Source organism: Ochlerotatus camptorhynchus, unplaced genomic scaffold (genome assembly GCF_037179485.1).
Source record: "Ochlerotatus camptorhynchus isolate MF236.1 unplaced genomic scaffold, CSIRO-AGI_Acam_v1.1 ptg000180l, whole genome shotgun sequence".
NCBI lineage: Eukaryota > Metazoa > Arthropoda > Insecta > Diptera > Culicidae > Ochlerotatus > Ochlerotatus camptorhynchus.
In genome coordinates this window covers 1,663,327-1,735,415 of record NW_027040670.1, presented here as the reverse complement: position 1 = coordinate 1,735,415, position 72,089 = coordinate 1,663,327, and the positions used below count along the sequence as shown (strand labels likewise).

Below are 72,089 nucleotides of genomic sequence, written 5' to 3'. Positions count from 1 at the left end.
GACATTGAGTCATAATAGATGCGAAATTCAGCTCAATCAAACGTACTTTTTGTCGAGTATCGAACTTTTTAGTCTCAAAGCACTTAAGGTTATTCTTTTCCCTTTGCTATTTCACAGAAAATGACGCGAGCTTTTTGCAATCAAAAATGATGCTTAGAAAAAACTGCTTTTGAATTTTTCGAAAATACATTAAAGTAAATTTAACCTTAATTTCACATGACATGTTTGTTTACGTCTCATCCTTTGTGTCAAAGATGAATTCCGACACGTGTAAAATTAGATATTTCCATACTATGTGGAAAAAAAAGCTCCAATTGACTCTGTCAGAACCGTTGACTTGAATGAAGATCTGGTGTGGGTGTACTTATCTACATTCCATCCCAGTACTACGAATGACAGAATGTCATCTCTCGTTTCTGAGTGTCTGGGTCTAGGTGTCTGGGTGTCTGGGTGTCTGGGTCACATGAGAAACCACAGGTTACAAAATTGATTCCCAGAGGAATAGAACCATCCACGTTGAACTACGTTTCCTTCAAATTCGGCGTTAATCAAAATAAACTAGATGTTGCCCTTTCTTGTGAATCGTGACCAGATGGTATTCAATTCCGTGAGTTTGATGATTCCCGGTCGACAGTCAACAAAATCGCTCGAATTGGTTCGGAACAATGACAGCAGTATCAGGATACTTCCCTTTCGAGGACTAACGCACTGATGAGAGGATCTAGGACGCAACAACACAGCGCTTTGGAAGCCTCTGACTCGCCCCAAGCAATCGAGCCGTTAGAAGATCCAATCAACCGAAGTCGTTCTGGCCCTGCTATCGGTAATGGCGACAAGGTCTTCCAGCCTGTATTCACAGGCAAGTATCGTAACATACCTAAATCTCCATCCTCTGAGCCACTTAACGCTTCCAGCAACGATAACGTAACCCGAATAAATGGGCAGTCTATACAACATTCATCTACACAGGGACGCAGCGATATTGGTCATTTGGAAGCCACCGCTCCTCTCACCACAGTCGTACCTCTGCAGCCGTCGTTTATCAGTCGTCCCGGCCCTGTGTGTGAGCTTGGAGACGTAATTTTCCGACCGTACACAGCAGGCAAGTCCGATCTTCTTCTGACCAGATCCATTCCTGACTCGTTCACCGGTTTCAGCGCTACAACGATCAACCATGATTCTTCACTTACCAGCATAACTCTGGGACGATGCGATGTTAACTACTTGGCAAGCTTGGCATGCACAGCTGTATACACCAACTGCTCATTTGCTAGTAACTTTTCGCTAAGATGTTGAAATTTGTTTTTCTTTAAAGTACTTGATATATTAGGATCATAGCTTACTATAGATATGCAAATAGTAGGTAAATCTTAACATTTGAATCAACACCAGGTGAATTTCTACACTTAAAGTCCGAGATGTGCAGCGAGCATTTCTCACTTCATTTTTACAACGCAAAAAAATACAGTTTATTACTAGAATTACAATCTAATTTTTTTTACGTATCTATAACAAGCTTAAAATCTATTATATCTACTGCTTCAAAAAGAACTATGTTTTGTCAACTGTTTGCAAAGTTATTAGCAAATGAGCAGTTTGTGACCAAAACTGTGTATGCCAAGCATGCTCCTTGGAAGCCCCTAGTCCCCCACCACAGTCGAGCTGTTCCCGCCTTCGTTCACCAGTCGTCCTGGCCCTGTGTGTGGGATTGGAGATGGGGTCTTCAAACCCGCTATTCACGATGTTTCCAAGAATAATGCTGCTACCTCTACTGCTTCTATACCACCACCATTACCACCGAGACGCATCGTGGATAGCACTGTGGAAGCCCCCAATTTTTCTTCGTCAGTCGCGCTTATTCCAGCCAGCACTCAGCATTGTAGTCTCGGCCCTGAGTGTAGATGTAGGTTGGGGGTCTTCCAACCAGCTATTGCTGGCAAGTATATTGACGATTCAACCTCTCCTTTGCCTGATACCGTTCCAAGTTCTAGCTGTGTTTCCGGTTCTGCGGCCTCCCCACTAGCCACTTCATGTCTATGCAACCGTGCTGCCAACTGTCAGCAAGTTTATGCCGCCACCTGCTCTTCCTCGGATCCGGGACACCCTAAAACAGGCACTGAGGAAGCTTCCGAACCTCCCGATCCAGTCGCGATTGCTGCAGACATCCGGGCCTCCAGCCTGCAACCTCAGGCGAGTATGTTTGCGATTCCGAGCTTTCAGTACCTGATGTCCTTTCGATTTCCAGCTTCCGTGATTGCTCCTCGAATGGTCTCCGGATCTACTACCAAAACGTGCGTGGGCTGAGGACTAAAATCGACTCGTTTTTCCTGGCTGCTGCTCAGGCCGAATATGATTTGATTGTGCTGACGGAAACGTGGCTGGACCACCGAATTGACTCATCGCAACTTTACGGGTCACTCTATTCCAGAACTGGCCGGTCTTCCCTAAACAGTCCAAAATCACGCGGTGGCAGAGTCCTGATTACAGTATCAACGAGACCAGCTACGTAAGTACATCACCCATTTCCAGTCAACTGGAACAGCTGTGGATTGTCGTAGAACTTCCACAAAGCAAGCTTAGTGTAGGCGCAATCTACCTGCCATTCGACCGCCAAAATGACTGCACGATCATCCGTGAGTATGTGGAATCGTTAGGCTCGATTTCAGGGATGTTCGTGGGATCGTAGATCGTCAGAAATTTGCAGAATTTCAAGGAAATTCGTAGATATTTGAAGAAGTCGCAGATATTCAAAGAAATTAATGAAGTGACAACTGTTACTTCGGGTAAGTGGCAGCGAGTCACCTCACCTTACACACCGCGTTGTTGCAGAATTTCAGAAAAGATCGAAGATCTCAAATAAATTTGCAGAACTTCATGGAAGTTCGGAAATCTAAGTGCATGTCATGAATAAATCTAATTAAATTTATAAGAAAATGACATACACATATTTTAGCGATTCTAAAAATAAATCAAAAAATAAACATCAAGCAGTGGGAGCTTTCACTATTGCTAGAGTGATTAAAAATACCACTGAAAAATTTATGCTCCGCTTCGTGTGTGAAATCCAACAGCCACTACATTAAACGAATTCATGGAATGCATACATCCAGTGCCAGGGCTGGAATCTGGATAAGCCAGGAAGAAGGCTTTCAATTAGAATCCTTGAAAAATAAATATTGCAGTAGAATCTTTTTTTTCAATCATAATACATTTTCAGAATTTGTTGTAAATGTTTCATGAAACTCCAGTGTGATAATTTATTAGTTAGAGATAGGTCTGAAGAGGGTGGTAGGCAAGGTTGCTTCCCCTCACTTGCTATAAAAAATATTATTCGGAATTATGCAATCATTAGATGCAATAATGCTATATTGTACTTGTGAGTAACAAGACGAGGGAGTAAAGCATGTGTTTGACTTATAAAACCTGTCAATTTCGCTTTGAGAGCGTCACAATCAGCGATCTTATGATTCGTGAGCGTTCACTCAGAGTGAGCGCTCACGAGTCGTAAAATCTCTGATTGTGACGCACTGAAAGCAATATTGACAGATGTTATGTGTCAAACATATACTTCATGACCTATTCTTGTAACTTACAAGTACTAATAAGCATTATACTTTATCATGATTTCATAATACCGAAAAACATTTTTTTTATAGCAAGTGAGTGGAAGTAACCCTGGTGGTAGGTTAATAGTTCCACTAGAGTACGGAATTATGAAAATTGAAACCTACTACGCACACTACAGAGTCTGCGCACCAATTACAGCTGCGAACAAACTCGAGTAAGCCGACCCGAGTCATGCAGGCCGAGCATATCTAACTTCCTGCGCTTAGGAGTGCTGTTATGAGTCACGTAAAACAGAAGTTACAGATAGTGGGAACTTTATAAATGTTTTAAATGCATCCTAAATTTATACTTCTCGCAATAAAAATGAACGCTTAGCGTATAAATGTATGCAACTTACATAACATCTTGGAATAAGTATAGCACTATAAGTAGGCTCATATTATTCCTGCCAGTGGCGCATATTACCCTGCGAAAAATAAAAACCCTATTTTGAGAAGATTTTTTTGGTAACATCAAGAAGATTATTGAGACTAATGAATTGATCAGGTTGCATCGAACAAGCATCTTGTCGGTTCTAGAGTACGGTAGCTTCTGCTTTCAATCCGCGGCAAAAACACACATTCTGAAGCTGCAACGGGTTCAATACCGTTAACACTGAATCGCGCTTGGCTGTATGCACTCAACGCATATGATGAGCCTCGAAGTACTCGCGGGTGTTCTCCTACTGACGGATCGTTTCGCGGAACTGTCCTTCCGGTTTCTTATGCGCTGTGAAGTAATGAACCCATTGGTAATAGAAAACTTTGAGAAGCTGCTCGACAGAAATCCTCAAACAAGATTCATGAGTCTCTTTTACGAGTACATGACGCTGGAGATTGGCCCTTCTTCATTCAATTCCTCTCGTGTTTGCCTCCAAGACTTTTATAGTTCCTCTGTAAATTTTGATCTGACCATGTTGCAGGAAATCCGTGGAATACCAGATCACCATCGGTCGATGGTTGTTCCCTTAATTTTTGCAAACAAGTACCACCATGTTAGTAGCAATAAGAGTTTTTTCACAGATGGGTAAACTATAAACGCTTCCACTGGATTTGGAGTATTCAACGAATTTTATAGCGCCTCATATCAACTGCAAACCCTGTTCCGTATACGTTGCGGAACTAGCAGCCATATTCTACGCAGTAGAGCTATTTGCTGCACTACCCTCTGACCATTATTTCATTTTTACGGATAGTCTTAGCTCATTGGAGGCTATTCGTTCAGGAAGCACTCCTCGCATTTCCATCCTGAAATACGATCTAAACTGAGTGCTTTATCTAACTGCTCCTATACCTTAGTTTGGGTCCAATCTCATTTCTCAATTCCGGGTAATGAGAAAGCGGACTCGCTAGCTAAGGTGGGCACTATGGAAGGCGATATTTTTGATCGACAAATCGCCTTTGCGGATTTTCTTCTCAATTACCCGTCAGCAAGTCCTCACCAACTGGCAACAAAAATGGAATGAGAGTGATCTGGGAAGAAGGTTACATTCTATTCTCCCACAGGTATCGAACAAGCCGTGGTTCAAAGGATTGGACATGAGTCGTGACTTTATACGTGTCATGTCAAGGCTCATGTCCGATCACTACTCGTTAGACTCGCATTTCTTCCGAATCGGGCTCGCAGGCAGCAATTTGTGCACTTGTGGTAGTGGCTATCACGATATCGACCACGTGCTTTGGTCATGCCCCCTACATTGTGTTGCTAGATCCGAGTTATCCGCATCCCTCAGGGCCCGAGGAAAACAACCTTTGCGGCCTGTTAGAGACATCTTGGCGAGCCGAGATCTCGACAATTTAAATTTAATTTATTAGTTTTTAAAACGGATCGTTTTAAGGATTTAGTAGTTAGTGTCATCTTGTGTTCTCCCAAGTTGTTAGCTGCCCATCGGTGTACCCCAATGTTTGTCTTTTTCATCAGTATGTCGCTTACTTCGGGATCAAGAGCACATTGCTCTCCAAACCCTGTGTTCTCAATCCCTTCCCTGACATCCAATTGTTGCAATTTTTACCCCTGACCTCTAGATAGCCGCGAGAAATCGGCCTAACGTTAGTTTTAAGTAAGTGTGTAATCCAAACACTGAATATCGGCTCCGCAAAGCTATGGCAAATGAGCCTGGAAAAATAAACGTATGATAAAAAAGAGACTGCTGAATGTGCTGAAAAAGAATCACCATTTTCGATTCAATGTAGTGAAAATCGATAATTTCCTTAGGGGCGTGTATTACCCCAAATTTTAAGAAAAATCAACCCTCCCCCCTTTCGTCACGTGTTTCCTATACCCATTGCATTATTTGTCATACATTTGTTAAGCACCTTTTCCCACCCCATCCCCGTGACGTACTTAATTGACACAGTCACAGTCTCACATATCATTCAGAAATTATGTTACTTTTCTTCCTGAAATGCGGACTTGAGCAATTTTGTCATAATTCAAATAAGTAAGAGGGTTCAAATGTCCCCATATCTTGATAAATTCAGGTTTTTTTTTTTCTATTGTCATAACCATTGCATCACAATTTAAGCATTTTGAGAGTTATTTAAATGGACAATCGACACAAATCGCAAAAAATGTACTACCTAGTACTAAACTACATCTGATGAAACCGATTCCATTTGATTCCTGACACTGTAAGAATAACTTTATTGGATCAATTATTTTCAAGGAGAAATTTTATTTTAAGCCTTTTTTATGTTTTTATACCCAGTTTGCGCTTTTCTGTAGAGCAGATCATCCCCGAGACATCATTTCTAGCGTCACTACAGTCCTTGAAGCCGCACATGGTTCAACGAACGTTCACTAAATTCAAACAAGCCAACTGATGCCCCTAGATGTAGACATTATCTGGCGACTGCTACCTTCAACTGCATTATTTATGCCCACCTTTTTTTTCTCCATCAATACAAGAAATCCATCCATTCATCTTTCGCAACACGTACTATAAATATGTGTTTTCTCTAATTAATAAATCAGAGCAAATCCGCCATAGGTCAATGATATTTAGAACAATTTGATTGACGCGTTACAACAACTGAACATCAGCAAATGCGCCGTCCCCAGCTGGTCTAAATACACCTCAACACTTAATTGATTTCTAATCAGTGACACAGATCAAACATTCATCTCGCGTCAAGGAAAGGACGCGCAGCCAGCAGCGATCGATCTGGACACATTCCGAGCCGGCGAGAATGATCAATCTCCTGATTGCAACCATCCATCTATCCATCCATCCGTACCTACAAGCAATCTTCAGTTCGGCGAGATGCTTTTTGTCAGATTTTGCCACCACCTGATGTGTTCGACCAGCTAGAGTAGACAGTGCACTTGCACATGTGCTCCATGAGTTGGCGGTTTTGATTGCTTATGCACATCACGTTTGGTACTGCGCAGCTTCACTCCACCAGGACGGTATCAAACTATCATCACACTGCAGGAGCAGCAGCAGCAGATCACAACACAACACCAGACGTTTAAGCGGGATCGGATCGACCTGAAAGCAATCCAGCCATTAAACATTAGCTCTGCATAGGGACGCGGCACTGATGGCCTCTCTATCGGTTGCGTATCAGAATTTATTGCGACGATAAAATCAATTAGCCATGGTTTATCTGCTCTTTTCCGATGACGACGGCGCTGGTCGATGGCCGGCGCGGAGCAGCAATCATTCGTCTGTGAAATAAAATTCATTATTAACATGCACTTTTTGCACACTGACCACGGCTTTCGTCGCCACCGTCGAAGTCGTTGTCTATCCAGTACCACCAATTCTGAGGAAGCTGATTACGGGAACAGTTTTATTGTTGGTCAAAAGACTCGCGGAATGAGGTTGGTATGGTAGCTCACCGAAGACGCACGGCAACCTGCAGCGAACGGTTGCAAGGATGAGATGTTAAAGAGCGCTCCTAGAGCTACAGCAGTTAAAATGTCATATTTTGACAAGTAGTTTTATAACAGTCACAATCGACTTGGTTTACCTATGGATACCGGGCAATGGGATGGGCCACCCCAGATGGAAATAAGATCGTAAACGTGTGCCATGATCGTTCGATTCGGGTTGGAGGGAATCTGCAATCGTATCACACAGGAGTCATAAAAGGGGAGAGTTGTAAATGTGCTTCATAATGTGAGCTTTTCCTTCAGAAAGGTTTGAAGATAATTTAAGCTATTAAACGCATAGGCCAATAAAGGTCTGCGATTTGTCCTATGAATGTGGGGGAATTTTCATTTGAATTTGTCTCCGGTTGTTGGATTTTTCAGTCATGTTCAAAAAACTATAGAGAATATCCGATGCGCTCAGAGAACTTCCACAAAATTTAGGATAGTTCAGAACTTTGGGGACGATTAAAAATCTTTATGGGTAGGTTCCAAGAATTTCAGTTAAGTTCTTTGAATCTCAGGATATTTTCGTGAACTTCATAAGATCAAAGAACTTCACAATTTTTCCATTACCTTCAATATAATTCCAGAAACATCAGAAAACTCCAGGTTAGTTAAGAAATCTTTAGGAAAGTTCAAAGAGCTTCGAAAAATTTCTGTGACTGTCATGGTAGTTCCACGAACATCCGGAAGATTGTGGAAACTTGAAGCAAGTTCTAAAAACTACAGAAAACATTTGAGAAGTTCAAGTCCGTTTGATTAAAATAATAATAATTGATTATACACATTTTTAATCTAATTTGAATTAAAAAAATAATAAACCTAACATGCATTTCAAAACTACATTCGTACATCAAAGAAGCATTTGCTAGTACAGGTTTGAGAGGCCAAACATATGATTGAAAAAAAAAAACTGGTTTATCAGTAAAAAGTGATCAACTTCCTCTCGTTTCACGGTACTATAGAAAACTTCTTGAAGTTTAGAGGTCTTCAGGACGGTTCACTTAATTTCAAGGCAATTTCAGCAACTTCACCAGAAGATTAGTGAAAACTCCAGGAAAGATAAAGGGTGTACCGTTTAAAATCTGCACACATAAAATTCATTCTTAAAATTCGAGTTTTTATCCAATTATCACAAAATGTTCAGGGAGTTAAAAAACAATTGAAGTTAGTTTTGGCATCATTCATTCAATTTATTCCGCCCTTATATCCGAATGCGCAAACCTTGGCCTTAAATCCCACCCATAAGGTTCTGCACGATCTCAGAATCGAAAGTTTTTTGCATATTAATCCATGCTTTTTTTCATTTCTTCTACATTCTTCACCACTTTAGGTCGTTTCAGAAGGTGTTCATTCATAATGGCCCAGTATTTTTCTATTCGGCGCAGTTCCGGAATGTTTGGGGTGATCAGATCTTTCGGCACGAAATCGACATCATTCGCCTTATACTATTCTAGCACGTCCTTCGTGTAGTGGCATGATGCTAACCCCGGCCAGAAGATCGTCGGACCGTCGTGAGTCGTCAGGAGAGGGAGAAGCTGCTTTTGGAGACACTCTTCCAAGTACACCTGAAGCGCCCATACTCCGTTGCGCATCCATGTTTCCCTCCCGTGTTGAAGCGCCCAACGTAGAGCAACAACTCGCGTGGGTTTTTCTTTCTCCGTAAAATGAAAGACAGTGCAATTCCATTTCTACTGTATGGAAAAAGCTCTTTGATGAATCAGTTATCCTGAGGTTGGAACTGTGCTCGTCCGCACCTAGCAAACCTCGGATAATAAACTCATCAGAACAACTGCCCCGATTCTTTATTCTTCGAAACCTTTTATACATGAATTTGTTACTTAAACTCTACACAATAGTTTTTCTCCAGTATGTACATATAAAGCGAGACAGATAGTTTTTCTCTTGGAAAGTCGGTGTCTGTTTTTTTTTAACAAGAATTAATGCTCCTCGCGGTAGGAACGGCTATGTAGGATGCTTACTCACCAATGTTTACTTTGACCTTTCTCGAAGCACCTAGTTAAGCCAGCGCGCATCGCTGACGACGCGGTAGCAACTGTTTATAAACAACTGACCCTGGAAATGTGCAACATTGTCACTGCTGCTGTTAAGTTGTGTATTTTCTACTACCGTATGGGGATCTATTACTGGTTAATTTCTTACTCAGATTGATATTGGATTTTGAGGCCTTTGCACACCTGTCCATTATTGGTGCTTGCGGTAACGAAAGGTGTACTCCGCTTTCCGCAAGTACAAATCGCTTGCCAAATTAAGAACTTCTTGGCTAACTTCGACATCTTCTGGGTCCGGAGTATCTCGGGAACATCACACTTATCCTTGGCAGTCACATACAGGTTTCCTGGAATCGGGTTGAAGTCCGCCTTCACATATTTGTCGTGACCTGACTGAGGTTTCCAGCCTCGGTCGTATGTCTCAACAAATAGCTAACCGTTAATCGGCTGCTTCGGCCGCTCCGCTTCCTGCTGCTGTTGTTGTTACTGCTGCTGCTGCTGCTGATATCCGTCGCTTTCAAAGTTCGTTACAAGAATGTCTTCAACGAGTAGTAAAATCTACGTTTATTTTTTGGTTTTTATGTTTCAACTTTTGGTTTAACATTTCAATTGGTTAGCCTTTGGCTCTTCATCTTTGTTCTAGTTAAATGATTGTTCTAATGTGATGATTGCATTTAGCACTAATTTACAGGATACCCTTTTGTGGGATTGTTTTAGTTTGAATTTAAAAATGTTATAACCTACCTACTTAAGCACAGGAACCTACCTAACTACTTAAATTAGGTTGCCCAATCACGAATGATCTGGTGATTTGATCGCAGAAAGGCGACTCTGAACCTTTCCAGCGGGGAAGTCTTTCGCTCCTCAAGTGTTTGAAGACCGGCCATGTGGTGAATTTCAGAATTACAAGTTCGCGGTGGACTGTTAAGAATTATTATGAGGATCTTGTTTTGGATCCTCTGAAGCTTTAGGTGGTGGCACTTAGCACAACTCTCCCAGATTGGCATACCATACTCAATAGTCGGGATAGGGTGGTCAGGGACAGGGTGGTCTTCCTGTTTATCAGAGGGTAGAGCGACCTGATCAAGATGTTACACTTGGTGGATGTCTTGTCCACATGGGATCGGAATAGCAATTTGCTATCGAGGGTGAGACCAAGGTAGACTACTTCACTCGACCATTCAATGGGAGTGCTATCAAGATGGACCTTGACGGTAGCAGGCGGAACCAGCCAAGGTGAATTCGAGTGTGGAAACATAATGGTTTGTGTTTTAGCTGCATTGATACAAATCTTCCAGTTCTTGTCAGTCATAGTCGGACAGAACATTGTAACATTGCCTGATTGTAGTTTACTCGCCAGAGCACGGATCACTCAACCCTTATAGGTGTCATCTGCGTATGTCTTCAATGAGAAGTAGTAGTAAAATTATGTTTATTTCTGTTGATTATGGTTGTACACTGGAACCTCTATTTACGAACCAAAACGGGGGTTCGTAAATCGAATTAGTGCGTAAAAAACCTCGTTATTTGGGATTTACTTCGTAAAAAGAGGTTTTTGAAAATATTGGCAAATACGCCACAATATGGGTATTTTGGAATCAGAGTGACTTGTAGGGACCGGAAATCGATGTGTGACGCCATTTTGAAATCCAAGATGGTGGCTTGCGGTTACAGTATAACATAGAAATTCTGTCAAATACTCCACAATATGGGTATTTTTGGAATCGGAGTCATTGATTAATTTAATATTTGCGTTTTTCAACTAATTTACAGAATATCCCTTTGGGGATGTGTTTTATTTGAATTGAAAAAATGGAGGCGAACCAGCCTAAGGCTGAAAGCCTCCTAAATAAAGCTAAATAATAATAATAATAATGAATTGAAAAAAGTGATAACCTACCTAACTACGAGTATAACTTAACCTAACGTTCTAGATCACGTATGATCTGATGATTTGATCACAGACAGGTGTCTCTGAACCTTTCCAGGATGAATACTCTCCGTTCTTCTAATGTCTGAATTCCAGCCAGGAGGTGGATCTCAGAATTTCTAGTCCGCGGGGGACTGTTAAGGACCATCCTAAGGACCTTGTTCTGGATCCTTTGGAGTTTAAGGTGATGCCATTTTGCGCAACTCTCCCAGATTGGCATACCGTACTCGATTACAGGAAGGATGATTTGTTTGTAGACAGCAAGCTTATTTTTCAGGGACAGGGTTGACTTCCTGTTGATAAGTGGATACAACGATCTTATCAAGATGTGGCACTTGGTTTTTGTTTTGTCAACGTGCTCCCTGAAAAGAAACTTGCTGTCTAGTGTTAGCCCGAGGTACACGACCTCTTTGGACCATTCCACCACTGTGCCGTTCAGGCAGATCTTGTTATTCTCCGACGGAACAAGTCTAGGAGATTTAGAGTGTGGAAAGATAATGACCTGGGTCTTTGCCGCGTTGATACGGATCTTCCTGCTGTAGAAATATTCAGACAGAACGTCCAGGCCTCTCTGAAGTTTGGCAGTCAGAGCTCCGATGACCCTACCTTTGTAGACGATGGATGCGTCATCTGCGAACAGAGACAACGATCCACCATCAGGGAGAGCCGGCATATCGGAGGTGAACAGGTTGAATAGAATGGGGCCAAGGATGCTTCCTGGTGGAACCCCGGCACCGATGTTGAAAGCATCCGATGTGATGCCATTCAGAGAGGCTCGGAACGTCCTGTCTGATAGATAGTTGTTTATTATCTTCACTAGGAAGATTGGAAGACCGTACTGCTGCAATTTGAACACCAGGCCATCATGCCAGACATTGCAACAACGCCATGGCAGATGTTTTCGAAACAGACGTGTTCCGTCTGAGAATGTTTGTTACTCGAGTCAGCTGGTGGACGGTCGAACGACCTTTCCGATAACCAAACTGTTCCTCGAGTAACAAGTTGTTTTCATCGGCGGTGGAACACTACTCTTTCAAACAGTTTTGATAACCCTGAGAGAAGGCTGATTGGTCGATAACTTGAAGGAGAGGACGGATCCTTTCCAGGTTTCCGGATGGGTATGACTTTAGCTGACTTCCAACACGAGGGGAAGTAGCCAAGTCTGAGGCACTGATTAAAAATCAGTGCCAGATGGTTGTAGAATCTGGAACTCAAGTGTTTGAGTTCCAGATTCAGGATGTTGTCGAAACCTGGGACCTTCATGTTTTTAGATCATTTGATGTAGGCCAACAGTTCGTCAGTCGTAATCTCGGATCTGAAGAAGATTGGTTGCATTTTCAGCAACCTCAGATTCATGAGGGCTGACGATGTTTTGTCCGAGATTATGGGAGCTGACTAAGTGTTGACCGATTGCGGCAGCCTTCTCTTCAGGAGTTATCAGATGAACCACTGGGTCGCCGGGACGATCCAGTGGTGTCAGTGGTGGAATGGGCCTAGGCTTGTTTTTAAGATTTTTTGTAAGTTTCCAGAAGAGCTGAATGATCTTTGTTAATCGATTACAATTAGTTTTCAAGTTATTCAGGCCATTACGCTGGTACTGCCTACGAATGGTGTTACGGAGTCTAATGAGATCTTTGGTAGGGCTGTCAAGGTTCAGAGTGTTACTCACCTGTCTGTCCCCGGTTGAACATCGTAGTCGATGGTTGTGTCGACGCAGTGTTGATATTGCGCCTAGTTGCCTCGATGGTAGTTGCCCCGGGAAGCTTCGAATCGGTTAACCGAGGATCCAACTTCGGCCACCACCGGGTAGTGGTCCGAGCTCAGCTCCTGGAATGCCACAGGTTGCGAGACGTTGTGTCCCATGTTGCTTACGAAGATGTCGATGGTCGCATGGACCCCAGACCGACTCAACCAGGTGGGAGAGTTCGGGGCCAAGATGATATAGTGGCCCTCTTGCAGGTCTTCATTGAGAATGATGCCGTTTCTATTGCTCCGACCGTTGGCCCAAGCTTGATGTTTTGCGATCAGATCACCAGCGATGATAAAGTTCCCGCTTCTCCGGGTGAGTTTGATGATGTCTTTGCGGAGGGCCACTGACGACCCGTCCCTGATGTTGGTTTGCTTGGGGCAGTAGGCCGCGATGATGGTGATTAAGCCAAGTGATGTGCTCACCTCCACTCCGATGGCTTCAATTGTTTTCAGCTGGAAGTTTGGTAGCAGCCGGCAACTGATGTTCCGTCTTGCAGCAATAGCCACTCCTCCACCTCCAGAGCACGTGAAATCAAGTCTGACGAGCCGGAAGTTGGGAAGGAATACGTTCAGTTCGGGCTTCAGATGCGTCTCGGTGATGATAGCAATGTCGACCTCCTTGTTGTTGAGGAAATCGAGTAGCTCTCTATGCTTGTTCGTCAGTGAGCAAGCGTTCCAATTTGCAATTTTTATTGCTTCACGGTCCATGTCTTCAACGAGTTTAGTTAGCTCATATTTATACCATTTGTATTTTCCCCTCGTTTATCCAACACTGCTTGTTGTGTCAGAATTTCCCCTCACATCTGTCATGCTTCACGCTAATTTAGCTCCACTCAAATGCAGTGCTTCATTTCTTGAAACAGCTCTCAACTTTTGTTTTATTTATTTTATTATTAGTATTCCGCCAACCTTATCTACCACAGTCTTGTCATCCATTACGCAGCAGTGTAGTTTCGTTAACTTCTGGTCGTACAACTTTCGGGCATGGCTTTTTTCAACCGTATTCTGTTTATTGTCACGGTTTGGGGACTTGTGAACCTTAAACATACGTAGTCCAGCTCGAGTTTTTTGGTATTCTGCACGAAAGTCTTGCTCACATGCAATACATGCCACATCTTGAACTGAGGCGTTCGGTTTCCGCTTAAAGGCACCAATCACGCGTTTGTGATCGTTTTCGTTGACCTGACGACTTTTTTTTCGGATCTTCGCTTCCGATCAACAGTCAGACGTTCTTCGAGCCGTTTTATGATACCAGACACCGTGGAATTCACGATTTCCAACTTTTTTTTTTCCGATGACACGATGCGACAGATCCTTATTCTCAAAGTACTCGTGCAAAACTTTTTCGCGCACGCATTGTTCTTTCGTCGCCATTTTGAAAACTTTTGCGCACTTTAAATTACCCAGTTACGAAAGCCGTTGTCAACTTATCGACCTCGAACTTCTCCGAGGCATGTAGTCGTAGGTTTGTAAATTGCAGGTATTGTTGGCTCTACCACTGTACGTGCTCCTGTCATCGTCATCTATCGTATAAAAATGGCCACTTTAAGTCAATTGACGCTTAGCATTTTTAACTATGTATGTAGAACTTGCCACCAAGCCTCGATTAAACTATGTTCCATCCCAACTTGAAGTTCAGATCGTCAATTCTCTAAAGCAGGTCAGACAATAACAAAGTCGAGAAACCGTTTGTCTGGCCCTCATCTCAACATGATACTATTTCTGGATATACTATTGGAGAAGTTGCTTGTTTCGAGTAGTGTTTTTTTTTTCAGGCAATGAGATTGCAGTCCAAAGTCAAAATCAATTCGTTATAAAGATGCAAGTTGTATTTTGTCTCACTATTAATTTAATAAAAACATTAATAAGAATTAAATAGTAAAAGTGTATTTTATTGAATTGCTATAGGGGATATGGATGTAATGTCGGCCTAAATGCCCCTAATTTGGACCCATACATAAATTAAAGCAATTGTCTAAATTTTCAATAATGACCAAAAATATCTATAAGTGCCGTCACAATGACGCGTTCATCTAGACAAAAAATGGATTGGGCCCAATATTAGATCCATAGGCCAACATTAGAGCCATTTCCTTTATCTCGAAACAATAATTTACACATGATCCAAGGATGAATAATCAACATCTGGCTAAAACACTTTCTTAAAAACGTTGGTTTTCTTTATTATAGAGAGTATTAAAATAAATCGATTATTTCGATTAATCGATTATTTCGATTAATCGATTATTTAGATTTATCGATTATTTAGATTTATCGATTATTTAGATTTATCGATTATTTCTTGTCGATTAATCGATGTCGACTACTATCATTAAAAAATGTAATCGATTAGAAAATAAACTATTAGTTGAGAAAATCGGACATCACTAGCTACGTCGCACAAATTATGGAGCATATGGTGCGATTTTTGGATTGCAGAGAATATAGAGTTGCATCTGTTTTCGACTTTCATCTCTCTCATGATGCGTTTCGTCGAAAGTTTTCTTCTGTTTTTCGCTGGCAGGAGTAACTGTCTATACACTCTTCCCTCAAAGAGCGCGAATAATACGTACCGCGTAAATCGAATTCGCGTAAATGGAGTACACGTAGCATACAGGATTTGACCTAATAGGGACCAACATGGAATATCTCGCGATCCTGGATATATAGAAGGTTACTGTCTTCGGTAAAGTTGTTCAGTGGATCATGTCCAAATGGTTGATGGACAGAAGTTTGGAATTTTCTTACTACGTGGTGCTAGTTTGCATGAATTACTGATTTCCGTGTTTTTGTGATATCTTGAAATCCTTGCCATCTAGGAGGTTTGTTGGGTCCTGGTTCCCGGACTCATGACCGTGATATCTTTTACTAACCACGACACGTCACGTTTGAAGGTTGAAAAGTAATTGATTTATTCTGATTCCTATTTTTCATATAGAGTCTAAGTTGGAGACACTTGATGCACCGAGTATATAATGCTATATCATACGACACCTTTATTTGTCGTCATAAATGCTGAGTAGGTTTGAACAAGCATTGAACTGAAGGTTCAATGCTGGGTGTGATTTAGCTACGCAGCATATTCCCACAAGTGTGGTCTGCTAAAAGTGCATGATAGAAAAATAGCAATGACATGTGGTACGCACATGTCACACCATTCCCCTACGGGCCAAAAGGAAAAATGTAACTGATTCGGTTTTGCTTCAAATGCCTCTCACAGTTTAATTATTATACATGTATCTATATTTTGTGTTTTTTTTGTTTTTATAAAGCACCCCTTCCTCCTTTTAAGAAAGAACGGTGTTTTCTGTAATTGAATATGGTTTATACAAATTCATCCTATTTTTAACAAGAATTAGATTTTGTAAGTCGAGTTTTGTGAACCTGAAGTTGTTGCTGGTTATTGTTATTTGATATTATTGCATTGCTATTTGTTAATCCTGTTTGTTTGCAAATTTCTTCCAAGAAATATATACTACGTTTTCAGAAGAGGACCGTGACCGTGAATATTTTGAATCATATCCAGAATTTTCAAGTGACATCAGCGTAAGTCAAATCAAGGTTCATGATATCTTAAAGGGTTTAAACAATTTAGATGCATCTAAAGGTCCTGGCCCTGACGGTGTTCCGCCAGTTTTTATGAAAACTTTAGCAATTGAACTTACTGCTCCATTATTTTGGATTTTCAATATGTCACTGGAATCCGGAAACTTCCCTAAAATATGGAAAAACTCGTTTTTAGTGCCTATCTTTAAATCGGGTAAAAAATCCGACATACGTAATTATCGTGGTATAGCTATTATCTCTTGCATTCCGAAACTTTTCGAGGCGATTGTAAATGAACAACTCTTTCTTCAAATTAAAAACAGAATAACTACTATGCAACATGGCTTCTTTAAAGGCCGTTCAACAACTACGAATTTGCTCGAATTAATTAATTATTCCTTGAATGCAATGGATAACGGAAACCATGTAGAAGTGTTGTATACAGATTTCAGTAAAGCGTTTGATCGAATTGACATACCCATGCTTCTTTTTAAACTTCAAAAAATGGGAATTCATTACGCACTCCTCAAGTGGCTTGAATCATATTTAACTGACCGTCATCAAATAGTAAAATACAAAGGAAAGATATCAAATCCCGTGGATGTCACTTCTGGAGTTCCTCAAGGCTCCCATTTAGGACCACTTTTATTTATTCTCTTCGTCAATGACATATCTTTCATTATTAAGAAATTGAAAGTTTTAATATATGCTGACGACATTAAACTTTTTTTGGAAATAAAAGATGCCAAAGACATCATCACATTCAAAGAGGAAATTCAAATATTCCATACTTGGTGTCAAAAAAGCCTGCTACAATTAAATATAAAAAAAATGTAACTCCATTACCATTAGTAGAAAACAAAAGCTACCCGATATAACAGTCACTTTAGGAAACCAGATCGTAGAAAAATGTGATAGAGTCAGGGATCTAGGTGTTATTTTGGACTCAAAACTTACTTTCACCGATCATTATAACACAATTATTAACAGAGCTAACAACATGCTTGGTTTCATAAAACGTTTCTGCTATAACTTTCACGATCCGTATACGATAAAAACATTGTACATTGCTTATGTAAGATCGATATTAGAATATTGCAGCATAGTTTGGTCACCTTTTTCAATCACACACGAAGAAAGAATAGAGTCCGTTCAAAAGCAGTTTCTATTGTATGCACTCCGCAAGTTAGGTTGGACTGTATTTCCTCTGCCATCTTACACAGCTCGGTGTATGCTCATAAATATCCAAACATTAAAAGAACGTCGTGAATTTGCTATGATTTCTTTCGTAAACGATATCGTATCACATCGAATTGATTCAATAGAACTATTGTCATCCTTAAATTTATATACACCATCTAGGCATTTACGAAACAGAAATATATTTGCTACAAATCGTCATCGTACGAATTATGCCAAATTTGGACCCTTGAACCAAATGATGGATACATATAATAAGCACTGCGATAACATTGACTTTACAATGACAAAAACTAAATTAAAGCAATATTTTAATTCGTCGCATAACGTCAACTAGAAGTAATGTTTTAACTTTTTCTTAAGACATATTATAAAAAATATAAACAAAGACAAAATTGTAAAAATAGCACTTAAGACAACAATTGTAAAACGGTCTACACTGATTGACGACAAATAATAAATAAATCGTATGTGGTCCTGAATATACCGGGTCTAATTTTTGTCTGTTTTCAAGTTTTAGATAAACTATATCACCTATCTTAAGAGATGTAGGATTTATTTCTAAATTGAGTTGCTAAGTTATATTTGTTTTTTCTTTTATTATTGCATCACGTACTTTTGAATGTGCAACTTGTAATTTGAATTTCAACTCTTTTTCATATGCCTGATAATTATATAGTGGTTCTATTTTATTGCCACGCAACATTTCAAATAAATTTGCTGATTTACCAAATACTAGCTCAAATGGGGTATATCCATGTTCTAGACATGGTGTTGTGTTGAAACTGAAACTAAAATATGGTAGCCAGTCGTCCCAATCCGTTTTCGTATCATTGGTGAAAATCCTCAAATACTCGTTTAAAGTTTTGTGGCTTCTCTCCAATGATCCAATAGTTTGAGGATGGTATGCAGTGGCACATGTATGTGTTATTTAAAGGAGTTTACAAACTTCATCGAAAACGCCCTTGTATTCAGTACCTTGATCAGTTTTTATCGAGGATACTGGTCCAAATAATAAAATACAATTTTCTGTTACTGCTTTTGCAATTGTAGTTGCAGATTTATCTGGTACAGGGAGTATAATTATAAATTTAGAAAGGTCGCATTGCAGTGTTACAGCGTAGCGATTTCCTTTGTTTGAATAGGTGAACGGTCCAACAGTTTCAATAGATAATATGTCGAATGCTTTTGTTGGTGTAGTTGTCTGAACAAATTCTGTTTTTACTTTGGGATAGTGCTTGTTTATTTTGCATGAAATACATCCTTTTACTTAGTCGGTTATACGTTTTTTCATATTATGCCACGTATACAGTGTTTTAAGTTTTCTATACAACCGGTTGGTACCTAAATGTCCTCCGGTAGGATTTTCATGATAAAGTTTCAGAATTCCTAATGTGTCATCTTCACTTGTCACTATTTTTGGCCTTTCATAAATCATTACGGTAGCATCCCTAAGGATCGCGTTACCAATATCTTTGAACATATTCATGTCAATATATTGAAAAATTAAATCATTGTTTGCAATTGCTATAATTTTATTATTATTTTCATTTTGATTTTCATTTTTCTTGTGGCTGGCCAGCCTTAAAATGTCAACTTCTTGAATTGCATGCTCCAGTGTTTTAAATATTTGCTCTAATGCATTTTGTTTTTGTTTTTCATTTGTCCATTTGAGATCTAACGCTAGAGTTAGTCTCGGATTGTAGTTTTTCTTAGACAGTATCATAGTAAGCATTGATGATTGTAAGTATTTTACGAATGATAATTTAGGTAACTTATAAGCATCGCCGTTATTAAGTGCTTCAAATACATTAAGTTGATCAAGCTTTTGTACTCGAGGCTCATTAATTGGTGGATTTGCTGCATTTTTTGACATTGATCTTGTAATGGCGTACATTTGTTTTAATTCATTCATGTCTAGCTGAATGCGAGAAAACGCATCAGCAACGACGTTTGATTTTCCATTGATATATTCGATTGAAAAGTCGTATTCTTCTAGATCCCATCTCATTCGTGTGAGCTTTGAAGTGGGATTCTTCATTGAAAAGAGGTAAATTAATGGACAATGGTCCGTTTTTATCAAAAATTTACGTCCATACAAATACGGACGGAAATGTAACACTGCCCAATGAATTGCTGTTAATTCCTGTTCAATTGTTGATTTATGAGATTCACCTTTGGTAAATGCCTTACTGGCAAACGCAATTGGCTTTTCTACTCCATCGTGCAATTGAGCAAGTACAGCACCACAAGCCAACTTTGAGGCATCTGTGGTTAGAATGAATGGTTTGTGAAAATCGGGAAACTGAAGAACGTTGGTGATATTAGGCATTTCTTCAGTGTATCGAAAGCGTTTTGACATTCAACATTCCATACAAATTTCTCATTCTTTCTAAGAAGCTTATTTAATGGATTACAAATATTTGCAAAATTTGGTATAAATCGTCGATAATAGTTGCAAAAAGCAACGAATCGACGTATCTCATCAGGGTTATTTGGGACGGGGCATTTTTCGATAATTGAATACTTAGTTTTATCTGGTTGAATCCCAATATTTGATATGTGATGCCCTAAATAGGTCACATCACTTTTAAAGAAATTACATTTTGTAGGGTTAAGCTTAAGATTATACTTTCTTAAGCAATTGAAAACTTCACGAAGATTTGCAAGATGATGATTTATTGAACAACCGATGACTATGATGTCATCGATGTATAAAAATGCACATTGAGGAGGAAGTCCGCATAAAGCTATCGACATCATCCTCTGAAAGCTATTTGGGCTGACGTTCAACCCAAATGGCAATCTGTTAAACTCATAATGTCCGTTGATTGAAGAGAAAGCAGTATATTTCTTGCTTTCGTTTGTTAAAGGAATCTGATGAAATCCTGACATGAGGTCGAGCGTTGAAAAGTACTTTGCTCGACCCAAATGATCAAGAATTTCATCAATTCTTGGTAAAGGAAATTTGTCAGGGGATATTTTTTTATTTAGCTGGCGGAAGTCTATAACCAGCCGCCATTTTTTATTTGCATCTGATTTTTTCGGAACCAAAAGTATTGGGTTATTGTAGGGTGATGTGGAATGTTGAATTACTTTATCATTTAACATCTTTTTAATTTGCCTGTCTATTTCATCTTTCTGAGATTCCGGCGTCCGATAATTTTTTATATATACCGGATGGGAATGATGAAGGGAAATTTTTTGTTTGTAAAAGTTGTTTGCTGTTAAAACATCATTTTTAAGAGCAAAAATATCATTAAATTCTTTACATAATTTTTTAAGTTTTGGGTTTATATTTGAATCAATTGATTGATCCAAGTTTAATTCATTTAATAATGTTTCATTTCTTTTATCATCTTTGTGCATTGCCTTAGCTGCAGTATATATTACGTAGTCTTGTAATGGTATCAACTTAGGTATAAATTTAAATGATATACTTTTCATCTCGTCCGTAGTATTTATTATTTTCATATATTTATTTTGAGTGTCTACTACACCATTTGCACAAAATACCCCGGGTTGTATTTCTTCTGCAATGGTAACACTCTCTTCAATTTTATGTACTATATTAATTCGCCTTATAATTTCACATCTGGGTGGAATTATATAATTTCCTCCCAGCTGGTTTGTAATTGGTATTGCAATTGAATTATTATCTAATTTTATTGATAATAAATATGAATCATAGTCAATTGTACATCTGTATTTACACAAAAAGTCTCTTCCCAAAATTCCATCCGTGGGTATAGAAAAACTATCTTCCACTATATGGAAATTTTGAGGGAGAGTTGAATCTTCAATCTGAATATTTGTATAAGTATCGCCTAAAGTGGATATTGTTCCACTTCCAATACCAGTAACGTTGCATTTATTGTTCGGAAAGTAAATTTGAGATTGCTTTATTCTATGTGCTTTGATGATTGATATGTCGGATCCACAGTCTACCATCAAGGAGCAATGTGTGCCCGACGCCTCAATTAACACGCACACGAAATTAGAGGCAGATACGTTTATGGCGTATGCTGCCTGAATGGTTGGCCTAAAGGGTGGACATTTGTCTGTTGGCCTAAAGGGTGGATATTTGTTTGATTTTGTACCGGTGGCACTGGGCTGTAGGTATGTTTGGATGTAACCCTTCTGGGACCATTTGCTGTTGGTAGTATATGTGACCATTTCTACCCCGGTTTCCTCCACGTCCTCTTTGATTATAGTTGTTCGTGGGATGATATGAGTTTGCTTGTCCTTGCCATCGATTATTGTTTCGATATTGGTTATTGGAGAAAAAACGGCCTCTGCCACGGTTTCCTCCTCTGTTGTTTGACTGATTGTAATTTCTACCATTGTATTTGGCTGGTTTTGTGACAAATATTTGTGCTGTTTGGCTGGTACCTGGTTCGTTTTCCAGCACTTTTTGAATAGCTGAGGACATTGATGAAAATTGTCCAGCTTTTAATAATAACTTTGACTCTTGATGCTTTATACCATTAGTTAAAGCCTTTACTCCAGCAGAGACAGCCATTTTTGAAGCTGTTACAGCTGGGATGTTCTCGCTGATATACGCATTTTCCAACTGCATCGTTAACTTATCTATTGACTCAGTAAATTTGGATAATTCTCCATTTTGTTTTATGGAGTTCAGCTTAGCCATTAACACTTCCGGTGTATCGGTTGCTTTGCATCTCTGTTCAAGAGCATTGATTATCTCTTGAACATTTTGCGGGCTTTGGCCAATTGCTGTTCTGGCTTTACCTGAAAGCCTTGATAATATTACTTGTATACCCATTTGCTTGTTTGCATCATTAATGAAAGTGTTGACTGCGCGTAGCGCATCTACTACACTGAGCAATTTTTCACTTTCACCGTCGTACTGAGGTACTAACGATGAAATGATTTTAGCTAATTCAAGTTGACTAGCCATATTTCCTTTTCGAACAAATTTAGATTTTAATTTAATGAAAAATGTAATTGCCAAAGCAATTGATTTAAAACTCGATGCCTGGTCTTTTGCATACACTAGTTTTTCATTTATAATTTGAATAATGTTACCATATTTTTGCTTTGCTCCTTTAATATAGAATGTAAGTTCTGCATGTGTAAATTTACATTCGTTCTGAGAAAGAAGGCTATTTATTGATTTGTAATGTACCTCTGCTTTTCGTAACTTCTTTAATAAAAACTGTTTGCTATACCCTCTATTTGGAGCTTTACTAAAATTTATTAATATATTATTCAAGTCAGCAGTTTGCCTATCTAATTCAAATTTTATCTCTTCAATGCCCATTTGCAGAATGATGCATGATATTTGTTATTACTTACAAATGAAATATAAAAATATAATTATGTATATACATATTTAATGAATTCTTCATTTCCAATTATTACTTGTACCTGGCGATTTCATCTCTGTTGCTGTTGCTATGAGCAGCCCGTTGCTGCTGCTGATGATGGAGGGTAGTAGAACATGTTCGTTGTAAATTGCATTTTTTGAAAGCAAAAAAAAAATAGTTTTGTACACTTTGAGAGTTTATTTTGATCACTCACTTCGCTAGTTTTTATAGATCACTTTTGCGATTTGCTGTTCATCCGTTAAAATTCCAATTTTAGACATTGTCCACGCTTGCCATTGATTTGGATAATCTCTTCATGGTTTTTTTTCTTAATGTTTTTCTGTAGCATTTTATATGCTACCAGAAGCATTTGAATTGTGAGAAGTATGGTAATATACCATAGCTTCACCGAGTGGTCCTCGTGCAGTTCCATATGGAACTCTTGATTATTAATTATGGTGGTGTCTTTATCACCATTATTTTCCACTTTTGGCGATGATTTTTTGTTTCCCATTTCGCTAACGCAACCGCGAATTTTTCTCTTCACTGCACACGAAGTGGCATTCTAGCTCACTGGTCACTGGCTCAGTTTTTTTTTTCCTTTCACGGAGAAGGCAGACACTTTAAACTATGCCTATGAGAACACCCATTTCACTTATATAAGTTTAGCCTGTCTACAGGTAGCCATGTTGGGTCCTGGTTCCCGGACCTAACCACGAAACGTCACGTTTGAAGGTTGAAAAGTAATTGATTTATTCTGATTCCTATTTTTCATATAGAGTTGTTGGAGACACTTGATGCACCGAGTATATAATGCTATATCATACGACACCTTTATTTGTCGTCATAAATGCTGAGTAGGTTTGAACAAGCATTGATTTGAAGGTTCAATGCTGGGTGTGATTTAGCTACGTAGCATATTCCCACAAGTGTGGTCTGCTAAAAGTGCATGATAGAAAAATAGCAATGACATGTGGTACGCACATGTCACAGGTTACTTTCTCCGGCGAAGTTGTTCAGTGAATCAAGACCTTTTCGTTGGTTGGTAGAAGTTTGGAATTTTCTCACTACGGGGCGCTAGTATACATGAATTTGTTATATCTTTGCTTGTGTGATATCTTAAAATCCTTGCCATCTAAGAAGAGTTGATTTTTTTCAGCGAAGTTGTTCAGTGGATCAAGACCTTATCGTTAGTGGACAGAAGTTCGAAATTGTATCACTACGCGGCAATAATTTGTGATATCGTTGTTTGTGTTATATATTAAAATCCTTGCCATCTAGAAAGTTGCTGCCTCTGGCGAAGTTGTTCATTAGATCAAGACCTAATGGTAGGTGGACAGAAGTTCGGAATTTTCTAACTACGTGGTGCTAGTGTGCTTGAATTTATGATTTCCTTGTTTGTGCTATATCTTGAAGTCCTTGCCATATAGAAAGTTACTGTATTGGGCGAAGTTGTTCAGTGGATCAATACTAACTGGTTGGTTTACAGAAGGTCAGATTTTTCTCACTACGCGGTGCTAGTGTGCATGAATTTGTTATTTTTACTTGATGACTTACACGAACACTCTTATAGGTAGCATCGAGAAGCGTCAGCAAGTGGACTCCGTTTACATCGACTTCTCTAAGGCTTTTGAAGTCCCTCACGACCTAGCCATTATGAAGCTAAACCGCCTTGGTCTTCCACCGTGGATCGTTTGTTGGTTGAAATTATACTTATCATCCAGGAAGGCTTTCGTTAAGGTACGTGATTCCAGATCCGAGGTATTCCATATACCATCGGGGGTTCCACAAGGGAGCTACCTAGGACCTCTCAATTTCGTTCTGTTTATTAACGACGTGTGTGATATGCTAAGTTCCTGTAAGTTGCTATATGCGGATGATCTTAAGCTGTACCGTGTGATCAAATCGATCGTGAATTGTTGCGCACTACAAGCTGATATAGAGCGATTGTCATCCTGGTGTCAGATGAATGGAATGCAAGCCAATGCTGTCAAATGCAAAGTGATTACTCTTACCCGCTCTCACTCTCCGATCATTTCTGATTACTCTATGAATCAATCGCCGCTGGAAAGGGTCAATGCCATTAAGGATCTTGGGCTCATCTTGGACAGCAAACTACGGTTTAACGAGCACATATCCATGATAGTTGCAAAGGCCAACTCCATGCTAGAATTTTCGCGCCGCAATACTGCACATTTCGACGACGTGTACGCCCTGAAAGCGCTGCACTGCTCTATGGTCCGCAGTGTTCTTGAATATGGAGTACAAATTTGGGCTCCATATCATGCTGTTCATGTACTGCGCATCGAGAGAATTCAGAAACAGTTCATAAAGTTTGCATTACGACGTCTGCCATGGACAAATCCAGATAGCTTACCTCCGTACGAGCATAGATGTGCGCTTATTGGACTGCAAACACTAACAAATCGCCGAGTCTTTCTCCAGAGGATGTTCATATTTGACATGATTAGTAATCAGATTGACTGCAGTTGCTTGCTCGGGAACATCAATTTCCACACAATTATAACAATCCTCTCGATAGATGTTGCAGACTGTTTAATGATGTGTGTGACGTTTTTGATTTTAATATAAGTAGACCAGTTTTTAAGAATAGGATTAAGTCACTTTAAACAGTCTGTATGGCTAAAATGTCAGAGGTGGTGGTTAAATAAAAAAATAAATTTTGTTTGTTTATGTTATATCTTGAAATAATCTTGGAAGTTCTTGAAAATTTAAAAAAAATTCAGGGAGTTTTGAGATTTTAATAGAAATTTCGTGAGCTTCAAGCAAGTACTGGAATCCTCTGAGAAATTCAGGTCTAGAGAAAATTGCTTTCTAACGCATTGTAACGCCATAATCTCACTTGATTGCCGACACCGAGACATCGTGTGGAATGTTTTGTAATCTTCAGCAGAGTTTGTTGCTTTGAAAAGGTGTTTTCCCATATTTCTCCGAAACCAATAGCATTCACGATTCATCTGGTTTGTCCTTCACCGACTACCGTGATGTTTCAATTCAGATGACGGATGACACTTTCTCACCGTCTGAAATTGTACCCATTTAATTCAACCGCCATCACCACGGTCAGACAGGTTATGTTAATTTCTCATAAATTGATTTTCACACAATGCACCACTGCTGGCGATGTTCCCAACCGGCGCACTCTAAATAAAGACAACAACCTCATGCATGCGGGATATAGTGTCTTTTCAATAATGGTAATCACCGGACATGTTGTTTGCGCCGAGGAGACAAGTCAGCGTTTACAGAGCTTATAGCGCGTTATCATTTGATGGGTCATTATGTAGGGAAATTAAAAGAGTTCATGTTTTGTCACCACGCTGCAATTGCCAGCATCTTGTTGATTTTATCAAAGCATGGTCGATTGTTTTTACGCCTTTGTGACGAAGCGGGACATCCTATGGACTCTGAAACAAGGGTTACCAAAATTTGTTTTTTAATTTTAAAATATCCTTGATTTGGAATCTTGAACCAGTTTTTTTACCGTAGATAATCCAATACACACTGACCAGCAGTCTGGTAACCCTAAACAGGACATTGTAGTGCTTGTAACTGAAAATGAAGGCGAAAATTTTATTGATTTTAAATTTGCACTTTTACCGCAATACACCAATCTTACCGAACCATGCGACGAAGTAATTGCATTTTGTTGGTGCCATCAACGAGCGGCATTTCGCCAGTTTAATATCAGTGTGATATAATTATCACGTTTTGTGGTCCTTTTCCCTTCAGTTTTACTTTTTGCCAAAGTGCAATTCCACTGGAACATCAACGGCTCATCCGTGAAAGAAGCAACCAGATGAGAAAAGTCACTCCGCCGCAATATCCGTCCGAAATGGCGCGAATAATTGATGAAAAATCATACAATAAAGTCATATAAATTGGGAAACATGAACTTTCCGCATACTATATGACGCTGATATCTCATTTATTGCTATATGGCATCAAAATATTTTCACCCAACAATTTCAATAACACTTCAAAGCCACAAAAGGAGAAGCTCATCTCCCGAAAGTGCGCGATCACCAACCAGCCGGGCAGACCGAGATGCGAGATCGTCTGATTTATTTTATGCAATTTCACACCAATAATTCTCGGCGACTGCGGCGAAAGAAAATCCTGATGTGCGCACTCCTTTTTGTTCCTACAGGAGACGAAGCGGAAGGGTTTCGGACAGGGGACATAGGTGGCATTTTTTTTGGGTTGAAGATCTCCTCTCGGCGGATGATGCAAAACAGTTTATGTTTTTACATTCTGTTGTCATTTTGGGGCACTCTCGCATGTGAGTCCGAATATAATACCAACTGGACTTGGCACGGAACGGTCAGTTCAACTTGCGGAGAAAAGAAGCGCAGTGAAAATAAATTGATCGAAATAAATTTGAACAAGCTGCGTTGCGATGCGATGTCCTTTGAAAGAGACTTCAGAGCTCAAGGGGGAGCGAGAGGAGGGCGAGAGACGCAACAGTGGTATAAATCCGAAACCAATTTATCCAAATTAATGACTTCAATCTAAAATTTCATTTATTATTGGGGAATACTTTTTGGGGCGAACGGGCGATTTTGGGCAATTTATTGTAAAAGGTAGGAGTTTTGTCTTCTTTCTGATTTTTTGTTCGAGGCTCAGAGTACTGCACGCGGGCAACAGTGTTGTAAGAAGATGGAAGGTGTCATTGTTCGTGCAGTCGTTTTCCATTTGTCATCCGGGGTGTTGAATTTCATACCTGGAGAAATCTTTTGTATTTTTTTTTATGTGGTTCAATTGAGAAGGTACAGTTGGTTGAGACTTTATATTTCAAATAGGCAATTTTTGTTTTTGGTTTTAAATAATTTCAGCTCTAATTAAAGTTTAGTGTGGCTTTTAAATATGTTATGATTTTCTAGCTTCGATATATGGGTTATTCCTTGCCAAGTGTCCGAGGCAAGTGCCATTGATTACTTTCGATTTGGTCCAAATTTGGAGGAGATGTTTATTTTGGTCTATCTTTTAATAATCCAAATATTTTAGATGCTCGGTATATGGGAGCATTTCCAATTTTTAGTGATTTTCAAAAAAGCACTTATCAATATCTACGGAACACACAAATATTATTAATTTAAACAACCTAAATTGATAAAATTCACTTTTGAGAAGTACAAATTAAATGTTGTTGACTATGCATGACGAGAAAATCTTTAATAAAGAATCAAACTATCAACTTTTCTTATTCAATGAAATGTAAATCTTGTTTATTCAATGCAAGAGATACAAAGAATACATCAGTGTGATATTTGCTTATATTTATCACCTGCCAATTTATCTATGTTCGCTTTGATAACCAGAAATAGCTTTCGACTTCACGATTTTGGGCTACAAAATGCAGAGTGACAATCTGGAAGGAACGATGTACCTAGCTCCGGTCTTCACAAGTTCCTACCTCACGCCTCCACGAGCCATATGATCACAAAAGACTTCCAGCTGCAACATGGCACAGCTGGTTGGCGTAGCCTGGGCAATGTTGTCAATCCGACAATAGCAGAGTGAGGAGGTGCGACACGAACACTGGTGTGGTACCCATAGCACGGCGATAGAGGAAATGCTTCGCCAACCGGAGCGTCTGTTCACCATGGAGGTGCGGCTCAAACAGCGTCTGACTGGCATCCAGCGGTTGAATAAGAAATGCTCTTCCCTGGCGGATAGAAGACCTTAGGCCAACCACCTACTGTCTCTGAAACCTTTACAATTGTTACAGAAACAAACAGAGAAAGGCATCGAACTGATTTAACGGCAACGACTTTTAGCGGAAAACAACGGACACGAATTGGATCATGGAATGTATTGACGGTAGCCCAGCAGGGTAAACTGGCACAACTCGCCAACGAGGCGCGACGCATGAAGCTAGAAATCCTGGGACTAAGTGAAGTTCGTTGGCCAAACTTTGGAGAACACAAACTGCCGTCGGGACAGGTACTACTATACTCTGGTATTCGAGGTGAAAACGCTCCCCGCCATCGTACAGTTGTTCTCCAACTTAGCGTCCAGGCAAGTGCTGCGCTCATCAAGTGGGAGCCTGTTAATGAGAGGATAATCATTGCCAGATTTAGAACACGGGTTCGTAACCTTACCATAATCCAATGTTATGCGCCAACCGATGCTGCCGAGCAACAGGACAAGGAGAATTTTTACAGTCAACTGAATGCCGTCGTGGATAAGGTTCCAAAGGGTGACATCAAGATCTACTCTGGCGACTTCAATGTAAAGCTCGGCTCCGACAACACGGACTATGAGCGTGGCATGGGACGCCATGGTCTCGGCGAAATGAGCGAAAACGGTGAGCTGTTTGCAGAATTGTGTGGCAATAACGACATGGTGATCGGGGCTTCGCTCTTCGCCCATCGGCCAGTGCACAAAGTCAACACAGGCCGACGTGAAGATCCAGCGGTAAAAAGGTGTTTCGTTGAAGAACTTGAGACTCGAGCTGCGGACGTTCCAGAAGGTGGTAGCGTAGAAGAACAATGGACGGCCGTCAAGAATGCCTTTATAGAAACAAGCGAGAACAACCTGGGTGAGCTGCGCACCCAGAGGAAAGAGTGGATCACTGATGAAACCTGGAGGAAGATTGAGGAGCGTAGAGAAGCAAAAGCCGCGATAGAGCGGGCGAGAACAAGAGGAGCCAAGAACGAAGCCCGTCAACGGTACTCGGCTCTAGAAAAGGAAGTCAATCGCTCTTGCAGATGGGACAAGTGAGCGTGGGTGAACTCCCTGGAACAGAATAAACCACCATCGTTGGACTCCGAGAGCATAAAGCGCAGTTAATAATCAAAAGTTGAATCGTTTAAGAAATGAATTTCGGAAATGGTGTATGCGTGATCCAGTTTTGAAGACATTGTTGGCTGTTTTCGGGGCCGTCGCTTAATTTGAATAGCTTTTTGTTAAGTCGATCGTAGATTGTGGTAATGTAAGGAGCACGGTGGCTATAGGGGAACCGTTTTTATTATTGAGTAGAAGATCATGGGTTAAAACCCAAGCCTCGTTACATTACTGAGTTGATCTATCCAGGCCTCTATTGTAGAAAATCGGTTATAATAGAAATTGGTGGAACGACTGGGAAAAGTAACACGTATATTTAGACAAAAATGATGTACGACTGACCCGGTTCTGAAGACATTGTTAACTACTTTCGGGGATTTCATTTGATTGCAATAGCTACTTGTAACCGATAATGAACGATCGTTGGTCGTAGCTTTTTGTGATGTAAGGGGCACGATGACCTTAGAGCGACCATTTTTGCTTACTGAGCAGAATATCGTGGACCTCTTACACTACTGAGCATAATGAAATCCAGTTTAAAAGACTGGTACGTTAAAGAAGTAATATTTGAATTTTGGGAAAGACGTGTTGATTGGATATCCATATCAAATTCTTCTCAAGACCAGTTGTTGTCATCGTCGATGAGGTCGTCACCGGGATCGAAACATAGTAAACACAAATTCAACGGAAACTTGATCGTAATTGTTTTGTGATATAAAGAGCTCGGTGACCTAGTTTGCTTACTGTGCAGAAGACCGTGGGTTCAAACCCAAGCTCCTTTTCGCTATTGAATCGTTAGGACATCAATTCAGCATATCGTTTACCAAAACGAATCCTGCTAAAATCCCAACACTTTTATCCAACATTCCAGTGATTTCTCGTAGCAGTGCAGATGTGTTCTCGGCTTTCATTAAAGCAAGTATTTCGTCAACATATTCCTACCCATTCCTTTCTTGACCAGCATTCGGACGTGACCGGCGCTGGTATTGTCTAATTTTAGATCATCAGTATTTACACATTGAGGATGAATGCTAGTCTCAAGCAACGTCTATTGACTATATGTTTTAGTATTACTTCTGCGTGAAGTCAACGATTTACATAGTGCCTCTCACCCCAGCAGGCCTGGGTACAATCCCAGTCGGCGCCGCCGGGATGTTCTGAGGCATAACATCTCTGATCACGCCTTCCTTCGGATGGGAAGTAAAGCCGTTGGTCCCCGGTTCATGAGTTGATAGGTCGATAGGTAGGGTCCAGGTGTGGGAGCTGCCTTCCTGGCACGTCGGTAGCATTGGTGCTCAGCACGGAAAACAAGATCGACGGAAAAAACAAACCAAAGGAAAAAAAAAAAAAAAAAAAAACGATTTACATAGTTGAAGATGCTAATTTCAAATAACAGACTGTAGTGGTAATTTTTATACGATAGATGAAGTAGATGAAAGCATAGAATTGATAGTTCCGTTAGAGTGCGGCAGTGTGAAAATTGCATATAGATAGTAGAATAGCGAGCTAGGACAACTTTTTCAAGGAAGGTACAAATCGGTTTTTTCATCTCTCTTTACCAAACTCCGCCTTTGGAGAGGGATGGTGACGGTGTCCCCCCTCCCGTCACCACTAGCAAAAAGAGATGAAAGCCAACCGCTCAAGTACCAACGATGTGTTTGAATTTGAAACAGTTCTATCGATTTTTTACCGCACTTCAGTTGTTATTTGAAGGAAGGCATCCAGTCGTAGGTTTGGAAATGGCAACTATTGTTTACCCCTACCACGATATGTGCTCCTGTCATCGTCAACTTGAAGATCTATTCCATATAGTTGCAGAGAAAAGTCATGACCAACTTTGATGAAATTTACGTAGTAAAGGGTGATACGGTCAAAATTTGGTCAAGGGAAAACGCGTGTAAATCGGTGAAATCGTTTATTTAAAAAATCAAATTAAATTTCTTTTTCAAGTTCAATTAGTATAAAATTCAGGAAAAATATTCAGTTAGGCTTCCGCTTTTCCAAATCCGAATTGCCGGGCCTTACGCTTGACCCCTGCCATCAGATTTTGTACAGCCACCTTGTCCACCTTCTTCGCCGCAGAAAGCCAGTTTGCCTTGAACTGCTGCTCGCCCTTAGCAGTTTTTTTGGTCTTCTTTAGGTTCCGCTTGACAATAGCCCAGTATTTCTCAATTGGGCGGAGCTCTGGCGTGTTGGGAGGGTTCTTGTCCTTGGGAACCACCTGCACGTTGTTGGCGGCGTACCACTCCATGGCCTTTTTACCGTAATGGCAAGATGCCAAATCCGGCCAAAACAGTACGGAACAACCGTGTTTCTTCAGGAAAGGCAGCAGACGTTTATTCAAACACTCTTTCACGTAAATTTCTTGGTTGACAGTCCCGGAAGCTATGAAAATGCTGCTTTTCAAGCCACAGGTACAGATGGCTTGCCAAACCAGATATTTCTTTGCGAACTTTGACAGTTTCATGTGCTTGAAAACATCTGCTACCTTTCCCCTTCCTTTTGCCGTATAAAACTCCTGTCCCGGAAGCTGCTTGTAGTTGGCTTTGACGTAGGTTTCGTCGTCCATTACCACGCAGTCAAACTTCGTCAGCATCGTCGTGTACAGCCTCCGGGATCGCGCTTTGGCCGTCGTATTTTGTTTATCATCGCGATTTAGAGTCACTACCTTCTTGTAAGTAGATAGTCCGGCTCGTTTTTTGGCTCGATGCACGGTTGTAGACGATACACCCAGCTTATTTGCGGCATCTCAGAGAGAGAGGTTAGGGTTTCGCTTGAAACTACCGGCAACTCTCTTTGTCGTCTCAGCGGCTTCCGGTTTTCGATTTCCCCCCGATCCAAACTTCCTGGCTGTCGACAAACGTTCTCCAAACACTTTAATTACATTTGTAACGGTTGATTTGGCAACTTTTAGCGATTTTGCCAACTTTGCGTGCGAGTAGCTCGGATTTTCGCGATGCGCGAGCAAAATTTTGATACGCTGCTCTTCTTGCTTGGACGGCATTTTGACAACTGAAGAGTAAATTCCAAAATCAAAATAGGAGCAACATTCTACACACACACACCTTCAAAATGAGGGGTGTTCAGGTTTTTTAAATGCAAAATTGAAAGAAATACGGCAAGTTGATATTGACCAAATTTTGACCGTATCACCCTTTAATCTACTTATGTTCTGGAATTTCCGATGGGCCATCTGGTGACCACTCGGAGCCAATGACCAGCTAATATATCAAAAATCACAATTTTACCACATTCCATATAGTTGCAGCTAAAGTCTTAAAGATCGTAGGAGCAGAAAAGTGTTTAACAGTAATCTGGAAATCTAGACTCACTCTGACCCCATCTACGAAGACATATACCAACACTATTGACATTAATTACTACAAAATCAAACCATACGGGTCATAACTTCAAGCTAATTTCTGCCCACGCCGATTTGTTTGCCAAAACACGAGAGATACAATCTCCTCGCTTCATGTGATATGGTAGCTTGTTAATTTTTCAACTGTTAATTATCTAAAATGAAAGGTTCGCACCGAAAGATTCACGCTCCGATCTCCAATATGTGAGTTTAATTGACACGCGGAAAAGCACGCATAGCAATCGGACCTTGTAAAACACGGTCTTAAGTCCGTAAAAGGACCGACCGATCGCGGTTCAAAATCACATTCCATTAAACTTTGTAGCCCGCGATGCACTTTATGGGATAAACTCATGCTCGATCGCACACGTTCGACACTATCTGCCCGGCCAGTGATAATTGTTGACGCTAATAAAACTGGCAACAATATTGCGCCGGTGGAGGACCTAAGTCGTTGCCGTCATCGTCGTCGTCGTCGTCGTCGCGGGGATCGAATCCAATCCAATATCAGCAAATGTATTTGTCACTTTACGTTTAGCATTATCGCTCAGGAACGGGATAGTGTAGGGCGCCCGGTGGCGGTAGCGGTGCCGACAACGAGATGGTTGGTTGGTTAGCAGATTTCAATCGAAGCAAAATTGATTTTAAGTGTTCGCTTCACATAAATCGATGCATCGTTGTTATTTTTTTTCCAGAGTGGAGGGGAATTGCGTGTTGAATGCCGGCGGTGAGAGTGCTTTAAAGTTGAAAGTTGATTCGCAAAGAGCACCTTCACTGACGATCGACCTGCTCGGAATGCAGATCGAGAAGATTGTGACCGTTGTTCCAGTGTAAAGCGGCTACTTTAAGGTGTCCTAGGTTAAAGTTGAATTTTATTTCTTCATTCAAAGCGGATTTCTGGCAGCTGGTAGTCGGTATGCAGGTGGGTTGCTTTTTGATAGGATTTGAAGGGGGTTGTTGCAGAGAAAATAACGTCCAATGTGATCTGCAGAGTTGAATAATTACTTCTCTACTAACAATCTATCTAACATTCCTAGCACTATGTTAGTTGTATTAGTTCTGGCTATATTTTCCTGTTATGTTGTGTTTAAATTATGGCATACGTGAATTCCATGAGCCATAATTGGAACACACCTTAACAGGAAAGTACATCCACCCTGTATCAAAAAAGGCATATGATAAAATTCATCAACCACAGTAAACCGTGGTTCCAACACCAGAACCGTCCTCTTAAAAAAAATTAAACTTTGATAATCTGCCAATAATGGCGGCACAAGTCGTAAGTTTTACTTTTGTCATCCCCTCGCTTAAAAATTTGTGTATCTTGACTTTTATACCTAGGGGATGAGTACTTAAGGGAGTTAGATTTTGATAAGTTCTTTAGTGAGAATGACACTAATGAAGACTGCACATTGTAGTCGGAATACGTATCTGTCATGGATACCAACATTAATTAAGTGGAATTAAATGGAAGATAACCTGTTTTTGCTGTTTTACTCAATTGCAACGATTAATTCCCTTTATACTCAGATAAGATTTAGTTTAAGTTTTTAGTTTAAGGATGTAAATTGTTATACTGACATGCAGGTATAGAAAACCTGTTTAAAATACTGAATTTCCTAGGTAGGAACAATGTAAAAACACTTTGATATATATATAATAACAATTAAGACTGTCAAGTTATTTTGGAACAAAATGAAGGCTTTTGTTCTCATCTTGACACCAACTGCATCCAGACAAAATTGAGTTCTTTGAGAAGCATGAAATGTTGTGTATTTTGCGAAGACTTAATTTGACTCAAATGTAGCTTTTTTAAAAAAGAGGAAAAGTGGGTAAACTATACTTAAAACCAGGTTCTTGTTTCAAAAATTTATTTGGAGAAAATAATATTGCTTAATGCTTCCATAAAATGCATGTAAGAATAAATGTCTTTATTCTTATAGGAGTACAGCAGTAGTTCCATTTGTGAACGTTGTGATGGATGGTGTTGGAAAAGACGAAAATGGAGCATGCATTTTTTGTTAACAGTATTATAAGTGCGATTTCGAAGCAGGGAAAAATTTTTAAAATGGAGTACTATGCCCGTGCTACATGATCAAGAGAGAAGAACTGAAAATAGTAGTGTGCGAATTTCGCAAGTGATAGTATGACATGTACATTCGCAGGAGGATTTGTGCACAGCAGTGCACTGACATCGGAGAAAAGAACGTGTGTCTGAGATAGGACAGAAAAAGCGAAAAAAGTGATAAACGATAGATTTTTATACTGTATACCCTAATAAATGAAAGAAGAAAGGAAGAGTTTAAAGTGGTGTGAAAAGGTAACTTTCCTGCTTGTGACGGGTTTGATTGGTGTGTGAAAGCACGATTTGGATTGCAGTGGTAGTGTCGAGGAAGTGTGGAAGTGGGTTTTTTTTCTGAGTGGTGGTGCCGCTTCATACTGCGTATACGCAGTGATGCCACATATACAGATTTATCTGTAATCATACAGATTTTTTGGCATTTTTGGATACAGAATTCTGTATATACAGATTACAGATTTTTAGGAAAAATACAGATTTTTCAGATTTATCGCAAATTCTTTTTTCCCATCGCATTTATTGATCGTGGTATAAATAACACATCCCTTTAATCAGGGGTGGGATGAAATTGCAAAATTGCAATGAAACGTCATTGAAACGAGACGGATACTATAGAGATTGCTGACGTTTATCGTACGCACACTACGTCACGTATACGTATACGCAAAATGTTTTCATCGGGAAAAAAAACTTCATAGCAGAAAATTTTCCCGATGAAAACAAATCACTGACACAATCATACTTTAGCAATCTCTATTTCACTTGATCAATCATTTTTTTCTTTCTGCCGTTTTTCTGCTGTGAGCGTTGTGGCGTGGTGTCCAATTGGCTTGTTCTCGATCGGCGTTCTTCTGGTTCAGCGCATTCTTCGATGCAATCGGTATAAATATTACATTATTTGACACATCTCAGGTAATCATGACAGCAGTAGGTCTCTTTTCTTCATTCAGATTGTTTTTAATAAAGATTACCTGCGTTTTGTCAAATAAGGTAAATATTTAAATTGGTTGCATCAAATAATTACTCAGCAGCGAACATCAAAGCCAAGCAGAAAAACACAGCAGAACAAAGAGTCCGGTCACGTTTTCAAGAAGTAGTGTCGATAATAAAAATTGAGAGCAGACAAAGAAAAAAAAAGTGAATAATGAAAAGTAGGACTATTGAATCCTACTTCGCAAAGCCGGATCGTAGTTCCGTCAGCAAAAGCTCGCCCGCTCCAGGTATTTATTGAAGTTTATTGTTCCGGAAGAAAAAAAATAGCCAAGGGATTTTCGGTCGCTCCTAATAAAATAAAAATAATTTTTGTGGTTAACGAAGAGTTCAAGGTGTTGTCCAAACCATTTGAGGAATAGTTCTATCATATGAATTATCGTTCGGGTATGGTCTTTTTTATTAGGGTTGCCCATTAAAATCAGATTCAATGTACTAATGTGCACTGCAATGGCGAGGAAAAAATGCTATGAAATTTTTGACTGACTATACTGTCCATAATCGCATATCAGTCCCATATGGATAGGAAATCAAGCAAAGATGGGAGTGATATGCGATTGTGGGCAGTATACTATTGATGAGTGAATTAATTTTCTTAAACGACGCAAGTATGAATAAGAAATCTGATCTTAGCAGTTTGTTTCATTTTCATTTCATCGATCGTTGATCCAGTTTAAGGCAGGAATCCTTTTACGCGGAAGAAGTTTTCGTAGATAGTAATTGTAATTAACTATCGTTATGTTAGCTTGTCGGTTACACCATTACTCAGATAGTTTTTGAAGACCTCAAGGATTCCGGAAAAGAGTAAAAATTCCATCCTTGAATATGGATTCCAAAAGTGAAAATTCGGGGTGGAAACGTTTCAATTATTCAGTGACTTACTGTGACCTATTTCTTCTAGTATTGTAAGAAACGACAAACATGCAATAGCAATGTAGGGCTGAAACATATTGATATTTTGAGTTGTTAAATCTTCGTGGAAACTTTCAATATCCATTTGATTTTTTTTTTTCAAATACGAGGAATTGCAAAAATGTTTCTATGTATACAATTATGTTAAATCTAATGATGAACTATTTACAAACAACTATCTATTATGGTTTTTAATAGTTTTATTTGGACAAATCTGACTAGAACAATACCTGTCTAGAGTCCATTATTTAATCCTATTATTTTACAAAATTATGATAACTTGTACAACATGATTGATGTCATTTTTAGTGAATGTGTTTTTGAGTCTGTTCTGAGAAATATTGTGTTTTTGGTGGGATATTCTGTCAATAACAACAACAGCTAAAATAGTGTTATTAAGAGAACAATATGATGCAATACAGCAAATCATAAACAAGTCTGTAAGTATTCCTTTCTGTAGAATAAATTGCTAACTATTATTTACTAAAATTTGTTTTTTTTAGGAATTGATTGAAAATAGGTTCCAGATGTGGTTTTATAAGTTGTTATCTGTTAATTGCGTGGAAATATACTGAATTATGGATGTGTTACATTTTTTTTTTTAAACTATGCGTATTGATATTCTGGTAAAGAACAAATGTTTGTATGGTTATTTTGCGTGTTCATGGTATCATCTAAACCATTTGTGGGATAGCTCTATGATATAGGTTATCGTTCGGAATGGTATTTTTGTTATTAGGGAATATTTCAGACATATTTTTTTCTTTTCTGATCTTGATTTCTTTTAAGAAATGCTAATCATATGTTTATTATTTTGATTTTTCATCATGATACTGAGATCAGTTGCTTGATAATGCAAAGATTCGTCAAAGATCAAAGATCGTCAATAAATTTGCAGTAATATGTCACGTATACCTTGTGATCCCTTCGATATTGACTCATAATGAGCTTTGAGGACTGGTCACTGTCGGTTTTACTATAACTTCGGCGGCGGAGGTCCCTTCCGCAAAAGCTGTGCCATCTGCCATCTCCCGGCCACTGTTGAACACGTCCTCTGCATCTGTCCTGAATTCCAGGACCTCAGGGAATCCTATGGGATCACCTCCAGCATCCGGAACCTACTCGGAGAGGATTCAGCCGCTGCAGACGCCCTGCTAGTTTTCCTCAGGGAAGCTAACCTATACCATGAGATCTAGGAAAGCCATAGCTGTTATATTCGTTTGTATACTCGTTCATTTGTTTATATGTTTAATTTCTTCTGACTGTCGGGACGGCACCGCACGGGATGAGCCTTTGGACCTCGTCACGGTGTCGTCTCGTTCAGTTTTGTGTTATTTATTTTGAACTTGTTGTCGTCTTCGTGAAGAGCCAGGAGAGCTGTCACCTTACAGCCTCAGCAGCCGGAGGGGCATCACATGGGATGAGTCTTCTGGCCCTCATGAAGGTGTTCCCCCCAGGCATTGTCAGGAGAAACTCATTTTAAGCCTACTATGTCCAACAACTCCGTAGGAGGTTCTCCTTCTGAGACCTCAACAACTGACTAGAGATGAACTAGCCTAAGGCTAAAAATCTCTTAAATAAAGAATTAAAAAAAAAAACATAATGAGCTTGCAGTAGTTAAGAAATTTCCTGTTATTTTTAAAGGACTATATGCATGTTTCTATTGTGAGTTATCTTTTAAAAATATACTTAATTGTTTTTTTTCTGAAATTGAAAAACCTGCTTCTGAAAATTCTTTTGATAAAAAAGGAGACGACCCACCGATCCTGCAAGAGTATACTGATCCTGGAACGTTGACAGATGATCGGGTGCAAACGGGAAAAGAGGGGAAAAAGACCAGCGTCCAGAAATTCAAACCTGAATGGACTGCTTCAGAAGGATTCTCCTGCTTTGAACCTTATGAAATCGATCCTTTATATGCGTGGTGCAAAATTTGCCTTGAAAAATTGAGCATTGCAAGAGGTGGTAAATCGAATTTGTCGTCGCATCTCATTACCAAGCGACATCAGGAGGCTTCTGCTAGAATTGTGGCAGATTCTAGCTGTAGGATCGATGAATTCACCGTAAAGAATAATGTAACTCAGGCCAAGATGAAAATCTGCGGATGGGCAATCGAAAACAACATTTCCTTCGCTGCAGTGGAGAAATTGACCGATGTCATAAAATCGTTGGATCCGCAATCGAAAGTGTTTACGAAGATAAAGCTGGGCAGGACCAAAGTTGCAGCTGTAGTCAACGGAGTATTTGCCGAAGTGCAGCATGAGGATCTGGTGCGGAGGATGAAGATTTCAAATTTTTCTCTTATTATTGATGAGTCAACGGACATTGGAGCTGTCAAAACGTTGGCTGCTGTTATAAGGATGCTCGAAGATGATGGAGGGGAGACATTTAAGGTAGGTTATTGTTTTATCAATGTTTAATAAAAATGGTAACAGTCGTTCATTTTCTTTGCCTAAGCAGGTCAGAGATTTCTTGTACAAGGCAGTAGAATTGCACCTTGCTGACCACAAGACTATTTATCAAGCAATCGTAAAGCAATTCGAGGAAGATGATGACGACTATAGGCACCGTCTGAAAGGGTTTGCCTCTGATGGAGTATCAGTTAAAGGGTGTCCACGATGAAATTGCCACACTATGAAATTGCTCTAACTTTTTAACCGTTGGGTAGAATTTAATGAAAATTTGGGTGGATTTAGTTCGTAGTGCATTATTTACATCCTGCAAGTTTTAAAGTTCTGTGATCAAAACTCGCGGAAATGGAGTCGAAAGAACAGCTCGTGCGTGATAAAATCTTGCGCATTCATCACGAGAACAAAGATCTCTCGCATCGTTGGGAATCGCGAATTCCACGGTATCGCGAGTGATTAAGCGGTTCGAGGAACGGTTGACCACCGATCGGAAGCCCAGAAGTGAAGGAAAAAGTATTCCGTACAACACCAAAAATCACAACCGCGTAGTTGGGGCCTTCAACCGAAATCCGAACGCCTCCGTTAGGGATGTGGCTAAGAAGCTGCACCTAAGCCGAAGTTTTGTCCAGAAGGCCAAAACTAAGGCTGGGCTTCGAACGTTCAAGGTACAAAAGGCCCCTAATCGCGACGAGAAGCAGAACAAGTCCGCCAAAACCCGTGCCAGGAAGTTGTACCTCAACATGCTGACGAAAGTTGAATGGTGCATCATGGACGACGAAACATATGTGAAGGCCGACTTCAAACAGATCCCCGGCAACCTGTTTTTCACGGCCAAGGATAAGTTCAGCGTTCCGGAGCATGTCCGCACTCAGAAGATGTCCAAATTTGCGAAGAAATTCCTGGTTTGGCAAGCCATCTGCACGTGCGGGAAGCGGAGTGCACCTTTCGTGACCCAGGACACGAGGAACGGATAGGTGTACATAAAAGAGTGCCTCCAGAAGCCGCTGCTTCCTCTCCTGAAGGCCCACAACGTCCCAACAATCTTCTGGCCGGATTTGGCCTCATGCCACTACTCCAAGGACGTGCTGAAGTGGTATGCGGACGATAAGGTCAATTTCGTGCCGAAAATGTTCAACCCTCCCAACACTCCGGAGCTCCGCCCCATCGAGAAGTACTGGGCGATTATGAAGCAGCACCTTCTTAAACGACCTAAGGTAGTGAAGACAGTCGAGGAACTGAAGAAAGTATGGGTTTACATGCAAAAAACGGTTGATTCACAGGTTGTGCAGAATCTTATGGCCGGGGTTAAGGCCAAGGTGCGGACATTTGCGTATGGACTGTAAATAAAATACGAGTAAAATGGTAAAATGAAGTTTAATAGTTTGTTTCTCAATCCCTGAAAATTTGATGGCAATCGGATGAAAACTCGAATTTTGCGAATCAATTTTGTGTGTGGCAATTTCATCGTGGACACTCTTTATGATGGGTCCTGAAAAATCAGTCATGAGATTGTTTAAAAATGACTGCCCTAATTTGATTATCATAAAATGTACGTGCCATTCTCTCGCTCTGTGTGCAAGCTACGCCTGTGAGAAGTTTCCTTCCTATCTCGAGCAGCTGATGAGAGACATATATAGCTACTTATCATGTAGCCCAAAACGATTAAAAGAATATGAGATGATCCAGAGCATTCTGGAGCTAAAGCCTCTAAAAGCTCTTCACCCGTCAGCCACCAGCCATCGAAAGATATTCTGTGCTTACAATGTTTTTTTCATTCCAATCCAGCAACGAAAATAACGCAACAGCGAGCCGTATTTTATGTCATTTGAAAGACCCAATGACGTAGCCAATGCTTCTGTTTTTGGAATACGTGTTGCCACTTATAAATAAAGTGAATCGGATTTTTCAATCAGAATCTCCTGAATTTCCAAACTTGTACAGCGAGATAAAATCGCTTTGCGTGATGCTTCTGGACAACATTTGCAAGGAAAGTTACGTGAACACCTTTTCGCCGTCGAGTGTTTCCGATTTTGAGAAGCATCTTAAAGATAAAAGGAGATTTATGTAGGATCGGCTGCAGATGCTGTGATCAAGGCTGGTACGCTTGAAGGCTCTAGATTGAAGACATTTTACGATATTTGTTGCAATTTTTACATTGAGCTTATCAATCAACTTATGAAGAGATTTGATCTAGACGATCCGGTCTTGAAGACATCAGCTCTCATCGACCCCCGAAATCTAGGGACATTGAGGGACCTGAGTCAGATTCTTGAGGAGTTTCTGGATTTCTTTGAGGACGGAAACCAACAGGAGCTCGAAAATCAATACAAACAGATGAGATTGGCCGTCATTCGAGAGGAGATAAATTTGGAGGAGCAAGACAACACAGAAACGCGCTGGAGAAAAATTCTGAACTGTCGACGAGCTGACGGGAAGCTGGCATTCCCAGTGCTGAGAAAGTTCATTGCAAACTTCCTGGTTGTTCCCCATTCATCTGCTGCGGTAGAGCGAGTATTTTCACAATACAATCTCAACAAGACTAAAGTGAGGAATCGGCTCAATACTAATACAATGGATTCTATTCTCCGAGCAAAATGCCTGATCCGGTGCAAAGGTGGAGCAGAAACGATGAAACTTTCTAAGGAATTCAAATCTAAGTTCAACAAGTCGATGTATTCACACCATAATTAAGAAATTTTATTATCGTTAAAGTATAATACACTGTTTATAAATTGGCAACGGTGATAAAAAAGTTAAACGTGAGTTGTTACTGAGTTTTTTAACATAATATTCAATCTTATTTCACACCTCTACACGGGAAAAAATCCGATCTCCGAAATGAGAAAAATGACTCATGATTTCATGAACACAGCGTATTTTCATGTTATGAAAATACACCATGAATAATATTCATGATATCATGAGCAACTTTTGCGTAACGCAGCAAATATTCCCAAAATCATGAATCATCCGAGTTGAAATCATGAGCTAAATTCATGGGTTTAACTTTTAACCAAAAAATGTAAAAAGAATAAAATAAAGCATCAGACTGGATTCGAACCAAGAACCTTGAGATCACTAAACCCATACTTTCACCACTAGACTATCAGTACTTGTATAAGATGGAAGACAAAAGGCGTATAAGACATACCTATGTAGTGCGGTTTATGAAGACGGTTTGCCAAGTACGTGTAACGCTTGTAGCGGTCTTGATTCCACTGCATTATGAAATCATGAATTTCCATGACGAAATCATGAATCATTGTTACGATTTCATGGGATGGCAAGTTTTTTCATTTCATGATTTTTTATTCATGAAAATGGAATCAGATTTTTTCCCGTGTACTCATTACAGATTTGAGTCAACCCAATATTTCTATCAACTAGTATACTCCTCAAAAATCAATTCTGTGATCGCAGCTTCTCATCGTAAATATCTTAGAGATGGCCTCTACGAAAGCATCGGTCAAAGAAATCTCAGTAGACAGCATCCATCTCAATTGTGTAATTGCATGTTGCCATTGGCAGCACCGCCTCTTTGAAAACATCGACTCACCGAATTTAAAAACCATCGGTCAAGTTGCCTTCCGTGGACAGCATCCATCAACAGGTATGTTCTATTCTTGTCTAGTCTTCTTGTAGTAGTATGTTAGTGTGGAAGTTTATCAACTTAAAAATTTAATCATATTACATTCTTCTGCTCTTTACACCAGCTCTTGAAGAATTCACCAAATATTCTGCAACCGCAGGTCTTCATTGATGACAGGAGATACGGGAAATTTGAAGTCGTCAATCCAGATACCCTCGGTGCATTCATAGCATTCATCACAAAATACAACTGGTATGTTCTAGCTCAGTTTATCGCTTCTTGTCTGATTCGGGAACTTTAAATCTAAGGTTTTGTACCAGCATAAGCTGCCGATTGCTGTATAGTATAAATAATAACAATAACAAACAGAAATTTTATATCTACCGTTTTTGCTGACATTTTATTAGATGAGCGATGTTTGAATTGTTAAACTTTTTGATGATTCGTTTTACTCCATAAAATGGACATCTTCCCGGCTGTATACAGTGTTTATATTGATAACCAATACATAAATTGAAATTGAATTTTCATCCATTAACTTTTATTTCTACCTATCACAGTTCACCAAATAAAATACCATGTCATGCACGATCATTGTTCACTTAATAGTAAAATATATGTTTGTATTATATACAAATAATATATTTTTAATTTCATTACAGCCTTATTGATGTTTAACATAAAAAATTAAAATTTAATAAGCCATGCAATTGCACTAAATTAATTTTGGCATCCATGACAGATACTTATTTCGACTACAATGTGCAGTCTTCATCAAGTCATTCCCACTGCACACTGAAACAAAGACCATAGTTAAGAATACTATTTTGCAGAAAACACTTATTTTCAGTATAACTGCGCTTAATGCCGTTAAATATACCATGATTTCAGTATAGCTGACTATAATTTTAATACCATTCTGTCAAAACTACTATGCTTACTCAAACGACATAGTAGTTTTGATAGAAAAATAAGTAAAATTAAATGAATTTCGTTTCTGCACAAATCTATTGGTGCACAGCAAAAAAAAAAAGTAATGTAGATCAATGTAATTCAAGCTGATGTACGAAATAATGATGTAATAGCAAAAAGCAGATATAATATTACATCAATGGATGTAATTTTGTTCGCAAAATCGATGTACATCGTAGAACGTTCTATTACACAACCGATGGATTGACCTGGTTGCAGCAATTTGGATGTAATATTCAACAACTTTTTTCTGTGTGGGAGTATTTAATTTAAACCATCTATATAGTAATTTTGCCAATGAATTTTGTTTCTGTGCATGCAAGTTATTGATAATTGCATTACTGGTTATATGTGTATTGGACATATATTACAAGTTTATATTGAAAATGAGCGGTAAATGAAACCCTTGATGAAGGATGGGTGATGGGCTTCAATAAGAAGGACAAGTATTTTATTTGCGTAAATTGCATGGTCGTTGAATGCAATGAGCTATCTTTTTGGCCACATTTTGAAATAATTTGATAATATTTAGTCAAATTGTAAACGACCGCCAAACAGTGTTTAAATAAACAATACAGATTTTTTTTTACAGATTTTTGTCTGTCGGATACAGATAAAAAAGATTTTTGAATCTGAAAATACAGATTGAAAATGAAAAAAAATGTGGCAACACTGCGTATACGAGGTTTGTGACGAGTGGAGTGGTTTTTAAGCTCAAAAATGCTTCAAAAAAATACGGCACTACACTGACACTGCCGTACAGCTGCAGACAGGTTGAGTTTCCGGCATAATGCGGTTTAAGGGTGAAAAGAGAGTAACATCTGTACAGATAAGTCAAATTTCAATTATTACTATTTATTCCTAGGGTGTTATTACGAGTGTCATGGACCCTTGTCGCTGGTGAAGTAAGGGGCGTCACGTCTTGGTGACGTCATCCTCCATTTGATTTGGACAGGGTCACGTCATGCCGACGTGACTTTTCTCGCTTCACTGGTGACGGGGGTCACTGCAACTCTCGTAATAACCCACTTGCCTTGAATTTTCTCTGTTTAATCTTCCAAGATTCCTTTTCGATCCACCCTACTTAATTACATCTTCACAGCTTTCAGCAGTATGCGTGGGAGTATGAAAGAATTGGCTGAGAAAATGTGTTTGTGGTTGTACTGCAAATGAATAGAGTTCTCCAGATGCACAAAGGTGTTACAACTACACTTCACTACAATGATAGTAGTTGTGATGTCGCGATACCTTTGTGTTTCTTCTGCTTCTTCATTTTTATAATTGGATTTTGATGTTTGTGAGATTGCGCTTGGAGAACTCTATATGGGTCGATGAAAGAGATCGACAATAGCGAATTCGTTTATTATCGGGGTTGGAACTGGTTCCAACATGCGAAACCGAGTTTTCTGTCATTCCGAACCTCAACCTGTGCTAGGTTTTATAAACAAACGAGCAAACTGACCTTTGTCAGAAAACAAGCAGACCCAATCTGGATACCCGATCCTGGTTGGAACTGAATAATAAACAAATTAGCTATAAGACAGTTTTATATTTTCTTGTCATAGGAGGTGGCATGGTTGCAGTAAGAGGTATGCGCTGATTTAAAAATGGTCGGTGGCGGTGTGTGTAGTAATTTTTTCTCAACGGTGGAGGTATCATTGCTATGCCGTTTTTTTGCACCCGTTAATTAATTTTTATTAATTATTCTCAAAAATTTATGGGGTTTCAAAAGACGGAAAGATATTTTTAAATAGAACACTTTTACTCTTTTATACATATCACACTGCATATGCTTTTATTTATCAGCTGATAATAATTAGAAGATGAGAGCAGAGTTTCAAAGGAATCATCATTAGCTGCGACAGAATGAGTTAGTTCATTTGTAGTTGTTTGTAGTTTTCGACATTTGAAGATTTATTATTGGCGGCGTGGCACCTAATATCGGCTCGGTTATACTTCACTAATCTCTACTTTATTATTGCAGTTTACATGCTATTAAAATATATATGTTTATATACCCTTCCTAATTCTATAACATAGTGAACTCTCTACAACTCGATATTGAAGGGATCATCGAGCTATAAAACAACATTCCCATACAGAATAGCAATCACAGAAGTCAAGAAATTCATTTTACTTATGGTTCAATAATTTGATATCGCATTAGTTGAGGAGAGGTGACTGTGTATAAAATATTATCGCACTGCATTATGTGACTCTAAATTCATACACATTATATAACATTTTACCTTATTTTAGTATATTACATGACATAGCATGTTAATTTCTAATATTATATTTAAAAATAAACTGCGTATCTTTCATATTTATTATCATTATATTATCATTTTTAACGTTTTCTCAATAATATAGCGAGACAACACCAAAGATTCGGCTTTCAGAGTAGGCTGAGCCATCAATCGCACTCTTCGGGGGATTACTTATTCTTTTACTATTAGCTTAATATTTAAGTGTTACATCCATCTGCCATTGTGAGCTGACGAGATATAGAGCTGCATATTATCATATGTACAATAATTATTATGTTTATTGCAGATTATCAACTATTTTATCCATAAAATGTATTTTTAGAGTTTCATATATTAGTGTTCTGATGTATTTAATTTTCTCCATTACATATAATTACATTATATAAATAAATACTGGATTTGAAGGGAGCATTAAGGTATCATTTGACCTGGAACTGGACGATGTACTGACAACCGGATTCTAGGAGGGAATAAACACTATCACTTTCTTTATCCTACCGATTCGATTGTGGTGGTGTGAATTCTATTCCAACAGTTTCAGTGAAATTGACGCACCCTTCTTAACAAACCATCCTGTAGGAAGTTTAATAAGTATTGCGAATAGCGTTATTCGATTTGTTAGAGCGTATCGTTGGAAGCAGATTCTTAAATTCCCGTGGATTTCACGTAAGAGCTCTTCTTCGTTATATTGTTTTACAACCTGTAATGTTTCTGGAGCGCGCTAGGCGTTGATTTATCTAAATGTTGCTTGATAACAATGCATTTAGAGGATGGGAGAAGGAAGGCAGCATTTTATTGTTCACTCTATTGTATTTTTATTGTACTGTATTACTCATCGAAATTAAAATTAAGCAGATGAAGCAGAGGACGCACAGCAATACTGAATATTATATGCATATAATTATTATACAGGTACCCTTTTTAGACTAGATGCTACCAACGACCAATGATTAACAAAACTTGTTTATTTATTTTTTATTTTTTGCATTACACTACATATATAGTATAAATTATACATTGTATGATATACAATTACTTTTAGCTTAATATTTCAGTATACTCAAGCAATTCATCGAAATTAATATGAAGCTGATAAAGCAGAGGAAGTAACAACATTAAATAATATTATATGTATATATTTATTAAGCAGGATATTTCTCGTCATGTTAGTTATTCATCACAATTTTTAGCATTATTGTTAGTATCATTCGAGCAAAATATAATTAATTGCTAAACATATCTTATACATCCACCTACCATTGTGAGCTGAGGAGGTTTAGAGCTGCATCTTATTATATGTAATATACTTCTTCATTGCAGTAGCAGCTATATTATCCATATACATGCATTTTCACTATGTCATATTTAAATTTTTTTTGTTTTTCCTTTGGTTTGTTTTTTCCGTCGATCTTGTTTTCCGTGCTGAGCACCAATGCTACCGACGTGCCAGGAAGGCAGCTCCCACACCTGGACCCTGCCTATCGACCCATCAACTCATGAACCGGGGACCAACGGCTTTACTTCCCATCCGAAGGAAGGCGTGATCAGAGATGTTATGCCTCAGAACATCCTGGCGGCGCCGACTGGGATTGAACCCAGGCCTGCTGGGGTGAGAGGTAATCACGCTTACCACTACACCACCGGCGCCGTTATGTCATATTTTAATGTTCTGATATATTTCATTTCTCCATTGCAATTATTTTCATTATATAAATAAAAACTGGGTTGGGAGGGAGCATCAGGGTATCATTCAAACTGAAACTGGACGATGGTATGAATGACAGCCGGAGTCTAGGAGGAAATAAACACTATCATTTTCTTTATTCTACCGATTCGATTGTGGTGGTGTGAATTCTACTCCACAGTTTCAGGGCGATTGACGCGCCCTTCTTAACAAACCATCCAGTATTCCCGTGGATTTCGCGTAAGTGTCTCTGCTTACGGGTCCGCCCTTCCGTTTTTGGCCCTTCATACAGCGATATTGTGAATTCAGATCGGTAGCTCAAATTGATCTTGCTATTAAGGGGAGCTGCATACAAGACAAGTCTTGAAGGGATGGTGGCTACCTTACATACATACATACATACATACATACATACATACATACAGCGGTAGTTCTATTTGTTTTAATACTTAGAAGCTTATGGCTACAATATGTTACTATTGTTGAGCTAGCAGTGGTCAGTTTTAAGCTATCCAACTATTTTTGGGTCATTGTAAGACGAGATCCGTCGCATTGAATTAACCTGGGGACCATCGCTGGAGGTATGACTCAATGAAACTCCTCGCTTGTACTCTCGACTCTTAGCATGGGAAAATTCATTCACTCGCGCGAGCACCACAGAAACAGAATTGCCTTCCTTACTTACCAACAGATTACTGAACGAGTGTTAATTCTAAGTGACTCTGCAGGTAGACTTGGAACTGACAGCAGTAGAAGGAATGAAGGATAAACTGAAAGGCAGCCGAACATATAAGCCACGCAAATACAGGAAATAAAGATCATTTGAAGTCAAAAAGTTACTACCCATATTCTGTGCATAGTAGTAGATTAGGTCACATAACGAGCAAGGACTGACTAGAAGCGACTGACTCAAGACCGAATCCAGTGCAAGTGAATTCTTAGTTCAGTGCAGGGGTTGAAACTGTTGTCGTTTTTTACTACACTCGCTTCGTTGTCGTGCGTGACAGTCTGTTTGCATTCGTAAAGGGTGTTCAATAAAAAATGAGAATGATTTCAGTGCCGTCCAGCGCTCTTGTGAGAACATTGCGACTAAATTCCGTCGTAAGGCTGACCAGGGCCCCTTCTCCAATATTCATTGACGTTTTTTTGAAAAATACACATTATCTTTTTAATAAAAAATACAGAATTCTTTGATAAAAAAAAACTGAAAAAATTCTCATTTTTTATTGAACACCCGTTACCCGGTCTTCATGCTCTACCGTTGTTTCTATTACACAACACAAACGGTAGAACAACATTCGAGCAAAAAGAAAAACATCAAATAACTATCATATCACCATGTGTGATTTCGTTACAATTGCTCGATTTTTTTTTTAAACCATTTCTGATAAGAAGTGTTAAACCATTTCTGATAAGAAGTGTTATTACTTAGACAATGATGGTACCGATTTTCAGAATTCACAGTGGCATGACGGTCTTCAGCGACAGTGTCGTATAACAGGGCCTATCATATGAGGGGTTCAACATAAAAGGGGTGTAAGTGACTTTGATGGATTCTCTTCATCGACTTTCTCTTTCGTTAATAATTCAACTGCAAACACATTCCTTGATTCGTGTGTCATTCTGGATGCTAGATGAGAACCTCCTTTATCAAACTCTGTGGCAGAAATAGCGCAAAATCTGTTTATTAAGCTGTGGTTATCAAAAGAGAAAGTCGATAAAGAGAATTGATCAAAGTCAATCAAGTAATTTGATAGCTTGTTTTGCAAGTGTCGAAAGCAAAGGCAGTCGATTATCACAGAAAATGTGTCGACTACGGTGACGTCTTACAAGACTGGTTCAGCGTAAATTTAACGAAGTGCATATCAGATAAACAAAAATCAAATAAGTACTGGAAAATTTTCATATAATTGATTAAAGCCATAGCTATTGAGACGAAATGTTAGGATCCGTGAACTGCACTGAAATTATGAAGTCAATTAGTGGAGCTGATTTCTATAAGTATATTAGAGCAGTCAGTTTCAACAGAGGGCCCAAAATATCAACGTCACCTGAGATTTGATGTTGTAACCGTATTTGTAATTAATTTTAGAACATGTGATATCTAACAAGGTGTCTCAGATTTGCGTGGTCGTTTTTTTTCTTCTCTTTATTCAAACCATATACTAACAACCGAGAAAACCTCTTCTACAGCAATTTACTGTCCAGCTTGCTGACCCTGTCCCTTTCCTTTGCCTTTACCCTTTCCCATTTCTTCACCTTTGCCCATTCCTTTTCCACGACCATTTTCCATACCCATGCCCTTTCCGTGCTCCTTTCCTTTGCCCTTGCCTTTGCCTTTTCCGTGGCCCTTTCCATGCCCCTTTTGATCGGTTCCACCCATAGCTCCACCCTTGGCGCCTGCTGTGATAGAGTCTACCTCCTCATTTGGTCCAGCCACATCAACTTCAGATTGTGGGGCGGCTTCCACGGCTGTTTGGAAAATGCTCAGCATGACCAGGGCAGAAAGCAAGAAGAACAGGAATGTGACCTTCATTGTGATTTTTTTTTGGTTGTTGATTGTGTTGCTACCAGAGTGAGAACTAAAGGTAAACTGTGTTTTTGAATGGGGATTAATTGGCGTTTTATAGTGGATTGGAGTAGTGACAGAACCAGTTGTCGAGTAATAACGAGATTTTAATGAAAGTCTAAAATTGATGTATTTACCTAAATCACGAGCATTGGTGAGGTTCTAAATTGAGTTAAATAACCCTCTTCCGGATTCACAGACTAACCTATTCATTCTTTTTTTTTTTTGTCGTCAATCAGTGTAGACCGTTTTACAATAGTTGCCTTAAGTTAATCCCAAGTGTTAAAAAATGTGAAGTGCAGTAGCCAGTTGCCGCTGCTAAATCAATAGGAGCCATATCTAATTACTTGGATCACATTGGACACATCCGGATATGTTCCGGGTACCACGGGGAAATAGATAGTTTCTGACTTGGGCCATGATCCAAAATGTATCGCATGGAACTGTAGACACTTCCCAAGTAGCCAACAAGCCCGCTAATTTGCCTTTTAGCAATATAAGGTTAATATGCGTCTAATATAAAGCTTAACGTGCCCTATGTTAGCCGTGTATCAGCCTTACATTGCAAAAAGGCGAATTAACCGGCTTGTTGGTTACTTGGGTTACCAACGATTCATTCAGAACAAAAATCAATGAATTAGCAAGCAGGGTCCGATCTCACCATACATGGATTAATTCACGGCAAATGAATATGACTCAAATTTGAGCCCCGTTCACTCAATTTCACAAAAACTTAGGTCACTTAATTTTAACTCATATATGAAATTGTATTAAGGTGGTATTACACTTAGATAATTCGACGAATTCGCAAATCCGTTTATTTATGTATTTTTTGATTTGGTTGAAAATTTGCAGAAACTTTCCTTGTGACCGACAATGCCATTTTGTATCTTCAAATCGCCATTTTGAATCCAGCCTTATTTTTGAAAAGGGCATATAGAAAAATATTAAGCTTATCTTCAGAAATTTTTTACTTGAAAACTATTTACCCGATCGGTTTGGTGTCCTTAGCAATATTGCAGATAATAAATAGGACTATTTGAAAAAAATATGCACTTTAAAAATTATTATCCATTTTGTTTTTAAATTTCACATAAAATCTTACAAACAATTTTTCCCAAAAAAGATTTTTTTGTGTTTTAAGTATTTGTTGATATGTTTTAGGGGACAAAAATGCCATCTATTGCACTCTACGTCATGGTGGAATAATGGACAAAAAAATTATGATTTTTAAAAAAATCAATTTTTTGGAAAAATATCCTACATCTACATCTTGAAATCGGTGCGACTAGGCAAAATTTTACTCTTGTGTTTTTTCACTGTCAATTTTGTGTACTTTCATTATTTAAAGTCGTAACAGTAATTGGACCAAGTTTTGGATATTTTTCGAAAAAACTGATAAAAAATCGTAATTTTCTTGTCCATCATTTCTCCGTCTTGGCATTTTTGTTCCCTTAAACATATCAACAAATAAAAAAAATACAAAAAAGTCCTTTTTTGAGAAAAACTGTTTTTAAAATTTTATTTATTAAAAAAAAAAGTTGGGTAATAATTTTTAGGGTGCATATTTTTTCAAATACTCTTATTCATTATCTGCAATATTGCCCAAGACACCAAACCGATCGGGCTAACAGTTTCCGAGTACAAAATTTCTCGAGAAAAGCTTGATATTTTCCTAAATGCCCTTTTCAAAAATAAGGCTGGATTCAAAATGGCGATATGAAGATGCAAAATGGCATTATCGGCCAAAAGGAACGTTACTGCAAACTAACAACCAAATAAAAAAAATACAAAAATTAACCGTTTTGTGAATTCGCTCAATGTCTTGGACAAAGTTGTAGAACTAAGAATTTCATTTAACATTACTAAATGCACTAAATTTCTTCATCATAAGTCTAGAGAGATATAATTTGATTTTTGAGCTTGAGCTTGCTTGAGCTTGATTGACCGCCCACGGTTGCTACTCTGTTATTGCCAGATCAGCTGTAATTACACAGAGAACCAATAGACGATGCTTGGGACTAGCAATCATCCTCAATGTGTAAAAACTGGTGATCTTAAATAAGGCAATACCAGCGCCGGCCGCACCCGAACACAGGTCAAGAAAGGAATGGGAAGGATTGTGTTGACATGACACTCGCTTTGATGGAAGCCGAGAACACCTCTGCACTTCCACGAGGAATCACTGGGATGTTGGATAAGAGGGTTGCGTTTGCAGCAGGGTTCGTTTTGGTAAACGATAAGCTGAATTGATGTCCTAACGATCATATAACGTGAAGGAGCTTGGGACTTAACCCACGGTCTTCTGCTCAGTAAGCAAAAACGTTTGCCACTAGGCAGACGAGCACCTTTTTAATCACCAAGTTGCTGTTATTACCATGTAGTCATATTAACAAATAAAACGATTGACGAATCTTGAATGTGGATAGGCTTGAGATTAGACTCATGATGTTCTGCTCAGTAAGCAAAAACGGTTGCTCTAAGGCCACCGAGCCCCTCATATCACATAATACCGTTGCTCAAATTTTTGTATCCATTCAAACCCGAAACCAACGACAACAACGAGTTTCGCAAAATACACGATACACAAGCGATTTTACCATAGATCTCTTTGATATGTAAGGACCTGCGACCGCGTTTTTCTGCTCAGTAAGCAGGCCACTGTGACCGACGATCTTTCAAATCCGAAAACTAAAAACTACGAAAAAGTACTTAGGCCTTCATTAAGTTCCACTTTCACGCGACGTTCAATGTTTCAAGTTGCTCTTTACGTATTGTTCAGGCTATAAATAGGCCCTTTTCAAAAGTTACGCGAGAAATACGCACAATCGTTCCCTACCTCGCAAAACCTGGATCCAAACGACAACAAAGGCATAAGCAACGATGGATTGTTGAACTTTTCTGGCTCCGGTGGTGTAGTGCACAGCAAAAAAAAAATGTAATAGCTGATGTATGAAATAATGATGTAATTGTAATTTTGTAATTTATCAGCACACACCCTGGTCGACCACTGTAAACCAATCTGCCGTTAAGCGAGTGTGTACCTACTGAAACCTGGCCGTAGGCCTATACTAGACCGTATAGCATAACGATCTTCTTCCACTAGCAGGCCTGTTACTGTTTACACAGACAGTACCACTAGTTTCCGATACATTTTATAGGGGATAGTAGGAGATTAAGAGAATGGAGAAGAGTTATAGAGGTTTTTTTGTTGTTGTTTTGCTGAAAAGAGAGAAACAGAACTATACGAAATTACACCTGCTGAAAAAAAGATAAGTCTATTATTTTGGTTAGTGACCGTTTGGATTTGGTTCACCCCACGTTGTGTTTAGGTTAGTATAAATAAATAATACTATATAGTCATATAAATCACCACAGCTCATTATCTTCAGCGTTATCGGTTTGTGTTTCTGGATCTTTAGTTGCCTCTGTGATATATTTACTTCTATTTTGGGAGTGTATATGAGCGTTAGACTGATGCAAAATTTGACTTTTTCGCTCCACAATACGATTCCAAATCGGATCCTGGCTAACCTCTCAAAATTTGAACCCATTTGGTGAGAAACTGAGATGGCACAAACCATTTGAAGTTTGAATGGGAATAACTATGGTAAAACCAAAATGTTTATTCATGTCTACCTAATAATTCACCATATCGGTCTGCTTCCAAAGCTTTCAACTGTACTTGTAGGAAATTTTCCCAGCTACAACTTTGCTCAAGACCACTTTTTGATTAAATGTAAGAATCGAAAGTTATCAATGGTTCAATGCACTGATGTCTTATGATAATGCTCAATCAACTGCTCAGCTGGCAACAAAAATTATGGCTACTATGTCACACTGCAAAATACAGTGTTGCCTACAGAGCAGCTGCTTGATCATGTCATAAGTTTACCAATCTCTTAAATAATTAATACCTTTTTCCTGTCTCGTTTTACATAGAAACGATCCTCAGCAAAGTTGTAGCTGAAAAAATTTTCTTTAAGAATGGCTATCGAACCGTTTCGCAGCTCAATATGGAAAAAGACTAGAAAGCAATGAACAAAAAGTTGAGATTTCCCATAGTAATTTACATGTAAACTTCAAATGACTTGTGCGAAGTCTGTTTCTAACCAAATGAGTTGTAACTTTGGGAGGCTAATCAGGATCCGATTTGAAACCATTTAAGCACTGTAGAGCGAAAAAGTCAAATTTTGCATCAGTCTAATGGCGTGTACCATGTACGGTTGCTCATCTCTCATCGTGATGGTGGGACGTAGTAGACAAATTAGAGAGAAAACAAGGAGATATTAGTATTAGTTATATGTGAACAAACAAAACAAAAGAAGAGAAGAGGAAAGAAGAGCAGAAAAACAAAAAGGGGATACAGTAGATAACAAAGAAAAGAAACGTAGGCAGATTATTAGAAAAGGCATTATCCGAGACCTCAATCAAATGTCACTCCCGCCGAGATCTCAGCGAAACCCTCCCCGCCGAGACCCGCACAGCCGAGCTCGGTAGAAAAAAAACTAAGTGTGTAGAAAGATTAGTAGGAAAATAAATAAACTAGTTGTGCAATGAATGAGTGTTAGTTTCGGAATCATTTCGGTGTTAGAGTTATGTTAGTTTTGATCCGTAATCAGCCTTGTCGACCCCTCCAACATTAGTTGCAGGCAGTGGTTGTTCGATAATGCGGCACTGTAACTACTACTATTTTAGAGGTATGATTCGTCAAGTTTATACAACTCAATGTTTCAATTGAGGCAAACTATCTATCTTACAATTACAAAAGCAAACCTAAACATACAATTATATGCAAATGCAAAATGAAACTTGACAAATCATCGTCAATCCCCTTATTCCAGGGCAGGGCCTGACGATTTTAATCTAATTTTGATCAGTGAACGGCCACCATATGGTACATTTTCTCACCATGAACCTATCATTTCCAGCCTATCTGAACTATTTAATAAATGGAAGCCATAACATGGGTTACGCTCCCCTTAAGCGAGCCCTTCGCATCCTGTCTCTGTCTTATCTCAAATACAAAATGCCAATGGTATGAATGTATCTGTATATAACTTGGAAATGACGTACGTATAAATAACCCCGTAACCCACTCACTTGGTCAGGCTTCAGAATCGTCCAGTGGGCAGTGCGCTCTACACTCCAAGTTCCCTTTTTTCAAATTTACCGCATTGAGTGTTGATTAGTCACAATGAAACATTGTGACAGAAGTTGAGGTTACTAGTGTATTAAATAGGATTATATCTGAAAAATCCAAATCTGGCCAACGCCCACCCTAAACCTAAACCTGTTCTAATCCACCTGAAATGACTAACGAATGGAAGACTTTGACTACCCAGCCATGCAATAGTCTCATTTTGTGCCTTATGGCAACTTGATGATTCTATTGCGCTCATCTTCTGGCACCACCCAGGGGAGACTTGGTCCTGTACCCAGTGCTTAAGTTATCTCCATTCCACTCAGCTACTCGCAATTTCTTATGATATAGTGGGCGGAATATTATTATATGAGACAATTCAATGCAGACATCTTTCCAAATTTGGCAGATCGACGGGTAATCGGTGCGTTACCACGATAGTTGCTATTCGACAACTCGACAACGTCCCATCGTCAACGCCTGCTATGAGAATTTCCCATTGCAGACGCCAACGAAATGACGTCATCGAGCTATCGATCAACTACCCTGGTTATCGCCTGGTACCTTATAGCACGATGCTAGGAGGCGAACCGGAAGAATCGATGAGCTACCTCCCCCCCAGAGAGATATAATTTGATTTTTTTCAAGAATATCCTAAAATCAGTTTTTTTTTCACTTTTTTGCATCATAAATCTTAAGTAATCGATTTGGCAAGTTCTATAAAGTTATCAAAATACACAACTCAATGAAATGATTCATTTGCTTCTTAAAGCAAAATTGCACGAATTTTGTAACTAAAATTTCTCTGAAAATGGCAATTTCTGACAGCCAAAATTAACAATGTTTCATCGATCATGAAAGGTTTTCCAATAATTCGGTCGTTTTGATTATATTCATTTTTAGTTTTGCTATTTTTATTAGTTTTATTAGTACGGGAACAAAAATCTTCGAGGACAAAAGTCGGATAAAACATGGTTAACTGTAGTGGAGAAGACACCGAAGGAACCCCGGAAGCACGTTCGGAAACGAAAGATAGAAAAAGAAAGAAGGAAAGATGCGCCAGGAGAGGAAGAGGAGTTAAAAAAATGTAACGATGATGAACAAGGCAACAAGGTTCTGAAAAGGTGGAGTAGGCAGTTGATGACGTACTATAAAAATCAGAAGAATAAGAAGAAGAGGCAAATCAGAAGAAGAAGGTAGATTAAAAATGAAGGACACAGGAGAGTTCTGAGCGAAAACCCATAACTTGATCACTTAAAAAATAATAACTCAAAACCGCAAAAAACACCTTGCTCATTTTTTGGTATGTTTGGTACTTTTTTGCAACCTCAACCAAATATGCTCAATACTGAGCTAATAATTGATAGATTTATGCTGAGTTAGCTGCCATTATGTTTGTATGATGATCTTGCGTTCCTAGTTGCGTCTTAGAAAAACCGTAACACCAGTGCGGAAAATAAACATTGCCCATCTCCGGATATTTTCTTAACGAGCATCACTCCATTGTCGTATCGCATGTGCTACATTTTGCTGATCTCCTTTAACTTTTACTTTTTTAACACGCCTCCATCGAATGTGTAAAGTGGCATGTTGAGCAATAACAAACAACTGTGCAACATTTCAACTTAATCGGTAACGGTCGGTTAAAAATTCTAAAAAAAATGTCATTAGAAATAGAACCACTCTGCAACCTTCTTTACAACGTATGGTGGAGATGATTTATAGTGTTTCTCAAAATTGATAGAAGATTTTTTTTTTAAATCATGGTGAAAAGACGTATTTTATTTTAAATTGTGGCTGGTGATTGAACAGATGTTAATTGATTGATTGCTATAATGTTGGTCTTTATTGGAGGAGTCTGTATGAAGTTAGATTTTTTCATATATTTATTTAGGAGACTTTCAGCCCTGGGCTGGTTCGTATCTGCTGATTTGTTTTAGTAAAACGCTCGATTTTCAGCTTTTTACCTAGTTGACGAATTTTAGTAACATTAGTGGCAGATGAATGATCTTTATTACGACTAAAAATAAGTAAAATTTCAAGAAGTTATGTTCATTTTATTACAAGAAAGTAAGGTTTTTAAGAAAAAGGCGTGATCGCACACGGGCGGGATCCCTACGTTGTGTTACGGATATAAAATAAAACAACACCAATTGCTTTGCCGTCATGGCAGAGGCAGTGAAGCTATTGAAATGAATTTATTGTTATCATTGGTATCTGCTTGTTGATGTGAATGTGTGTATCGGCAGTAGGGTAGGTTTACATATATACGACGTGTTGCACAAACAAGGCGTTTTGCTTAATTTGCTCTAACTTTTTGTAAACTAAACCAAATATGCCCAATACTGAGCCAATAATTGATAAATGTATGCTGAGTTAGCTGCCCTAAATTCAGAGACATATCTTTTTAATTTGTGCTTCTAGAGCCTTAAATCTCGTCACAATCTGTCAGGTGGTTAACGAGATGGCGACAAAAAAATATGGGAGCGGTCGTGAAAAATCCAGACCAGTCCCACAGATGGATCGCGAAACAGTTTGGAATCGACAATTCGACCGTGTCCCGTGTGGTAAAATCATTCAAAGAGACCCAGACGATCTAGCGGTAAGCTGGCAGCGGAAAAAAGCGAAGACGACCGACCCCGTAAACGCATGGAAGGTGAGGGTTTACTTCAAGCGTAATCCGAACCTTTCGAATCGGGACGAGGTCAAGAAGGTCAAGTTTTCCGTCTGATTCGTCCAGCCGACAATGAAGCGGGCCGGACTTCATGTCTTCAAGGTAAGGAAGGCGCCTAACCAAACCAATAAACAGAATACGATGGCCAAATCCCGCGCCAGGAAGCTGTACCGCGAGTGGTTGGTGCAGCCGAAATGCATTGTGATGGACGACCTGGATGTTCCAGAGAAGTTTCGGATGAAGAAGGTCGACAAAGTTGCCAAAAAGTACTTAGTGTGGCAGACGATCTGTGGGTACGGCAAATTCAGCAAGCCGTACATAACGACCGGCACCATCAACGGCCAAATATATAAAGAAAAATGCCTCATGAAGCACCTGTTGTGCCTTGAACCGTCTCACCTTCAATAGCAGTTGATTTTCAGGGGCCCAACACAGAAGCATGCAGCAGCAGGAACGATCATTTGTCCGTCAATCAGCCGAAAGGAAATTAACGGCGAGTGTGTGCACTTGTCCTTCCGAATCTCCCTTGATAGTTGGAATTCTTCACTTGATTCCAGAAAACTCACTCACGTAATCACAATATCAAAACGCATGATTTATTATAAACCCAAACTAACGGACACTACATTTATTAATCGACTTAACTAACTAGACTACACAAAGGAATACAAATATACGGTTTACCGCGACCGTATGACCGTAACCAGTGGTCCGTCCGATGACCTGTTCGCAACTGCTGATCGGTTTTGATTTAGAGCAATGCAACAGATCCAGAGAAGCTGATCTGTTGCGAGAGACGTGACGTCACGGATCCCGATGGTCGATGGTCTGGCAAGCCAGGTCGACACTCTCGTCGGTCGTGATCGTCCGCTCTTCTACTCCATTTAGATCACATTGGATCTTTCTACTACCTAACCCTAGCCTTACAGAAATACATGAGAACAATAAGATGGCTTGTCGATCGATATCGTCTATCCTCATGGTGTGGTACATAAGGGTCCAGAACAGTAGCCCAGACGTAAACAACTCCGCCGGCGGTTGCACAGACAGACAATTGTGGTGGCTAGCTGCGGATAGTGATGACCAGGGTTGTAGCTGAGTGGGGATCTCGCTACCGAACAGCACCTGCTGTCCTTTCTCCGGTCTCTGTTTTGGCGAGATCTGGCATCGTTTCATTACGCGAAACCGGTGATGGAGTGGTACTAGCCAACGATGTTGTTTTTGTGTCGAAGGAGGCAAATCCGCCAAACTCGCCAGAACTTAACTCAATAGAAAAATTCTGGGCGATTATGAAGGGCACGCTCCGGAAAACAGGGAAGGTCTTCAAAAATGACAAGGATTTGAAGAAAGAGTGGGTGAAAGTTGTGTAAGAAAGATGGTGCAAGTTTTGCACAGGATTTGATGGGTAGCGTTAAGTCCAAGGTGCGGGCATTTAGCCTAGGAAAAGAGGTTGAATAAACCAATTTTGCACAACTATAGCTAATATGTGTTTATTTATTCCCTGAGAGTTTCAAAAATATCCGACTTCAAATAAATTTTTAGTTATCATTTTTGTCGGTTGCATTTTTTTCGAGTACAGTCTTTACACTGCACGTAAGAAACTGTGGAATTTTTTATGTAATTTCTCCGTTCCGATCAAGCTATGTGGTCAACAAGTGTTGCAACAAAACTTGCCAACAGTTTTTTTTTTCCTTCATCCGTTCCGATTAAGCTATGTTGCAGAAAGTTTATCGTGCCAGTCGTCACAAGCGTTTAGTCTTTATATTGCTTTCTGTCTTTGAATTCCCTGCACCAGACACATTCTAGCTTCGTAGAGTTCAGCTCTGCTTCGTAATCTCTCGCCTAACCTTGGACTACTTTCTTTCGAGCGTATTCATTCTACGCACTGCCATACGCAAGTTATTTTTCGAAAATAGAGTTCGTCGTATTGCCATAGCTCTGGTCAGTCTTCCGTCAACTCTTCGACTGGCTTGCTGGGAAATCTTCTTGACACGGTTGTTTCCCTCCGATTAAGGACTGTCGTTGATGCTTGTCTAGCTTGTCTTTTTGCATCAACCAATTCTCCGCTTTTCCAATATTTGAGAACACTAATCAACCTAGTATTGCCAACTCATCTCTTCCAACATTCAACCTTAACCATGACTAAAATCGAAGACATAATATCAAGAAGACTGGCAACTTTGCCAGAATCCAAGCGACAAATACAATAGCGCTACGCTTGAGTGAAGGTGGAAGCAACGCATAGAAAAATTAGCAAATACACACACCTTTCTTCTGAGAATGTAATCTTTGCAATCAAATTCGTTCAAAGCATTTACCTTCGAGCAGTGTTCACTCGGCTGTCGACAAAAGCAGGCCACCCTCGATGTGTGATGTGTGCTACGCGATCGTCTGTTTTCTCGGCAGCAACCATTTTGTGGTCCTCCTCATTGTTCTTCATCAGCAGTTCTTTCGGTCGATGCGTCGTCGACTTTGGAAAGCAACCGTTTCGTGATGAGTGTGTGAGTGCTGACCACGTTTTGCGTCCATTGCTGCAATGGACGCGCTCTGACCCTCGTTGGCGTACAACAATTTGCTATACAATGAAACTACTGGAAGCGGCTCCAGTTCTGATGGAGGAGGCTTTTTGGATAGCGGAAGATTGGATGTTTATTGTGTTGTACCTTTTGACTATAGCTTTAAGATGTATTGTATAGTGACCAAGAATCCTCGGCTCTGTAAAGTTAATTCGGTTGAGCCTTATCAAATAAATTAATAAACAAAAAAAAAAAAAAATTTACCTTCGAGCGGCAGATGACGCAATTGTACCTGTCTCATAGCGTTCATATGAGAAAATGATTTGTGGTCTTCTCTAAAATGCAATCGCTGTGTTCCCAATTGGACTAAAACGGCAGAAATCGTCCCCAAGTTGGACGAATGTGATAGCACATTTTATTTAAATTTGTCATTTGAGTAGTCCTATGAAATCCATCTTTTGCCAATAACTTTTTTATTTGAAATTTCTTATGAAGGTCATCTTGTAGAGACTTTAAAAACTCTTTAAGACGAATGTTTATAGCGAAATTTGTTGTCTGTATCTCTTCTAATAAAAAAGATATACCCAATTATAGTTAAAATATTATAAATTGAAATTGATTTTATACGAGTTTAAAAAATAACATACCTCCAATTTTTTAATATTATTGAGAATAACATACGCCCTTTCAAATGTCTTAAAAAAACTTTTCTTTTTTGCTTTTCCCAACCCAACCAGAGATATTAACATTTGAAAAAACCATATTTTTAGTATAAAAACGTGAACAACTCTTGATCGGCGAAATTATTTACAAGTTTTGTGCAGCAAAAATATGCGCCTTCTTAAGATCTAAAAGTTATTTGAAGACACCTTAGCTGAGAAATTCTAAATAAGAAAACTATAGCAAAACAACTGTTTTTTTTAGAGCCACCATAACTCAATTCAAGAAAATGGCTCTAAATCGGCCAATTTAAGAGATACAAACAAGTTGTTTCCGACAAAGTTGCTTGAAATTAGCTAAGCTATAACTTTGTCGAAGAATGTATACCTTAATTTATTCAAACAAAAAAGTTATATTTTTGATTTTAATGATATTAGGAACCACCCTAGAATTCATTGTCATAAAAATGAGGGCCTAACTATAAGGAACAACTTTGTAGAAGAAATTTTTAGTCTAAAGTTTCAATGTCAGGCTCAAAACATATCATTCCACCTAAGTCTGCATTCTGGACCACTGTGCATTGTTCATCGATCATTGATCATCAATCACATGAGGTCCACTCAGATATTATTGTTCACCTCTAGTCGTAGCGTAAATCTGCATTTGATTGCATCGTTAGCAATTGAACGATTTGTTACCGTATGCATCGCCGTAATGTAGAACAAGCATTCTTCCGCACTGACCCCACTGACCTATAACCAGGCCCGGTCTACGATCCCGTTGATCACGCCAACGTTCAAATCCGCCAGGAATGATGCACACACACATCCACACTCGCCCAGACAGTTCAGTGAGCGGTTTAGAAATAATGATACAAGTGTCAAAAATCACGTCCATGTGTCAATTGCATGCATCTTTCTCGCACCACACTCACAGCTCAATACAGAAAGTGCAGCAACTGATGCCGCTTGCCCGTGTGCTATCTTTGATTGAAGGAAAACCGATCAGATCGCTCGGTCAAGTTAAAGGAAACCCGACATCAAATTAAGATTTAAATTAAAGAAATATATTTTTCGCGCTGATGCACTTTGGGATCGCACTCGCGCGCCCGCATTCGCACTCGATTGAGATGCAAATTTGCTAGCTGATCCCCCTCTTCCTGCAATTGAGCGGCAGCAAGTCACGCTGCGGAACGGATCCATCCGATGGATACAATGCTGCACGATCCGTCCTCCGCCGCACCGTCGTCGTTAGTAATTGAAGTGCAGTGCTAAAAAGTGACCTCGTGTCGTGGCTTCAAAGTTCCCCGGGTGATAGCGGGGCAGCAAGCAATCGATCTAATCGATTTGTGCTGGCTGCAACCAGAAGGTTGGCTCTCGCCTCACCCGCTCCGCTCCGGTTGTGAACTGCATTGGGAAGCGATTGAGATTGAAAGCGTGACACGCGGTACACTGCGGATCAGTTGTTGTTGGCGAGGAACTCGTGGAGGCTTGGGTGAATAAAAAATTGATCGGATCACATGAGTAATGAAGGTAATTTATTTTAATCAGTAAGCATAAACAAACAGCAAGTGCCTTCATTGTGTCATTGGCGGTGTTGTCCATTCACTACCAATCAGTGGGGGCTGCATTGGCTGGAAGGGTCCGGGAGGATGGAGGGTAGGTTTGCTGATTTGCTGTGGCACTGCTCTAGTATCAATCGGGATGCCGTATATGGGGCAATCCAAAAATGATGCTGCTACAAATTTACTCGTTAATCAATGGTGTTGTATGCTGGTGCATATTTCAGTCTCAATGTCGTGGATGAACTAGGACTAGTACTTAAATTGAAGTATGTTGACTCAGTGCTGATCATTCATGTGATTTTCACAATAGAAAATAGCAAACCTCGCTAGTAGTGGAAATAAATGAAGTCGTTGTGCGCTCATTTTTCCCCTGAAGATACAAAATTGTTCAGTTCATCAATTGGCGACAACTCTGCTCTTTGCCTTTATTTATGCTTACTTTACCAGTCAGACTAAGGCCTGGTTGTCCTTTTTGTACACAGAAGTCGTCTTCATTCCACTCGATTCATGGCTTCACTTTGCAGTCTGCTCAGGTCGCCTGGTCAATCCACCTTGCTGGCTGCATGCCTCTTCGTCTCGTTCCAGTCGGTTCGTTATCGAGAACCATTTTAACGGAACTATCGTCCGACATTCTTACAATGTGCCCAGCCCACCGAATTCGCCCGATTTGTGTGGTGTGGTGTGGACGACGGGTGGTTCTCCCAGCAGCTGGTGCAATTCGCGGTTCATTTACCTCCACCTCAGCACAGTGGTCGGACAACCGCAAATGTTTCTGAATCTGGCTGAAAATAACATATTTTGTAATTTGTGCGTCGGAAGTCGTACAAAATTTTGAACTAATCCCCCTAAAGTGTGATTTTATCTATCTGATACTTATGAACCCATTGATTGATTATTTGTTAAGCTATATTAATTCATAATATTTTTGTAAATTTAGGATGCTAAATGCATTATCTAGGACATCACATTATAGTTTTCTTTATTATCGAGACTTTCAGCCGCCAGGACATCACAAAAATATATAACTAATCAGTTTTGTTATGTTAATATTAAGGCAAGTTATGTGTAATCCTAAGTGGCCATCCATATACAACGTTGTTAATGTTAAACGGGAGATGTTCGAGTGGATATGGTTCATTATTTATTTAAATATTTGTATTGATGATTATCCATGCCGCGGTAGAAGGGGAAAAATTTCTTGCGTCTTTAATCAAATTTCAACGTAGTTTGTGAAGAGTTCCTAATCGAAAAGATTGTTTTGTGTATAGTGAAGGTGATAATTATGTTTCAAGGATTAATTAATTGTGCTACACATTGGTGCTCAGCACGGAAAACAAGATCGACGGAAAACAAATCAAAGGACTGTGCTACACATAAAAAAAATAGTTCCATCGAAATCACCTTTAGCAAATCCGAAACGGTGCCGTCCATGAAAAACGCTATATTAAAAACAATCCACCATATTTTTTTTTCTATGCTCCTTCTTATTGAAATTTTTTTTTTTCAATGTATAGGGGAAATGGCTCTAATACTGGCCTATGGATCTAAGATTGAGCCCATCGCTAAAAATATGCTATTTATAAATGTTATCTTGATGAACGCGTCATTGGGACGGTACTAATGGATATTTTTGGTCCTCACTAAGATTATTTTACCGAAATCTGTGAAATTTTATCCTTTTCCCCAACGTACCTAAGCTTTTCTGCAAAAAAATAGATTTTACTCCCATTTCATCAGTTTTTGACGGATTTAGATGAAACAGCTTTCAATCGGTCGGAAATTGGTTCGAGTTTTAAATTTTGTTTTGTTTGATCATAACTTTTGCTGAGTATTAAACATATTTAAGAAATATGTGAGGTTAAAACTATTGTTTGGTGTCTTCAGAAAGATGTCGCAAGGCGTCGTCCATAAATTATACGCATTGGGACGCCATTTAAAAATTCTAAATTGTACAACTCATAATTTCCATGAGCTTTGTTACTTACTTACTTAAGGGTCCTGTGCACCACCAGCGGTGCAAAGGGCCAACGTGAAAGACTTCCATCCTGGGCGGCTGCTCGCTTTTGTCTTGACCTGGGCCCATGTCAGATTTCTATCGACTTGCTTAATTTCCTTATTGAGGCTCCGCCGCCATGAGCCCCTGGGTCTGCCTCTGCTGCGATGTCCTGCTGGATTCCAATCCAGCGCTTGCTTGCAGATTACGTTTCCGCCCCGTCGAAGTGTGTGGCCGACCCACCTCCACTTTCGCTCTCGAATTTCTGTTGCTATCGGCTTCTGATGACATCGACGATGGAGCTCGGCATTCGAGATCCAGTTGTGAGGCCACCAGGCACGAATTATATACCGCAGGCATCGGTTGATGAAGACCTGCAGCTTTTGAGTGTTCTCCGCTGATACACACCACGTCTCGCTGGCGTATAACAACACAGATTTCACGTTCGAGTTGAAAATTCGGATTTTGGTGCGTTGACTTATCTGGTTGGATCTCCATACGTTTCGTAAACTCGCAAAGGCAGCCCTAGCCTTCTTGATTCGTGCACCTATGTCGCTCTTGGTCCCGCCGTCCGACGCTATTTGGCTGCCAAGATATTGGAAAATTTCGACCTTCTCCACTGCTTGCCTGTTGCCCGTGTTGATATCCAACGATTTGGTCTTGTTGACGTTGATGGTGAGACCCGCCGCAGAGGAGCGTTCGGCTAGGTCATTGAGCTTACTCTGCATATCAGAGCGCCGTTGTGCTAGTAGAGCAACATCATCAGCCAAATCGAAGTCGTTGAGATGCTCCATGGTGATAGGCTGCCAAAGCAGCCCACGGTTCGGTACACGGTCAATTGCACCTACCATGATCTCGTCGATTACGATGAGAAACGGTAGCGGTGATAGTATACATCCTTGTCTCACACCAGCGACTACCCGTATAGGGTCGGACAAGTCTCCGTTATGCAGAACTCTGCACGTGAAAGCCTCATACTGCGCTTCGATGAGGTTGACGATTTTATCCGGGACTCCCTTGCGTCTCAGGGCGCCCCACAGATTCTCGTGATTGAGACGGTCGAAAGCTTTTTCGTAGTCAATGAATACCAAATAAAGGGACTCTTGGAATTCATTGACCTGCTCCAGGATGATGCGGAGCGTGACAATATGGTCCACACAAGATCTTCCGGCACGGAACCCTGCCTGCTGCCGTCGGAGAGTCACGTCGATCTTCTCCTGTATCCGATTCAGGATAACTTTGCACAGAACTTTGAGAACAATACACAGTAACATGATGTCTCACCAATTGTCGCACACAGTCAGATCCCCCTTCTTTGGGACCTTCACTAAGATGCCCTGCATCCAGTCGGCCAGAAAAGTCGCGGTGTCCCAGATATTACAGAATAGTTGATGCAACATTTGTGCGGATAGCATGGGGTCAGCTTTGAGCATCTCTGCTGATATGCGATCGACCCCTGGAGCCTTGTTGGATTTCATGCTTCGGATAGCTGCTTCAATCTCCTGCAGTGATGGGGCCTTGGAAATGACGCGAGTGATGCGCCGCACCCTAGGCGGATCATGCCGAGATGTTGATGGCTGGTTGGCCGTCGAAACTTGAAGAAGTTGTTCGAAGTGCTCAAACCAGCGTTTCAGCTGGTCAGTGGGGTTGGTAAGCAATTGTCCAGTCGTGTCCTTCACTGGCATCCTCGGGTTCATCCTTGCTCCACTCAGGTGTCGTGAGATATCGTAAAGGAGGCGTATATCGCCAGTATTTGCGGCTTTCTCCCCTTCGTCGGCCAGGGAGTTCACCCACGCTCGCTTGTCCCGTCTGCAAGAGCGCTTGACTTCCTTCTCTAGAGCCGAGTACCGTTGAAGGGCTTCGTTCTTGGCTCCTCTGGTTCTCGCCCGCTCTATCGCGGCTTTTGCTTCTCTACGCTCCTCAATCTTCCACCAGGTTTCATCTGTGATCCATTCTTTCCTCTGGGTGCGCAGCTCACCTAAGTTGTTCTCGCTTGTTTCTATAAAGGCATTCTTGATGGCCGTCCATTGTTCTTCTACGCTGCCACCTTCTGGAACGTCCGCAGCTCGAGTCTCAAGTTCATGAACAAAAGACCTTTTTACCGCTGGATCTTCAAGTCGGCGTGTGTTGAACCGCCGCCCGAGTCTCTCCTCCCGTCGCTGGATCCGCGCCATGCGTAGGCGGATTCCACCGATTAGAAGGTGATGGTCAGACGCGACGTCGGCGCTGCGTTTATTCCGGACATCAAGAAGGCTCCGTCTCCATTTTCGGCTGATGAAGATGTGGTCGATCTGATTCTCGGTATGTCCATCACGGGAAACCCACGTGACTTTGTACACTGGCCGATGGGGGAAGAGCGAGCCCCCGATCACCATGTCGTTATTGCCACAAAATTCTGCAAACAGCTCACCGTTCTCGCTCACCATCCCTCTCCAAAGGGGGAGTTTGGTAAAGAGAGATGAAAAAACCGATTTGTACCTTCCTTAAAAGTTGTCCTAGCTCGCTATTCTAATATCTGTATGCAATCTTCACTCTGCCGTACTCTAACGGAACTATCAACTCTATGCTTTCATCTACTCCATCTATCGTATAAAAATTACCACTACAGTCTGTTATTTGAAATTAGCATCTTCAACTATGTAAATCGTTGACTTCACGTAGAAGTAACACTAAAACATATAGTCAAAGTAGAATCCAAAACAAAATGAGGACATATATAATATGCATATATATATATATATATATACAGCACTGTTGCTGCTGATGATGCCGGAAAGTATAGTTGTTCGGGAGTAGCCTCACCCTACCCTAGCTACGACACTGTCGTTTGTACAGAAACTCTCCCAAACTCTCACCACGTAGAATCGAATCATCTCTCGTACGGACATTACCACGGAATCGATAACAGATTGGATAGGTAGCGATAACGATCGGGACTAATGACGTCACTGCGGTGATCGTCTAGCAGTGTAGGGATCAACAATTATAATATATTTAGGAATAGTTAGTCGGCTCTGACTCTCAAAGAAGGATGGATAGAGTAGAGCCACAAGAATTTAATATGTTATGTGTGTTGTGTAATAAACCTTGTAAATATGTAAAGTGTTGTAAATAAATTGTATGTTAATATAATAAACTTGACATAGAAATATATGTGATGTGCTGTGTTATAAAGAATGTGGATAGAAGGAACCTCAAAAAGAAACCAATTGAAGCGCCTACATCCGCTCTTATAAATGCGCCCCAGAAGGTCCTACCCCAGAAATGGCAGTGCCTTTGATTACCCCCTAAACGATGTTGGGAAGGGTCCGGTAACCCAATAATAGTTAAACAAGCTATAATTATATAAAAAGGATTTTTCTCCATACAGTTTTACCTGCTTTACTACCAGTCCCCAGGGAGCCAAAAAATTCAAATTTGAGAGAGAAAATTTGCTCTCACGACCCCAATCTTCCAACATGCCATATATTTTTATGATACTCAAATAGAGTACCTGACACTACAAAACATGTCTGGTACCTCCACATATGCATTTAGTTTAACATTTGAAGTCCCTTCTTTTTTACATATTCTGCACATACGATACTTTCTGCCCCGCCCCATACATAAAAATCGGTGGGAAATTCTGTGAGGGGCGAACTATTCTGTGTGCAGAATTATGTAAAAATGTAAGAACTTCGAATAATAATCTAAATGCATATATAGAGGTTTTGTAGGTTTAATAATCTAAATGCATATAAATGTTTTGCACTACACGGTCATGCAGAGGATTTGACGACCATTCAAAACTCATCCTTAGACTCGTGCAGGCGAGTCAAGGCAGTGGAAACTTCCGCCATGAACTTATAGCTTGGAGCCTATAAGATCGATCATTAATTTCTTTGTATTTAATATTCCAACCCACATCACTCGAACTCAAAACCAATTGATGACATGACCACCATTCAACGGCGCCGGTGGTGTAGTGGTAAGTGTGATTGCCTATAGCCCGAAAGGGCTTGGGTTCAATCCCTGTCGGCACCGCCGGGTTTTTCTGAGGCATAAAATCTCTCCCTTCGGAAGGGAAGTAAGGTCGTTATTGCACGTTATTTCACCCTTTTGGCTATATACGGTCAGATAACTCGCACCCAAAACAAATTAAGGACATGACGGTCATTCAAAACTCGTCCTTAGAGTCCTTCGAGATCGAAAAAAAAAAATCTGAAGAGAAAAGTTTTTTTTACCTTGAGCTACGTCTTTTTGAACTATACTGGGGTGCAAATAAAAAAAAAGTGTTGCGAAATAGTGTTAGGTTTTGAACGCTTGTAACTTTGTCATATATAGATGAAATTAAAATCCAAATACGTCAATCAATAGGAAATAGCTCTACAAATCTGCTGAAATAATAAGTTTTCCAATTTTCCATCATTTTTTTTTATATGTGCGAATGATAATTTTATCACTATTTTCGCGAAACAAATGTTTTCCCCAAGCCCAGTCGTCATAATCAAGTACCACTTGATTGCACATCGTTCTGCGTGAACCTGAATATAGCGCTGCTGTCGTGCCTCTTCTCATTTCAATTTCGGACGGCGCGGCAAGCAGCAAGAGGTGGATCTCCTCCCTCTCTCTCTTTGCCAACGCGTTGAACATTCTCGCAGCTGCTGCAACCCGATTATTTTGGGCAGGTGTGAATTTTTGCATCGGAATACGTAGTGGAGATCGAACAATCGATCCTTCTCAGGACTGCACATTTTTACAGAAAGAGTTATATTCCTGGAATAAATCAGTCAATACTGATTTTCAGTGAGACTAAAACATTATTCCCCTTTTGGGTCCCGTTCAAATAATACGAAACGTGAAAACTGTTATTTTTTCAAAGCAAATACATTTTATTTATTTATTTATTGTAATTCATCTGACAGTAGTTGTCTTAATGAATATAACTTAGATAATACACAAAAAAGCAACAGATAAACAGATTACAAAAATAATCACAATCTTCTCAATCGAAATTGGTTTGATGTTTCTCCGAATTCAAATGCTTCTTCCACAGCGGAGAATGCCCGAATCATCGCAGACATTGGCTCATGGTATCCATATGCAGTCCTATGGAATCTTGGTTGAAGTAAGGATGATTGCCGCAATATCCTTTGAGGAACACGGAAGTATAATGTTGAAAGCAGTTGAGGGCAGTCCACAGCGCCATTTAAAAGTTTTGCTACAAATAAAGCTTGTTGAATTTTTCTTCTGTGTTCCAATGTGTCCAGGTCCGATAGCATGCTTCGGTCTGCATACGGTGGCAAATTCATTGGATTGCGCCAACCTGCGCAAAGCCAACCTCAAAAATCTTTTTCTGAACACGTTCTATTCGGAGATTCCACACTAGCTCATATGGAGACCAGACCACAGATGCATTCTCAAGTATGGGCCAAACTAAAGAGCAATATAGTGCCTTCAAGCAGTGAGGGTCTTTGAAATCTCGTGCAATATTCGAAATAAATCCCCGTTGACGATTCGCCTTAGAGGTGATCGAGGAATATTGAAGATTGAAGGTCAAAAGAACACCCCTAGCAGCACACTTGTCACTGAACAATTGTGTTTACTTGTGTGCAACTTATTCTAGTCACGATCAAGTTGCAGGAAGTTATTTCGATGGAAGTGTGCTGCTTGGGACCAAGATCAGGCATACGTTCTACTCTGCGAACTATGACGTATAGATTAAGATCATCTGCATAAACGAGCTTGCATTTAACTCCCAACAAAGCTGCTACATCATTGAAGAATAACGTAAACAAAAGTGGACCCAGGTTACTTTCCTGAGGTACTCCAGAGGTGCTGGTAAACGTAGAAGAGACACAAGATCCTAGTCGTACTCGAAGAGTTCGTCCAGTCAAGTAGGAATGTAACCACGACCTAAGTTGCTCAGACGCTCCTAGTCGGGAAAGCTTGCATAACAAAACCTTCTGGTCGATTTTGTCGAATGCGGCTTTCAGATCAGTATATATGACGTCGACTTGTGCCTTATCCTCCATCGCGGTGATGCATGTACTGGTGAAATCCAAAAGGTTAGTAGCTACCGATCTACGGGAAATAAATCCATGCTGGTCAGTTGAAACGTAGTTCTTCGAGCGATTCAGGACAAATTCGCTCAAGATGATCTCAAACAGTTTGGACACTGTGGTATCTCGATAATTCTTAATATCCCGTTTATTGCCAGCTTTGAAAACAGGTAACATATACGACTGCTTCCAAAATTTTGGGAATTTTCCTTGCTCAAAGAATGCATTAAATATGGCTGCTAAAGGTTCTGCTAAGGCAGCTGAGCAACGGCAGAACACCACTGCAGGAATTCCATCTGGACCAGGAGAGAGTGAGGTTTTCAGTCTCTTGCTGCTAAAAGTACCATATCCCGAGTTACTTTGAATGTGCTCAGTTCCACTAAGTCACTAGGCGTATCAGAGACAGCAGATTCAGCTGCAACGTCACTTGTCATATTTTTATCGAGGACAGATGCAAAGTGTTTAGCAAACATCTCACACGCTTCGCTTAGAGAAGTGGACTCTTTCCCATCGAGTAGCATGTTGAACGGTATACTCTTTCCTTTTACTGTTGGCGAAGCTCCAAAAATTTCAGGGGCTACGCCGCAAATTCCACTGGACTCTG

General features: G+C 39.8%; 1 pseudogene; it reads left to right on the top strand.

The window, feature by feature from the left end:
- Positions 1-29,567: 29,567 nt before the first annotated feature.
- Positions 29,568-41,878, top strand: LOC135701945 (uncharacterized; annotated as a pseudogene).
- The last annotated feature ends 30,211 nt before the right edge of the window (positions 41,879-72,089 follow it).